This window comes from Vigna angularis, chromosome 4 (genome assembly GCF_016808095.1).
Source record: "Vigna angularis cultivar LongXiaoDou No.4 chromosome 4, ASM1680809v1, whole genome shotgun sequence".
NCBI classification, from domain to species: domain Eukaryota; kingdom Viridiplantae; phylum Streptophyta; class Magnoliopsida; order Fabales; family Fabaceae; genus Vigna; species Vigna angularis.
In genome coordinates, this window is record NC_068973.1 from 683,295 (window position 1) to 755,383 (window position 72,089).

At 30.2% G+C, this 72,089-nt stretch overlaps 6 protein-coding genes and 1 non-coding gene across 10 annotated transcripts; 5 read left to right on the forward strand and 2 right to left on the reverse strand.

Annotated features, from left to right (window-relative positions):
- Positions 1–3,102: 3,102 nt before the first annotated feature.
- On the forward strand, positions 3,103–5,573 carry LOC108322339 (GTP-binding protein SAR1A). Its single transcript, XM_017554405.2, has 3 exons — positions 3,103–3,420; positions 3,515–3,646; positions 4,992–5,573. Exons 1-3 carry the CDS (start codon positions 3,292–3,294, stop codon positions 5,310–5,312), a joined length of 582 nt encoding a protein of 193 aa, XP_017409894.1. The 5' UTR covers positions 3,103–3,291; the 3' UTR covers positions 5,313–5,573.
- On the forward strand, positions 4,426–4,547 carry LOC128196430 (small nucleolar RNA snoR83). The gene has a single exon (XR_008248718.1). It is a non-coding gene; the product is annotated as a small nucleolar RNA snoR83 (small nucleolar RNA).
- A 3,548-nt stretch (positions 5,574–9,121) lies between the features above and the next one.
- On the reverse strand, positions 9,122–14,142 carry LOC108322328 (conserved oligomeric Golgi complex subunit 4). Its single transcript, XM_017554388.2, has 3 exons — positions 13,409–14,142; positions 11,261–12,227; positions 9,122–10,063 (listed from the first exon to the last, which is right to left on the reverse strand). The coding sequence occupies exons 1-3, from the start codon at positions 14,035–14,037 to the stop codon at positions 9,434–9,436; spliced, it is 2,226 nt and encodes a 741-aa protein (XP_017409877.1). The 5' UTR covers positions 14,038–14,142; the 3' UTR covers positions 9,122–9,433.
- Positions 14,143–15,550: 1,408 nt separating this feature from the next.
- On the reverse strand, positions 15,551–26,871 carry LOC108322319 (calmodulin-binding transcription activator 5). Of its 2 annotated transcripts, none has more exons than XM_017554372.2 (15): positions 26,729–26,871; positions 26,429–26,576; positions 23,837–23,962; positions 23,266–23,381; positions 21,278–21,366; positions 21,070–21,115; positions 20,146–20,269; positions 19,637–19,753; positions 19,497–19,555; positions 18,607–18,643; positions 18,267–18,481; positions 17,276–17,973; positions 16,463–17,009; positions 15,933–16,232; positions 15,551–15,842 (listed from the first exon to the last, which is right to left on the reverse strand). In XM_017554372.2, the coding sequence occupies exons 2-15, from the start codon at positions 26,490–26,492 to the stop codon at positions 15,783–15,785; spliced, it is 2,598 nt and encodes an 865-aa protein (XP_017409861.1). In that variant the 5' UTR covers positions 26,493–26,576; positions 26,729–26,871; the 3' UTR covers positions 15,551–15,782. The 2 variants fall into 2 exon arrangements, with proteins under 2 accessions (XP_017409861.1, XP_017409860.1); XM_017554371.2 differs by having other exon boundaries at positions 18,607–18,646.
- A 14,203-nt stretch (positions 26,872–41,074) lies between these two features.
- Positions 41,075–42,806, forward strand: LOC108322248 (chitinase-like protein 2). The gene is made up of 3 exons (XM_017554271.2): positions 41,075–41,630; positions 41,850–42,009; positions 42,101–42,806. The coding sequence occupies exons 1-3, from the start codon at positions 41,171–41,173 to the stop codon at positions 42,519–42,521; spliced, it is 1,041 nt and encodes a 346-aa protein (XP_017409760.1). The 5' UTR covers positions 41,075–41,170; the 3' UTR covers positions 42,522–42,806.
- A 13,222-nt stretch (positions 42,807–56,028) lies between these two features.
- On the forward strand, positions 56,029–61,889 carry LOC108322299 (beta-D-xylosidase 1). The gene is made up of 6 exons (XM_017554336.2): positions 56,029–56,467; positions 58,862–59,143; positions 59,755–59,924; positions 60,018–60,466; positions 60,554–60,967; positions 61,063–61,889. The coding sequence occupies exons 1-6, from the start codon at positions 56,057–56,059 to the stop codon at positions 61,665–61,667; spliced, it is 2,331 nt and encodes a 776-aa protein (XP_017409825.1). The 5' UTR covers positions 56,029–56,056; the 3' UTR covers positions 61,668–61,889.
- A 5,705-nt stretch (positions 61,890–67,594) lies between these two features.
- On the forward strand, positions 67,595–70,069 carry LOC108322260 (uncharacterized). Of its 3 annotated transcripts, XM_017554285.2 has the most exons (7): positions 67,595–67,731; positions 68,002–68,060; positions 69,304–69,363; positions 69,449–69,496; positions 69,614–69,679; positions 69,763–69,842; positions 69,925–70,069. In XM_017554285.2, the coding sequence occupies exons 2-6, from the start codon at positions 68,013–68,015 to the stop codon at positions 69,814–69,816; spliced, it is 276 nt and encodes a 91-aa protein (XP_017409774.1). In that variant the 5' UTR covers positions 67,595–67,731; positions 68,002–68,012; the 3' UTR covers positions 69,817–69,842; positions 69,925–70,069. The 3 variants fall into 3 exon arrangements, with proteins under 3 accessions (XP_017409774.1, XP_017409773.1, XP_017409775.1); XM_017554284.2 differs by having other exon boundaries at positions 69,763–70,069; XM_017554286.2 differs by lacking the exon at positions 67,595–67,731 and adding an exon at positions 67,793–67,919 and having other exon boundaries at positions 69,763–70,069.
- Positions 70,070–72,089: the final 2,020 nt, after the last annotated feature.

Genomic DNA, 72,089 nt, shown 5'->3' on the forward strand with positions numbered 1-72,089 from the left:
AGACTGAGCTCCTTACATTCATACCATCATACTTGAAACCATTACTGAGAAGTTCCTCCTTGGAATTCTCTTTCATACTTTTGAAACCATTTATATCACTTCACATTCACATAGTATACCAATACATGAGACTACTTATCATACATTAAAGAGATAGAAACATCCTTACAAGTCATCAGAAATCATACAACAACACAATTCTTCATGGCATCTTGATACTCACATTTAGGTAAGGAAAACAACTTTGAAACATTCACCAACAACTTTAGAAGGGTCCAAAACCCCCAAACGACATAAAAACATCAAAAATCGATATCCAAAACCTTGAAAACTTCCCAAAACTGTTGCAGTGTCGTCGAGTGGCACCTAAGCACTCAGAAGCTAGCGCTCAGCGTTGGCGCCATTGGAAACGGGCGCTCATGCGTTATCAATAAATACCAAACTCAATTTTCTCACTTTGAACACTTTACCCCCAACTTCTAAAGGTCTCTTGGACCCTCCAGACCCTAAGAAAACTTTGAAAACATTGTTGTAACTTAAAATGACCCATTAAAACCCATTTTCACTTTTATAAGCTACCCAAACTCAATTCTACACTTTCTAACCTCCACACCAATTTACAACCTGCATAAACAAGTCTAAATACAATTGCTAGCATACTCCAATACCTCAGTTTCATCCCAACTCTCCTACTTTCCATTTCCAATCCTTAAAACCTTTAAAATGGACTAAAAACTTGACTTATGAAGTCATGAACACTTCCATAACAGGTTTTATTGGTTTTAGCTCCTAAACAAGTTCTAACAGATATAATAATAGACATCTAACCTTCCAAAATAGTTTATACTCATTACTCCAAAATTTCACTACTCAAAACTTTCTTTTTACACCAAAAACACTTGAAAGCTTCAACTACAGTTCCTTCCTTTGCTACATAACAATTTTCAACCAACTAGCCCTCCAAACAAGTCCCAATTTACCTCATGACAATACCAAATCAGTTACCATAACACTTCCATACATATTTCTTAATTTCACTAACCAAACCCCCACTTTTTAAGCTTAACCTAAGTGACTTAACCAACACTTTCAACAACCATTTGAATTCAGTTTTAACCAATGAAACATCATTATCATACACAATTATAACAGTATCCAACATCACCATTTCATCACACCAATTGTACACAACACCATATTATCAAAATATAAATTTAACATACATAATATTTACCCAATCACACCAATTTCACTAAAACATCTATAAATCATAGAAATACCAAATATATACTACAAACACAACTAAGACAAGGTCTAACTTCCCTTACCTCACAAGAAACAACCCCAACTCAAAGAATGTTCTATTGATTACTTGAATCGCAAGGAATACTTAGATGAACCTTCGAAATACCAAATTGAAAATGGACAGAATCCTTAGAACTCTAGATGAATTAAGAATGAGTAGGAGAAAAATGATTACACATGCAACAATACAAGATTCTTCTAAAAACAGATTAGGAACATGAGAAGAAAAATGAGTCGAAACTTACTTACTTTATTCTTGAAATTGATTGGCTAGATTTGTAAACTTTGATGTCGTGATCGTCTAGACACCTCCTGATCATCAAACAAATGACTTAGGAGCAAGAAAACTTAAAGAGAAGATGGAGAACTTTAGAAAAGTGATTTTACGTTTTAAAATAATAAAACTCGTTTATAACAAAACTATTTATAACTAAATAATTTAACATTAAAATAATCGAGTCTCACTATTTTAAACTATCATCAATTCTAAAATACCATTTTTTTGGAGTTTTACATTTAATACATAAATCTTTGTTTAGTTTTACTCATGACACTAATATAGTCTATTTTTAAAAAAATATTGTAAAAAATATACAAAAATTTTAAGTTTTAATAATTATGTTTAGAATTCTAATTATGTTTTTATATATGTCATAGTCAAATAATAATTCCAGCTTATTAGTTTAAAAATATGTTTAGAATTTGATTTTTTTAAAGATCAAATTTTGAGCTAACAAATAAAATTATATTATGTAAATAAAACCTAAAAAGGAGTAGCAATATGTTATTCGTATAAAAAATTAAAATAAAAATACTCTTAATTACATGTAAATGAACAAAAATTAATACACACACAAAAATTAACATACACATATACATATACGTGGAATTATATAAGTGAAAAAAAAACACATTTCATGAAAAATGGGTGATGTAGGTGTTATGACTATAAAATGGTAGAAATTTTCAATCTTGGCTAACAATTGATGAGCAAGAGAGTTTTAATATCAGTTGGGTGTAGTATATATTAAAACTATTTAAATTCATAACTCCTTTACAATTTATTTTCTACTAATTAGTTTTTTCTTGAACATTCAAAATAAACAGTGTTAAGACCAATCCAAAAGTTCATGTATAAATATTTACAAACACCTTAACAATACATAGAAATGAAAAAAAATTGAAAGTTACTTCTTTATAAATGTAAAAAGTATATTTTCCTCTCAACTTCTGAATTAGAAAAATTAAAATTATTTATTTTTCTAAAAACAATTCTTATTTCAATAATTTATTAAAACACTTAATACCCTATTTTGTCCCCAGTTTCGCTCGCAAATAGCGTCAATTACGTCCTCACTTAATAAAATTTGCATCAATGAAATCCCTTCCGTTAAATCCGTACAAACGGCGTTAATTATTTTGCATCAAGATAATTAACACCGTTTGTACGGATTTAATGGAAGGGATTTAATTGATGCAAATTTTATTAAGTGAGGACGTAATTGACGCATTTTTTAAAGGATAGACTAATTTGACATTTTCGGGCGAAACTGGAAACAAAATAGGGTATTAAGTCTTATTAAAATAGTATAATTTAAAAAGTCAACAAAAAAATTACCTAATACACTGAAAAAATGTTATTGATACAACTTAGAGAGAGACTTTGAATGAAAAATCATAATTACTGACTTCTATTAAGGGCTGCCACCCACCACCCACCACCCACCAACCTTCTTTCAATCACTTGTGGGAAAATCAAACCAAAAAGGGTTAAAAATTTTAAAAATAATATTAACAAGAAAAAAAAAAAACAGAGCTGCATCAGTGTATTGCATTGCATTCCCACCACATGGGCAGACACGTGATCTAGGATCTCTCTTTCTCTCTCTCTGGGATCTGCTTCCGTCTCTTTTCAATTCTCATTCTTCATTTTCGTTCCTCCGATCTGCGACTGTTCTCTCTTACCCCAACACAACACCACACATCATGTTTCTCTTCGACTGGTTCTATGGCATTCTGGCTTCCCTTGGTCTATGGCAGAAAGAAGCCAAGATTCTCTTCCTCGGTCTCGATAATGCCGGCAAGACCACTCTTCTTCACATGCTCAAAGACGAGGTTGCCTTCCTCTCTTCTTTTCACCCTCTTCACATTTTTTTTCTTCCCAATCGTTCAAAAATTATCTTTTTATAATTTTGATACTTGGTTGCAGAGATTAGTTCAGCATCAGCCGACCCAGCACCCCACTTCGGAGGAATTGAGCATTGGGAAGATCAAGTTTAAGGCTTTCGATTTGGGGGGTCATCAAGTTGCTCGCAGGGTCTGGAAAGACTATTATGCCAAGGTTATTTATTTATTTATTTATTTTGTTAAATTTGTTTTAACCTCTTGATCTTTATGCTGGTCATCGATTTTTTTATGTTTCTTTGGTGGTTATGAGCCATGGGTTGTGTGATTTTGGAGTTTCTGAAAGTGGGGTTTGTCTAATATGAGGCACTCCCAGTTGCATGGGACGGAACATGTAGCCGATGATAGGTTTTTGGGCTTTGTAATGGTTTATTGCTTCGTTTTGTTTACCTGATTGCTTTCCATAAGGTTGTGATGCAACCAACAATTTCATAACCTGGTTATTGTATTTTTAGTTCCTTTAGGAACTTAACTTTGACTCTGTTTGGATAAACTTCTTCATAAACATGCCTATAGGAGAAGGAATTAAAGAAATATGAAATAAGTTTCTTTCATGCATAGGCTAAAATCAGATTTATGGCCAAGCTCCCTCTTAATCATTTTTTTGGGTTTACTCAGTCAATATGGCATTTCTACAATAATGTTTCATTGGCTGGTTATGACTTCTTCACTGACCTTAAAAACTCAGCATCTTTACTTCCATGCTGGCTTGTTCATTATGGAGTGCTAGATTTTCTGATGGGTGTTTTGTGCTGTGGTTTTTGTTGATGAATTGTTGCTGCTTCCGTGAAACTTTTGCTCTCAACATTTATAGTTTGGGTTCTGGCTTGTGCAACATTTTTTCTGATTCTCGCTTCTGGTTAATAATCTAGTATGACTCAACTGTCTGCTTGAATTTTCACAAGTGCTTGTGGATCCACCATACATGCCTTCATAATCCCAGATGAGGCTCTTTGTATTTATCTGATTCATGGGAGGCAAATATTGACTGTGGAAATTTCGCTGATAGCACCTCTCAATCTTTTTGGAGTTGTTTACTAGTTGATTTCCTAACATATCCTGTTTTTTCCTCATGAATGAGAAAGAAGTAACGTACACAAGAGTGGAGGAACAAATAAAAGAAGCTTAGGTTTGTGTACTAGGATGATTATCAGTCTTCCTAATAAACTGAATTATCCTTTTAAGCATCTGAAGAAAATCAGGATTCAAGCCACAATCATAAATTTATGCATTCTTTCACTTTGAGGGAGGAGATGTATCTTGAAACTAAAATATGAACTTCGTTTGGTCTGTGTTGTTCATTATCTGGATTCATAACCTTTTCTATTCACCAATTCTGCTAAATGTTTGATTCACCTTTCCACTATAGCTTCTTAAAGTTTGGTGATTTCTTTAGCGTCAACAAGTTCTTCACATGTTTTTACCTAAGCTGCAATGACTATGATGATGAAGATGATATTGTTCTTGGATACTTCAGAATTCTCACATTGCTGTTTTTCCAGGTGGATGCTGTTGTATACCTGGTCGACGCCTATGACAAAGAGAGGTTTGCAGAATCTAAGAAGGAGCTTGATGCTTTGCTTTCAGATGAAGGCTTGGCAGGTGTTCCTTTTCTTGTGCTTGGCAACAAGATTGACATCCCTTATGCAGCATCAGAAGACGAGCTCCGGTATCATCTAGGCCTGACCAATTTCACCACTGGCAAAGGAAAGATCAACCTCACAGACTCCAACCTTCGACCCCTCGAAGTGTTCATGTGCAGCATTGTGCGCAAGATGGGGTATGGTGAAGGCTTCCAGTGGCTTTCCCAGTACATCAAGTAGAGTCTTTGTTCATCTGTAGTTCCCCTTTCTCTTGTCAACCAGCACTGTCTGCAGTTACATCAGAAGATCTTTTGACTTTGCTTTTGCTTTTGATGATTTTTGATTGGATTATTTGATACAACTGCAGTGATATTACATGATAAAATTTGTATCTTGAAAGAATTTTTTGGGAAATGTTCTCCTTTACATATGACTCGATTCTGTTGTAGGATGGTATGACTTGGCAGGAACTATTAATAAATCTGGAAGAATCTTAGTCCATTTCCTTCCTTGTTACATATGAATGGTGGCTGAGTTTTCTCTTATTTGTACCTTACCTGGTTATGATTTTGCAAATGAGAATAGAGAGGAATGTGCTATTGAAATAAAATTATTATAACACACTGTCATTGTATTGTGACTCTTTTTTTGTCAATGAGTACGATTTTGAAAACAATGTTGGGTTGTGACTAGTTTAAGATCATATGGGAATAACCATTGAAGGAAATCAAGGTTTTTCCAATGTCATCTTTTTCATTCATAAGGTTTCTCTTTTTCATTCATTGAAGGGAAGAGCCTTAGTTTCTTTGTGTCTCATCCATAATAACTTAACGGGTGGCAAAAAAATAAAATAAAAATAAAAACTTGAAGAACTTTTAATTTAAAACTCCTCTAAATTTAGCATTGATTCTTTGTGCTCTAAGTGTTTTTTTGGGTAATTTTCTTTCCCTTATAAAATTCCAATTGTTCTTCTTTTGTCTTTCTATAGAATGATAGTATTTTTTTTTTTCTCTTTGAACTTGTTTTCGTATGTAGAATCAATTATATCATGTAAAGATCTCCAAATGTCATTATCTTCTCGCATTCATTCTTGCAAACTCTTACAGCTGATAATTATGCAAACATTTTCCTCTTAGATACTTTAACATTTAAGTTAGTCAAATACGTTTAAATGACAATTAATGATATAATAATAATAATATTAATTTATCTTGTGTATTATGTTATTTATATCATTATTATGAATCCTTATTTGGTAGATATGATTAATTACTTTGACTAAATTTTAAGTCCTAATAATATTTGAGATATTTTCTTTAGTTAATTATCTTTAATTATTATTTATTCGTTCTTGTTAATACGATGTCGTCAAGTCTATCTACATGTTGATTGAGGTGATTGAGATGTAATTGAGATGTAATTGAAAATATATAATACAAGCATTAGATCGAAATGTAATTAAAAACATATAATACAAATATTAGATTAAGATATAATTGAAAATATATAATACAAATTCTTATAAATGTGTCATTATTACTTACTGAGAAAATGTTAAAATTTGCAGAGATTCTCTAAAATTATAGGAGTGTTATTATATTTGCTAATAGATGTTCAACAATGTTAAATACATAAGTTAATTGAACACTATAAATCATTGAAATACTTTAATTCCATCAATGACAACCCTTTTGGAGCAACTAAAAAAATACTAAAATTTTTAGAAGAAATAAAAATAAATATTTACAATTTATAAGTTTCATTGCATAAATGATGATGACACATAATTTTAGAGATCTAAAACATTTGTAATTTTATCAGGATGAAAAATATATTTATTCCTTTTCTTTTTAATTTTAATGTTTTTATTTTTTGTTTTAATTCGATATTTTAATCCCTTATAGCTTAAGAATGAAGTGAAAAAAAAATTAAGACTAGATTCGTTAAAATTTTGGATCAATTGTCATTATATTGTGATCTAAATGTAAGTCTAATGCCATTAAACTAATGAAATAAAAAGATCATTGAGTTTTACATAATGAATTTGATTATGCAAATGTAGAAGTATTAAGAAAAAGAAGATAAATAGAAGGATAACTTTCATAATACTCAATGTTTCTAAATTAGAAAAAAAAACTGTTAAAAGAATTTTCATATAAATTCCAAAGGTGTAGAATTATTCATTGATTACCCTTGAAGATACCTTTTCTGGTCAATGATTTCTTTTAAGTTTTTTTACAGCACATATATTTTTTGTCTTGTTGCACAATGAACAATTTTCCAAAAGTAACATGTTATATTTTTGTTTTGTCACCATCCATTGTTTTTGAGTGTGTTATTTTATTGTACACCTAAATAAATTATTATTATTATGACAACATTGTTTCCTAATTCCATGTCAAACCCAATGACGCGTATCAGCCAATAAAAATGCAACGTTTGGCACACTTCCTCAACACTTGTTATGAATTATTCATTTATTATGCTAAAAGTTTGAGATTTGAATAAAAGTACCTGATTCCTAACTAGGCAGTTGTTTCATGACCACGACAATATATTTTATTAAAATTAATTTGTAAAATTAAAAACTATATTATTGTGTTTACCATAGAAAATAATAAAATTATTATTATTGTTATAATTATAAAATTTAATATAAATGAATTTTACAATTTTACTGTAGATAGTTTTTATTTATTTCGTAGATGATTTTTTAATTAAAAATAATTACATTTAAAAAAAATTTAATCTAAAACAACAGTTAAAACTTAAAAGCAAAATCACTTCAACAGTAAAATTGATAAAATAATTATTAGGTTACAATTGAAAAATAAATATGAAAACCAAGTCCATATATATATATATATATATATATATATATATATACACGTTTAATTTAATTTTACAATTATAACTTATAAGAGAAAAATTATACCTCACTCTATATATTATAATTTGAATTTAATTTTATAAAATTAAGAGAGAGACAATTTTTATTTTATTTTAATTGAACAGATTACTGCGGGCTTATACAGGGCTTTCCAATGGTTTTTTGAAGTTATTTTATTTGTTTGCTGAATGCAATAAGTTTGAGTGTGTTATTTTCTATTATTCTTATTATTAGAATTATTATAATGAATCCCAATGACACCTATGAGCCAATGAAAATGGAATCTATGGCACACTATCAATACTTACTAATTCATTTGTAAACTCTTCTTTTATTATGGTTCAGCTCTTTTCTTATGTTAAACCTCTTGTCCTTTTTTTTTCCTACAAAAGTGGTTCATTCAAATTAATTAAATAATAAATACGTTATTAATAAATACTATATATATATGTTAAAATTACTTATTTATATTATATTTAATTGAGTTTTTATTAATAGTTTGATTAACGATTTAAGTATTTATTGATGTGTAATGAAGATGTATTAGAAAATCACAAGTTTTGGCACCTTTGTATTTTCAGTAACTTGATATGCTAAATGATTTATTTCATCGAAATATGTCACTCCATGTTGGAGAGTTATTAGCTGAGGATTGATTTAAAAAAAATGAAAGGAATAAAGAATTAGGAGAATACAACTATTTTTTTAGTTGATTACATATAAGAGTAAATGAAAAAGAATAACAAAAAATATATGTATAAAGTGATATAAATGAAATAATTTTTTTTTTTAAAATTGGGAGAAAATAAATCTTACCAGGACCCATATTCTTTTCCCTTATTTGTAAAGTCATAAACCTTCTAGCATATGGAATTCACAAATTAATATGGCAGATGGTGGAATGCCGAAATTCACTGAAGGCACTGTTCATGCTTAATGTCTTTCATGTATGACATTTATCTACTTGGAGTTTTCAGTTTTAGATGCATGTTCTTGTTCTTATACTTACAAGAAATCAAACGTTATATGTGGAGAGCATTGTTTTTCACCAATGATTGTTTACTCATACAAGCTGGTAAGCTAGCTACGTTGACTTTAGAAGATAGCTGAAAGCCTGCATTAATGAATGAATGGATTATGTGACTTTAGTGAACAAGCATTAACTAAGTCTCAAAATTGATTTACTAAATACAAAATACAAAAAATTCAAAATTGGAAAGTGGCTATTAAGGAACAATGACCCTTACGCAAGACGCTCTGTATATAGCTTAATATCTTGGCCTCTCAGGTGGCAAATCTGAGTACTCTTGCTTCTTTTGCCTTTGAAGCTAACAATGCAAATCGCATAATGCAACTGCATGTTAACTTACTCAACACCAAAAGTAGTAAGAATATGAAGCTCTAATACTTATCAGATGAAAAATTAAAGTAGAAAAAAAAAAGAATATGCAAGAAACCATATATACGGATATTACAACTTCACAGCAGCTATTGCTTCTGGTTTAAAATCAACCCGCAGACCCAATACACGCCTAACTTCTGCCGGGGTTAATCTCCAGGTCATAGGTCCAGAGTTCTCACCCCAGAAATCTAGAATCTCAGAAACCTTTTCTAAATTTAGAATTGTTGCCATTTGAGTAAGACGTGCAAACTTGTCTCTGACAGTTCTCTGTGTCATGACACTGAAGTGACTTACCAAAGCTCTAGCATCTCTGTCAAGCTGAAGACCGCCTAGCTGACTAAACCTTTTCTGCATCATAATAACTTCTAGCCTTTTCACAACGAAGTCAACAATTAAATGAACAAAAGTATCATAATTGTTAGAAGTCATTAGTGGCTGCAGCCAAGCCACATTTGTCTCAACAGAATGGAGGAGTCTCTGAACCCATGGGTCATTCACCTCATTATCTGCATACTCAGCCTCTGAAAGCTCATAGCTAATTGTTCCAACGCTGTCTAATACTGGTCTTAATCGAGGTGCAATGGTTGATACAAGTTGTTCTATGCCAGCAGTCAAAGCTTGCTTGAAAGCATTGCTGCTATCTGCCAACTCAGTCAAACAAGATTTTACCTTTTCTCGATCAGCTGGTGCAGGAAACACCTGCACAAAGTTATTCAGTCAGTTAATTTTGCAACCTAAACTTGTATATTATATAGGCAAAGCAAGCAGACAGAATAAAGAATGACCTATACATTATAAACCCACAAAGGACTAATTGACATTGCGCTATATAATCTTAGTAGGTAGTTAAGTCTGTCTTCAGAATGGGCTGATGGAATATAACCGTTGTCTTAATATGTAGAGAGGAGCAGCAGAATTGGAATATATGAAAAATGATGGTCATATCTAGGAGGTAGAAAGAAAAACAAGTAATGTTCATCCAAAAAAATGAGAAGGTAAGGCAACTATACTGAATTATGAGGGAATCCTGCATAGCGGAATTAAATGATTAAACATCTGTTGAAGATAGACAATTCTGATTTTAGATAAGCTATATAGCCAAATAGAACCCAAGTGTTGATGCTGAGAAGATGGAAGTAAACTATTTCAGAATGTTTGAAATAGGGTGAAGGTATAAGATTAGAGGAGGAGGTGAATCATAGTTGCATATGAAGATCGACTTTTAAAGTAGTAAATGCAGATAGAGGGATTTAGATGGAGGTTATTTATTTAGAGTGTATGTGTAGAAATGATGTCTCAGCTTTGATTGTATCTGCAGTGGTCAGGAAATGAGGAGGGACCAAATAATAAGTATATTTGAATAAGGATGGGCAGGGGTAGTATGCAACTATTGTGTCTGTGCAGAAATAGCAATGTTAGATAATCTTAGCAGGCAGTTAAGTCGGTCATAAAGATGGGCTAATGGAATATAACAGTTTTGTGAAATGCGATGACAGTACTATGCAGAGAGGAGCAGCAGAATTGGAATACAAGCAAGGTGATGGTCATATCTAGAAGGTAGAAAGCAAAAAAGTAATTTTCAGACAAAAAATGAGAAGGTGAGGCGACTATACTGAATTATGTGGAGGATCCTGCATAAAGGAATTAAATGATTAAGCATCTGCTAGACAATTCTGATTTTAGATAAAACTCTAAATCATGTTACAATACTTCAGAACTACATCCTGGATACGTTATATGAATAATCCCTAACCTGGGAATCTAAAATTACCTTATAATGGGACCCTAGGCACACACAATGCACGAGGCAAGGGTGTGCCAACTGTATAATTCAAAATTTAACGAATTTCATCAGTGATATATATTTGTAAGGTACTAAAAATATGCAACACTCACCTCAGCACACTGTTCTTCAATTTCATGTTTTAGCTTCAGAACATACTCACTGCTAACATCCATATTATTCAAAGCTGTTGCAATTTCTGTACCTGTCTTTTGCACACCAACACCACCAAAGAACAACTTTGCACCAAGGTTTGTCTCTCTTATTTTTTGCTGCAAGGCTTCATGGTATTCATTGCCGAGCAAACTGCTGGCACCACTCAAAACGGCAACAACAGAACTGATATTGGAAGTGGATATTGCCCTCCGCAGGCAACTCTGCAATACATAAAACACATCATCCACCATGGAAGTGGTAAGGCTGTCAGGCACTTGTTCATCGATCCTTATTGCTTTCCTGACATTCTCCAACATGAAAAATCCCTCCAAAATGACATAAAAACCGGTTAAATCTTGTGCAACCTTGCTGAAACTGCCACTCCGGAAAGCCTTGGTGGCACGAGGAAGCAACTCAGGATCAATAGAAGTAAGCCCTTTGATCTTTGAAATCATGAATTCGGTGTAATCCTCACCAAGCTGCATAAGGGAGAGAATCTCCTCCAAATATAACTCAACCTCTCGTGGGTCAGGACCCTCAGGACCTCCTCCAACAGCAAGCAAACTGGTGTTGTGTGCATTTATCTCAGAGGACAACTTGGCCAACTTCCTATACTCCATATACTTGTTCAAAATCGCAGAACCACGAGAATCACACTCCTCCTGAAGCTCACAGATGGCATATACAATACCATCCTCACCACAAAGACCACTCAAGATCTCACTATTCTCCTCAATTGCCAATACAATGTCCTTAAACAAATTGGTCAAACAACCAACAAAATTGACATTTCGCTGATCCATTGTCTCCACCAACTGCTCAAACTCCATTCTTGACCTCATTGCAATCACCTTCTTCAAGTACCCAACATAGACCTGCAATCCTTCCTCCTCCACACCCAGTGGGGTGAAGAGACGAATGAACCTGAGCAATGACTGATCCAGGTTCAGCATCATGGAACAAGTTTTTTCCTTAACATAATATCAAGTTCAATTTCTATGACCTCAATGCAAAAATATATATAAACATTAGCATCCAATAAAATTAATCATTGTAAGAATGGGTATTAAAGTAAAAAATGTTAAAGTAAACAAACTAGCTGTAAAACTAATGATAGGAATTTCTAATACTTTTGATAAACAAAGATGCTCTTCTAAAATAAAATGCCATGTTTGATGACTTTAAATAAGCTTTACAACTGCAACATAAACTAAACTTGGAAAAACTACGAAAACAAACCTAACTTTTAGAATAAATAGTCTTAAATAGGCTTTGTTGTAAACCTAGTTCCTAGATGTACCACTTAGAATTCTCTTCTCTTTTGTCTCATACATTGTATCTGATGTATCTAAAATGACTATATATATGAAATCCTAAGAGAGGGAAACACACTTTCAAATTCATTCTAATTTTCTTGAGCATTTTTCTTAAGTTGGTTTCAGAGCAAGTCAGTCCCGCTCTGCTACACTGAACGGTTCATTCTCCTTTGGTTCGTTGATTCCAGATTCAATAACACTACGGTACTCCTTTCATCGAAGTAGATTCTCCATGAGTAAACTCCAGTGACCATAGTCTCCACCAAATTTGGGCGAGGTAAAATTGCTTGATTCTGCCGTTTCACTTTCTTCATTCACTCTAGTGTTTTTTCCTCTCATACACTCTTGCTTAACTCACTCCAGTGTTTTCTTTCTCAAACACTGTATCAGGCCCACGGTGGAGCTCTGACACCAAGTGTAAAAGTAATGATCGGAACTTCTAATATTTCTGGTAAATAAAGATGCCCTCATGAATAAAATGCAAAGTCTGATGAGTTTAAACAAGCTTTAGAACTGCATCGTAAACTACACCTCGAAATTACTAGGAATAGCAACCCTAACAAACTAAAATAATTCAAATACTCATCTAGCGCTTTTGAAACCAGCTTATTAAAGACTATTTTCTAATGAAGATTCCAACACCAACCAAATATAACAATTTGCAATTGGATGACAGAATTCCAGTGAAAAAAAATATGCATACACTGTTTGCTCTTATCTGTAATATATATGTATATGCATTACTCTCATAATTCAAGATAAAGGAAAAAAAGAGATCCATGACTGAACCTGAGAATGGCGGGGTGGTCGCGCTGATCCACAGCGGCAGAGAGCTTCTTCCTTACAATTCCCTCCAACTGCTTCTTTGCTTCCAACAAGCGATCCCTCTGAAGCTGATCGGAGCCGGAATCCTTGTATTGAGCGTCGATCTGCAGGAAGGTCTGGACGTAGCGCGCGGCGGACTCATAGTCCTCATCCTCGAGGGCACGGTGGACGCCTTCGAGGGAGTTGGCGCGCTCTACGATGGCATCGATGCGGAGGAGCGTGTTGCGGACGCGCGACTGCGCCAGGTCAAGCTCCCGCACCTTGCGGCTGACCTGGTCAGCGAGGTCGGAGGTGGAGGCGACGTTGGAGAGCATGTATTCAGCGTCGGAGTTGACAATGTCGAGGACGTCGGAGGAGCGCTGGAGCTGGAGAAGGTGACGGTCGAGGTCAGTGCGCTGCGAGAGAAGCTCGTCGAGTTCAACGTCGACAGCTCTCTGGTGAGCGATGCACTCATGGAGGAGGCGCGTCATGGCGCCGACGTCGGTGAGGGAACGGACATATTCGACGGCATCCGCCGTGCCGAAATTAATTGAGCCGCCGAGGGTTTCTTCGTCCGCTACATTACTCCCGTTGGCCTCAGGCGTAGTCCCCATCTTTCTCACACCATCAATTGCTCAACCTACAATCACGTTATCTTTTTCAGATCGGATATCAAATAACTGAACGTTCAGACGGAAATTCTACTGTTTAAAACGATGCTTGTACTATTTTTTTTAAAAATAATTAAGAAAACACAGTTAAATTTAAACCACAACAAAAAAAAAAAAAACAAGAACAAAATGTCATATTTTTTAACACAACTTTCTTACTAGAAATTGAAATTTAGATCATGATCACAATTTAGTTAAATTATGTCCACTTTAATAATTATTTTAAAAGGGTTTGCATAGAAATGTAAAAAAAAAGCTGATGAGTTCAGCTTCAATTAATATTAAAAAAATATATTTTGACACCATCTCTTAATAAAATAATTACTTAATAACTTTTTTATTAACACAATAGTAGTGAAATCATTAAATTCTTATATTTATTATTATATAAATATAATAAATTGTTAAGGGGTTTAGGATGAATTTATCTTTAGCCAACAAAATATTAGTAAGTATAAACCTATGGAATCTAAAAATATTTAACCTAAATTTGCGTTAAGTGTTAATGTTTTTTTGTCATGTTTTAGGACAATAATTAAGAGGTTCTAACAGAACTCTTTACACAAAAATTAATTCCAATCTTAAAAATGTTCATAATTTAAACAAGGTAGAAAAATTTAGTAAAATTATGTGGCAAATTAATGAAGCAGAATCAACAAAACTAACTATTATTAATAACTTAAATCAGCTTAAGGTTGAATCATTGGGTAACATATTAAAATTAAAAGTTCATTATTGGAGTATTAACATGAAAATGTAAGTTCTTATATAATAAGGTGAGGAAGTTCTTTTATTTTATGCAAATAATATTAATTTATGACAATCAAGCATCTCACATATTGCTTCTAATATGATTTTCTTTTAGATAACCATACATTAAAAATTATCATTTCAAAAAAGAGAAGAACAATTAAGGGACATCTTTGTTAACTTGATCAACTAATCATCTCTTTACTAAATATTTGATTCTTTGTTTTGACGGCACAATGAAAAATAAAATAAAAATTAAAAGATGAAATTGTTTAAAATAAGTGAAGAAAAAATTAAAAATAAGTAGAAAATGATATAACCTTATTTACTATTTTAAATTTTTTATAATGATGTGGAATTTTCCCAAACAAATTCAATGAAAAAAACAAACATTTACCCCGCAAACATCACACAATAAGAACAACAATAAATGATTAAAGAAAGGAAGGAAATCAAATAAAATAAAATCATTTATTCCTTTAACATTACCTTTTTAATAATTTATTACCATAATAACAAAAAAGTTTAATATTTTTTTTTACCTCAGAATTTATAACAACTGTTTAATGTTTTTCTTTAATTTTTCTTTTACTTAATATAATTCTAATATTTATTAAAAGAAGTGAATGTAGTCTCTTCCTTTATAGCAAAAGTAATCTCCATCCTCTTTAAACAACACAGAAGAATTTGATCATCAATAGGTCTATTCAGATCAAAGAAGGCTTTTTATATAAGTTACAAACTTGTTCTTGCATCAGACAGAGCTTAAACACAGACAACCTATTCAAGACATTTAAGCAATATGGAATTGGTTCAGATCTACACCAGGGAATTTACATAATCTACATGTAGCTAGTACTATACAAAGAAGACACCAAAAACCTCCTAGTTTGCTACATTTCAATTATGGAGAAACCTTGTTCTGGGAAGATATCAAGCTATATGTCAGTTAACATGTCAACTTCAGAAGTGAGGAAATCTTCAAATTCCAGATCCATCTGCACAGAGCAGTTCAACAAAGTAAACAGACAAGTGAAATAAAACAAAAAATCAAAACATGAAACATTTGACATTTGCATGTTACCAACCTTTGCTTGACTATATGCTAGCTTCATTCTTCTGTATTCTTCTTGAGCTTTCTTAGAACGGAACATGGCCTGCACACGTACGACCGACCTCTCGACACGTTCTTCGGCTTGTTTCAGGCCAGTCCTGAAGAATTCCTCCTCTACACCGTCTTCCTGCTCCCCATCCTCAGCAGAATTAACCTGGAGACCTCGAAAGCCTTTCCTCTTTAACCGCCATCGCAGAATTGCTTTCTCTAACACCCCAACAGACCATATGATCTTTTTATATTGCCTCCGGACTTGAAAGCCCCTGAAAGCAGCCTGCAATGAAAACATATGTACCGTGAACCTTTTCCAGGGTATAAATTGTATTATCAACTCAAGCTGTTGGTCTAACCAAACAATCAAAATACATTTTCAAGTATCATTGTTGTTATCTACCACTGCACTTCCAATGGGAATGTTAGTCCATTCCCAGATTCAGAAATCACATTACACGGCATGTTTACTAAAGACAATGAAGAATAATAGACAAGAAGAGAAGGTCTTACTTGGATTTTAATAGCCTGACGCCGCATATTAAGAAATTCTCTACGGATTTTCCGTGTCCGGAATCTATGCTGAATTCGAACAGCAGCTGCATTTGATTTCTTTGTCTCATACTTGCGAAAGGCATGTTGAATCTTCATTGCTGCTACTATACGACGTGCTTGATGCTCTGGGGTGTTTAATTCAACAGCCTTGTATCGTAGATTTAGCTCATGCTCCTTATATGCAGCTTGAATGCGTGCAGCTGCCCCAGCAGCGGTACGGTAAGCTGCCAATGTCTCCTTTAAGTAGAGCTGGTCCTCAGTAAGTTCTTGAGTGTTTACTACATCAGTTGAGCTAGTGTCCAGTGTGCCACTGATATTTCCAGCCAAGCTCATGTCATTGAACTGCTCAACCAGAGACTTTTCGGAAAGGTAAGCAGCTAAGCCATCATAGCCCTTCGTATAAGCAAGATCAGCAGCAGTACACCCACCAGGATTTTTCGGAGTAGGATCTGTGACCAGGTTTGGCCTTGCCCCAGCGGACAGCAGAGTTGCAACCATTTTCTCCCTGCAGAAACAAAAATGAAAAGTTCGTTCAGGCTCCCTACTGGATTAAAAGGAGGGAAAAAAAGCATACAAGAAAGTATTGTTATATGGAAACTGAAAAGATCATTTGGTGTCTAATTTCATGAAAACATCATAGAGATTATTGTTTATCTTTATAATGAAAATGGAAAATAACTTGAATATGAAGTCTAGTCAAAATGATTTTAAGGTCAATGTGGTTGCAGATAGGGTAATGGTTCAGATAAGTAAGGTATCGATGTATCATACATTCCATAATAAGCTGCCCAATGAAGAGCTGTCCATCCAAATTTGTCACGGAAATCTAGTGACAAGCCTGACCAAGAAAATAAGGAGATTGCCCAACTATATCCAAGCATTGCACACAAATGAAGTACACCTTGCCCTTGTGCATCATATTCAGTACTCTTGCTGCCTACAACAATTCGTTCTAAAAGCCATTCCTTTAATTTGTTTTTCAATGCAATTTCAAACAAGCTATCTTTTACTTGTGGAAATGGAGTTGTTTGCTCGTCAATTGACTTCATCAAGAATTGCCAGCTTTTGGAGATAAATGATGTTTTGATGGAAAATCTGCTAGCCTCTTTCAGAGCATTTGGTGATACTGTATTTGAGAAAATATCAAGGATCTTGTCGGTAGAAAAGAGCAAATGAGCAAGCCTCATCTGAAGTCGAAATTCATTCCAGTTGTATTTCTCTTCCATTGAAGCAGTTGGATCATGCAGAATGGGAGTACGATACTCAAAATTAACAACATGGCTAATAGGCTTGTGGCCATCAAAGCTCAAATAGATATTGACCAATCCTGGGGAGTGTGGTGGCACCCAGCATCGGTAAACCCCGACCTGAACAATTTCTACAGGAAAACTTACATCACCACAGACACACACTAGGTTGAACTTTGCAAGGTGTTGATAGTCACTATGAAAATATCCAGTTATCAGGACCTGCAAGATGTAAAGAGACATAAAATGTTTACTTATAATTGCAAAAATATAAAATAAAAAACGGTAGTCAGAATGCTAATGGTGCCTGCTGAAAATGAAAGTTTGTGCTCATCATTAAGTTTTCAGTTTCATAATGAAACTTTGAAATTCCACAACTATACTAAGTTATCAAAGACTGAATGAAAATGTAGACAAATAAACTAAGAAACTATATTTTACATTTAGTGCTAAAGGATACAATTATAACACAAAATAATTACTAGCAATAAGACATGTGAGAGACAAAAGGAAACCTTTGTTTTCTCAGTGGAAGATGCCCAAGCAGGGGACACTTCTGTGAGATTAAATACTTGTTCAGGCAAAGAAGATAGCTGATTATCAGCCACCAGTGATAAATATGGTTCACGAACAGTAGAAATTGATGTTGCGAGAGCTGACTCGTCTATGGAACATGGTGCATCTGACATGATGTTCATCCACGTTCCAAAGCTGTCCTGACTTTGCAAGCCTTCATTGACCAAAGTGCCCAAGGTGTCAAAACCACAAGGAGATTTAGGACTATTTTTAAGCAGATTAACACTTTCTGAGAAACTGTAAGGAACACTATTGCTCCTATAAATTGAGTTATATTACCTAAAGAAGGAACTTCTGCCGAAGGAGTACCAGATACCTGCTAACAAAAGCCGAATATAGGTTACAACAGCAACTATCACAAAGAAAGTATCACTGGAAAAATACAGAAAGAAGGAGCAGTACAAGATTATAATATATTTAAGAGACAATTTTATTTATATAAACAATAATCCTATATGCTTCGTCTATTTATAAGAATGTTTTTAATGTCAATTTCAGTGATATATAAAATATATTATCTAGTACATCTATAAGTGCCAAAGATATATATTACGCCAATGTACCCCAAGATTTGCGCTATTTTCCTCCATTTCAAGGAATACCTTACACTTCCCATACTTTTGTTTTACTTAGTTTCTCTCGGATTAAATTTTTTTATAAGTATCCATGCAGTTGACAAACTCACCCTCACAAGCTAGCTACTAAGGGAGCATCCCATTATACTCGAGGTGGAACTTTGGCACCTCATAAGACCCAATTCCTTATCATAGAAATGTCCCAGAGAGTCAACCTGTTAATGACTTTCACTCTGATACTTTACATGATGATATTTCACTCAACTTCTTGTTTAAAACCCACCACACCAGTCAAAACCTTTGGTAGGTAGCCGTTTCCTAGACATGGACAACTAGCTCTAATATACTAAGTTAACAAGTACTCGAAAACTTGGGAAACCCACCATCAAATGCTAGTTATTAAGAGGGGAAACTCAAACACTTGAATACTTCACCAAAAATTTATATTAATAAATGTGGGACCTTGGGACCAATAATGCCCAATCTCTATCATTTTTCTAAGAAAACGAACTAATATTCCCATAAAGCATTAATGAAAAAACTTGACACAGCTTAATAAAGAACATAACTGAAATAAAGGCATTAGTATCTTACATTGTCAAAGCTTCCACTAAGTAAACTTTGATTTTGTTGATATGAATGTAAAACATTGCCTGCCAAAAGTAAATTTAAGATATAAATACCAAGGTTCTTTCACGATAAATAATCGGTTCTGTTAAAACACAAATAGTTACCTCCATTAGATGTAGTAGAAGTGTTGACATTTGAAACAACTAGGTCATCCCATTCAAGTGTATTAATCTCATGAAGCTTCTCTTCATAACTTTTAACTGTTAAATTGTCATTAAGCTCTGTTTATTTCAAAAAAAGTAGAAGGTATGAGGATATATACCTAGTCAAGGAAAGAAAGCAGCAGTACGTATGACAGCAACAGTAACAAAACATATGGGATCATTAGATCATAACCAATAAAAGGACTATTATTTATGGTTTCCTTTGGAAAGATGCATAAGACTAAAGTCACGGGACCGGAAGGAATGAAAATTTTCAATGTATGAAGACATTATTCTCTTTATCTTAACTTATTATTCTGCTTCTTATTTTATTTTTCCTAACCAACACTTAGCATCTGAATATAAGCTCGCAATATCACAAAGAAATGTAACAAGTCATTCATATTGAAAGCCTTATGAATATAACTTGTAAGAACGTGGACTAGAATCATCTAAAAGTTATTTCTCACCAGCACTGAAAGCACTTTTCGCCCCAGAATCTAAGTCTTCTGCTAGAACCCAAGATGCCGCAGGGTCAGAGACAGAACTTGAATTTGAATTTACAGGTGTAACAGGAGAACTTTGCAATTGTATCTGTATCATAAACCACCACCAAACTTTTAAGGTTAGAAAACCAAATTATTCAGTAACTAGTTCAAATGAGAAAGCGTAAATGGCACATATCCAAAATTGGAAGGAAAAGGCTCCTCTAAATTAAGTAAGGATGTATACACCTTTGATTTAATTTGAATTAGAGTGTTATTTTACTACAGTTTTAGGTGGATACACCCCTTGCTCACTTTAGACACAAACTCTCTAGAGGAGCTTTTTCTTACATTGAGATGCCTTTAAACATATGCATTGGCAAACAACACCGCATATTTCCAGCCAGACCTATTATTCCCCCTCCCCTCCCCAAATAAAAAAGAAAAAATAAATAAAACAACCAAAGCAATTCGCATGAGAATAAATGAAATTTTCAACCACACAAATTTACAAACAGTGTGACACTATTCTTATAGACAACTTTCGGCATTCAGACATCAAATAATCAGGTCCGTAGTGCGAGCTCTAATACCAACAAAACAGAGACAAGAAACAATCTTTTGGACTGAAAAGCTTGTTTGGAAGGACTCAAAGAGGTAATATAAGTAAAAGATTTCATGGAAAACAATAAACTAATCTAACACATTTTTAGCCTCTATATCGTAAGATTTCTATAATCTTATCACAATTTCAGCAATACAATCTTATCATAATCTCTACAATATACTGATAATATATGCTTTTTCTATCAGGCAAATCAACATGCACTTAGCAAATCTTAGTCCTCATTTGGGCATGAAGTTAAATTTTGTAGAGGAATAAGGAAGAAAGAGAATGACTAACACAACCTCTCGTGTTTCACGATAATGAACAAGGACTATGTGCTCCAAATTCCTGAAAACAAAACCATTCCAATTGTAACTCACTGCAAAGTTATTTTTATTCTATTTTTGATAAAAAATGAAAGAAATACATAACCCCTGTTACTAACTCAGTCACAAATAAAGACATACACGATATATTGGACTTGGGAACCTAAAGTCAAGCAAAACATACTTATCAAGCAACCAATAACATCTACGGACGAAGGTTGGGTTATCTTGGCCATGTGCATAATATACATGGATCCTTTCTTCATTGCCAACCTGATTGAAGAGGAAAGAAAAAAGAATAAAGGAATGCAAAAAAGTAGACACGTGGATAATTAGTGACTGAATTAAACATTAGAATTTAATATAACAAAAAACTGTTGAAAGAGAAGTTGATAATAGAAAAAATATAGTGTAATATGGAGACAAGAATAAAGAGGAAGCATAGTTTATCCCTCCTGTCACTTAATGAGAATGATAAAAATAAACTAAATTACTTTTTTCAATCCCTCTATTTATTTACAAAGTTCAATTTGGCCTCTCTATTTTAAAAATATTTAGTTTGGTCCCCCAATTTTTAGACTTAATGCAATGCAGTCCTCCTCGGTCCTCTTGGTCAAGCCAAAACTAATGGTGTTAGAATTTAAAACTAGTGGCAGTTTTCAACAACCACTGTTATTTTAATTAGTAAAAGATTAAAAAATATAATAAGTTTAAAACTGCAGATGAACAAAGCATAGATAATGTGATATAAATCTATTAATAATCCTAATTCTAATAGAAATTGTTCTGGTCGAGGGTCAGTGTTAAAGAATTTTGGATCCTTGTATGAATGGGCTAATCTTTTTGTTACAATGGTATCGAGTCTTGCAACAAACCCAACGTCTCGAATTTGAACCTTGTTGAGGCTCCTATTCCTACAAAGGGAAGTCCCGAATTCACCTGGCTGCCAGGTGTCGGCCTCTGAAAGAGGGGCCTTTGCGAAGGAAATTTGGATCCTTCTATGCATGGGTTAACCATTTTGTAACAATTGTATGAGTAAGTACCCGATTCCTTGATATTAGGCGGTGGGTTATCTTTGAAATTTTAGCTATGATTTTAACTGACTGAACAAACTACCCATTCACCTTCCAGACAACTAAACTACATTAATCATAAATAGAAACCCTAATAGGACATATCAGTATAGATATTTTTTTTTTGGTTACGTAGACCTGGTTTTGACGGCACATAAATGATGTCTAAATCCACATAATGTCAAAAACTCCAAGACCAAACACCAAATTACCACCCATGGCTCATTGAAGAAAGCGCATTGAATTGAATTTGGTGTCAATAAAACTGGTAAAATGCAGAACTGAGCTTTAGAAAGCTCCTAGTGTTTCAATATTTAACCTATTTTAGTATTAAGGTGACATATCATTCAAACCTATGATCTCATGAAAACTATCTGACTATCTCACCACTAACCCAATTCTAGTGGCTTAGTTAAAGATTTAGCCCAAACACTCAAGAGGCTACTTGATATACTCCATCATATTCATGGCACGATACCTTATTCCCTTCAAATACCATACTAAAAGAAAAAGAGAAGTATACTATACTGATGATCATAAACATGATGATTTTGTCCCCCTCTATATTTACAAGATAACAAAAGCTGCCCATATACCATTAGGTGTAGTTCGCTAAGGGTTTGTCTGACAAATTTAGTAAATAAGCTAGCTAAAAGTTTATAAGAAGGCTTACTGAATAAAGATTTGGTAAAACTAGCCATTGAACTAGCTAATAAGTATAGGATGAAAGTTAATTACTGAGCCATAAGTTGAAATTCGGTAATTTTAAGATAATTATCACTTTCCAAATTTTAATTTGTTTAACATTATTTGTCATCTTAGAAGAAGAAACACTGATCAACTGATGCCACTGGCCACTCCAATAAACCAAAACTTTAGTTAAACTAATTTGAGAGTCTAATTAAACAGGATCGAGGAAGGCACAAGAAAACATTAGGTACTATATTAAAAAAATACCAGTTTTGCTATAGTAGGAGAAAGCATTAAATGATCAAATTGAACACAGGAGAAACCAATAAAACCCCCAGGATACTTGTTCAGAATGGAGTAGCTGCTAACACCAAACTTTAAATAAACAACCAGGAAATGAAATCCTCACTTTTAAGTGTTCGTGCGCTTCTTTAACAGTTTTCCCATCGCTTTTCTTTTTCCAATTGTGCCCATCTTTTCTGAAATTTCTAAGCATCTTGCGGTCAAATAGTACAATAGTACCACCTGTTTTACAAACAAAATTATAATCTAACATTAGTAATGATTGGAATCCTATTGGACGCCATATAATTCTCAATAATGCAAACACTTTACTAGTTAGATGCAAAATATTACTCTAGCTAAAATTTCATTCGATAAATCTATGAAGGAAGAATGCCAAAAATTAATCATGGAAGTTTTACACATTGCTTTATGCTCGTAAAACACACACTTGAACAATGCATAAATTTGTGTGTAAAACCTTTTCTTCTTTTGCCTATCTTACTTTTTGTTAAGATGTGCTTCAACAAAAGTGAAAGATCTACATAAAATGCTCAGGAGCAAGAAAATAAAAATGCTACATGAAAATAACAAAAAGAAGTTGAGAGATACATGAACAATAATGATGAGAAGCAATCTATACGAAAATACATATCTAATTTACAAACATCATGTTTCTGTTAATAGTAGCATATTACTTTCGGGCAAATGCACTGGCTTGGCCTTGATCTTGAAATATTTGTGATTACAGAGTATGGCATGTATCTCATTTGGACGAAGCCATCTGCCTTTTGCTTCCTCCATAGTATTACTAACATCCAGATCTGGGCCACGAATAAGAAATTAATTTAGAAAAACAAATCAACAAACAGTTTAAAGTGATGCTTTCACATCTAAAGGTTTTAACTTTGTACTTCCTTTAATCAGTTTACATACTAACAAAAGCTATCTATTATAGATATTTATGTTTGACATCTCAGCTGGCTTACTGAGTCTTTTGACTAATCCTTGTACAATCATGAACCTTCTAGCTATATGTTGCAACATTTTGTTTGAGCATGTAAAATTTCAAATTAATATATAACAACATTGCCAGTCACAACTATCTATCTGATAAGTGGTAACATAAAGAGGAACAATTTATTCATAATCATCGCAAACACAATACATAGAATTTATTATTAATAGTATTTCAGAGAAGTTCAGTTTAGTTTAAGTCAGTGCCAGTACGGTTCCAATAAATTACTTCATATTAACTTACTGGAAGAAAATAAGAAGGTAAAATGAATTCAATTTCTCTCATAAGTCAAAGTTAACTATGCACCTTAGTTTTAAGCAAAGTCTTTTAAAAAAAAAAAGTCCATAAGTTAATTTTAACTTCTGGTAGAAATTCAATTCAAGTTGCCTCCTTATTTTCTTTTCTACTGGCGCCAATAGAAAATTATATCCATACGGGACTCAAGCCTTTTGAAAAGCAAGGAAAATCATTTTCTAATATAAGGAGACAACATAAAAAATGGAGATTTGCCGTGGTACCATGTTCTTTTTAACTTCAGTACCAATACCCATAATTTAAATTCTCAAGGAATGATTTTGTTGTCAGTTCTTCCAAAAATGTTTGAACTTCATCAAGTTTAAACAGCAGCCAATACTAGATCAATCAACAAAATCCTATATTAGTTGTTTTCCACAGAAACACCAAGAGAAGTTCACACTTGACGAAGGAGAAACAATCTACAATCAAACCAGCAGTACTTTGTTTCTTCACTTCAAGGTTGCATTCAAAATCACACTCTAGCATCTTTAGGAGACAAAAAACTGTTGGAATATATGATTATATTCGTAATTTAAAATCTAAAATATCATTCTATTTATTTTGAAATCAGTGTTTTTTTTTAATATGTAAAACCACCCACTATCTTCTTAATTCCTCTTTTATAGGATTCATATTTAACACGTTAAACAGATATTTTCTATTTTTTTGATTTTCTGAGTTGAAGGATCTTTTATTAATTAGTTTCTCAACGGGGTGTGCCACTTCTGTAGGAAGTGCTTTTGGGGTCTTATTCTCATAAATAGTGCTCAGCTCTTGAGAAAAGGAGAAAAACACAAAATACAAAATCCAGTTTACTTATATATAAATATTCAACCCAGACTATCCTAAATTTTTTCATCTATTAATTTAATATTCATGTTGGTTATTATAAACATTTTTTGTGTTTCAATTCTGATGGATATTCTACTATTTCTTCCATTGTTCTAGTTTTATATGTTAAATTTTTCTATCCAACAATTTTAACAGAAAAATAAGTTCTTGAGATTCTCTTTCTTTGAGTAATATGTTTCTGTTTTTAAAACATGACTGCATGGAACATGCAATTCTTGTTTCTACGCCTCTGCCAATATTTCAATTAGAAACGTCTTTCTTTATGCAACTCTTACATTATTCATAGTGTCTACGAGTAATTATCTATAAGAAACTATATTCTTAAGTGCCTTGGATTGCTCTATATTGTATTCAATAGTTCTATTGGCTGACCTTATTTTTCTGTCACTTTAAGCACCATAAGAATGGAAGACAATGGATCAAAAGCAAATAAAAAGAGACACCATAAGTGTGGGAGACATTTTAAAGACACATTCACACACCCAAAAGTAATTGAAAGTCTATTTATCTGTGAATAATAAAGCAATAAGGTATAAATATTATTGTATGAGACACATTATAACTTGTGGTGATAAAATGCTTTGATTATTGATGATATATTTAGATAATGAACATTTGAAAATTTTCATAAAATATTTTTTTAAGAGATAGAACAAAGTTTACATGCAATTAAAATTCTTAATTGCATGTGATACAATCCATGTCATCATATATCATATATTAAAATTGACTACAAGTATTCTTCAATGATAAAAGTTGGCCATATGCATTTGAGAGAGTAACAAGCTTGTTTCTTAGTTGTGTTCTTACATGTAAAATCCTTAATGAATAAAACAAAGGCACCTCAAGACATAAATCCTTCGGAAACTTTAACATCTGAGGGTGTTATTTCTCTTGACTTTATCAACTCAAAGATTTTCGCGAATCCGATAACAAAAGAACCAACATGTCAAAAATCCACTCAAAATCCAACCCCCCAAAAAATAAATAAAACCATGGCACAAAGAAACGTTAAAAAAAGTTGGAAGTTCTCAAACAATAAATTGAAACTTAATAAAAGTGTAGGTTCAGCCAAACACGAGCATAATCAAATAGAGAGGTAAGAGGAGAAGAATGCAAGTACCCTGCAAGGTGTGAAACCCATGTATCTCTGAACCCACAAGCTGCCCCGTTAAGTCGTGAGCCATCAGAAAAAGACAAACCAAGTGCAAATTTTCGCCCCCAACACCTTCTTCTCTCACCACAAAACCAACAATTGCATCACCGACAACCTTAGCAAGCAGTCAACAAACACATGATCAGACAAAAGAGAAGAGTAAACAAGATAAATAATATATTGGGAACCATAAGTTGTGAACAGAAAACGCAAATGGTCAAAGTCAAATGGGGAGAGAAGAAAGGAAGACAAGGTGAGAAATTTTACCTGATTGGAGATTGGGTATGTTAGAATCGGAAGAAAGAAAAACGCAGCTCGGAGCTGAATAATAATGACACTGGTTTCCTCTGTTCCTTTTTCGTACTTTCTATTTTCTTTCTTGTCGACTTATTTTATTTATCTGATAATAATATCCATCTTGGTCGATCTTTCCTCGGCTATGATTAAATGATTTAAAAAAGAAAACAAAAGGAAAAGGTTCTAAGGAAAGAAAAAGAAAAAAAAAAGTGAAATGGTTTTTTAGTAATTTAATTAAAAATGAAAAGGGAAATTGTCTAATTATGTAAAAGATTGTGAATTAATATAAACAATGTAAAATTTTATTTAAACTAGGGTATTTTGTTTTGTTTATAAAAAATTAATTATCTTCCTTACGTTTTTATACCCTATGTTTGAGGAACATCAGATTTAGCATGTCTTTAAAAAGTGATTGTTAACAGATTTGATTTGATATTTTCTTAAAATGCATAAAAAATTATTTTTATATTCTACGTTTTGGAATGCGTGCGAGTTTTTCAACAATGTTGTTATCTGGTAAGCCCGTTACAATTTCACACTTGGTTAGTCTTTCCATCCAATAATTATTATAATACGAATATTTCTTAAACTAAAAATTAAAATTATAATAATTAGAAATTGATCTTTTATTAAATCATATGAATATATAACAATATTTTAATTTAAATTATTAAACTTATAAATTAAATGATAATAGTAAATATGATGAAGCAATTTAATATGTAAAGTTATTAATTTATCCTAATTAAAAATTTAAGAAAATCTATATAATTATATATTATAGAGAGATGAAAAATAAAAATAAAAATGATGGAATAGTTCATAAATTTCACAGTAAATCAGTCTACTTTATTATAGTTTTGTTGTAAGGTCCTGAAAAACTGTATGGGCCACTGGGCCTTATTTCTGAGGCAACCAGACCCAAAGGGCCAAAGGCACCATGATCTTAGAAGGGGATTCCTTCATTTTTCCAACTCTGATATCATTTTTCCAGTTTTCCTTCTCTTTAAACTCATCTCCATTTTCTTCTTCTTGCTCTGACTTCTCTCTACCTTCCCATCACTTTCCACCATTGGAATTTCAAATAGGTAGTGTGCTTTCGTTCACGGAGTTGAGAGCTTCCCATTCATCCGATTGAAATTCTGATTTGGACGGGTAAGTCGGTTTTTCCATTCTCTTGAATCTAGGGCACGCAACTTTACTGGTTGCATGCAGCTGGGTAGTATTTCCTTTCGATTTCCTGCCTGTTCTAGCTCTAAGAGCTGTTTTCATCACCATTTAGGTGGTTGTAGGGCACTGTTGGATTCTCACTGTGAGGGGCACTCTAGTTGAATATACTGTTTGACTTCCAGGTAAGGGGAGCTAGACATTTCTTTTCTGATTTTATTGTATGAGGTGTATGTGTGTTGAAACCTGAACTACTGTGCTGTTTGAATTGAATTTCTAAGTTTGAATGTATAGAATGATATGTGCTGACATGTTCTTATGTGAAGCTGTAAGTTTATGTTATATGAAACTGCTTTGTATGTGAATGTTGTACGAACCATGAATTGATGTTGTGACTGATTTTGGGGTTAACCATGTGGTGGTGATTAAATATGGTGGAGAGTGTTAATACTATTATGATGGTCAGTTTGGAAGGGATTAAGTAAACTGAGATAGTGTTGATAGGTAAATTGGGACTGGTTGAGAGCACGTCGTTGGTAGGATAGAAGAACCTTTAAAAACTTGAGTTGGCACATCCCTGATCATAGAGCAGCCCTGGCCTGGTCCAGTCAGTTGTGACTAGTCATATGTGCTGGCGTCGAAGATGAGTTTGATGCGTTCAGACGTTGGGTTCTTCTCCGGTGACCAATTGGGCAGTTGGGTTAGTTTAGATGAGTCAATTGAACTAGTGAGGGATCAGAAAAACTGAGTAAAGACTTTAGCAAATGGTGGAAATGAGATTGGGTCCATAAGTTGCAGGGAGTGATGTTTTAAAAGATAAAACTGGATTTAATCACTTTAGATTAGTACTGGGGAGGATTTGGATCATCTAGGCAAGTATAACTACACTTAATATTCGAATTGGAGGCCTTAGAAGTTAGCCAAGAGTCCTAGAAATGGTAAGGATTAGTGTGAGTGGGTGATTATAAAGAATTCGCGTTCTGCAGATTATGCAGTGTCGCTATGCGAGTTGCCTCGCATAGCGAGACCCTGTAGAGGGTGCTCACTGTCTTGGTAATTCGCTGTGCGAGCTGGTGCGCTGTGCGAATTATCAGAGGGTGATGCTCACTGTTTATGGACTTGCCATGGTGAATCCTGTAGCTAGGCGACTGGTGGGGGTCTGGGATCACTGCTCATTTAATTCGAAGGGCGAGTGGGGCGCATAGCGAGAGCTTTGGGGAGGTTGGTCTCTGTCCAGGTCCCCGCATAGCGACCTGGGTGCGCTATGCGAGAGGTTAGAAGTCTGATGTATGCTGCGACTTAATTCGCTATGTGAATTAAGGTGTGCGCTGTGCGAGATACTCTTGTCTCGCCTTGCGAATAGGATGCGCTGTGCGACTCGTGTTGGGTCAAGTCTCTTCTTTTGATATCTTTGATTGGATCAATTGCTTGGAATGCATGGTGTGATGTAATTCATGTGGGAAGTATGTGAATGTATGAGATATGTTGGATTCACTGTGATAATATGATGGTTTATGGTTATTCATGCCTTGGGTTAAGTTTCAAAGTGACAGTATGGTTCATGGACGTAATTCCATGATCCTCAAGGAGAGGATACATGGTGGTGCCTTGTGATGTGTGGAATGATTGCATGGTAGCTCAGTCTTGGGGGTTTTTCTGATGCTCCAATGGTCTTTCGTTCTCAAGTAGAGAGAATTGATCCATGTAGTGAGGAGTAGCAGGAGGTCCTAGTCTTGAAGGCTTCCAGTATGCTCCAGGGCGCGGAACGGACTAACCTCGTGAGGGTGGTAGGGTGGAACCCATTGGCAACGGCTTTGCAAAGCAATAGAGGCCACCACGAGTGCATAACCCGCCATAGCTCGGTAATCATTCCGGTCCGGACGAGTCGGTCTATAAAGCAATGGGTCTTGTGATGTCAATGTGCTATGTTTGAGTGACTTTTGCATGTCGTATGTGATTGATTAACATGATTTGTGTATGTTTTTCTTTTGCGATGATCATCCACTTGGATGGGAGCAGATGACGAGGAGATTCCTTTGGAGACAGCTCTGGAAATTGAGGATAATGCTGCTGCCTAGTCTCCTAGGATGCTATTAATTTAATTGGCTATTCTAAAAAAAAAAAACTAATTCCCATTTCAGCTTTTATTTTGTATATTTTTGGAGTTTAAGTTTATATTCTGAAGGTACTTAGAGGATGACTGAAATCCTATTTACTCTCAACTGCTTTCCTATATTATGCATGATGACGTCTTTATTATATATGTTTTCTATATAATTGAGATGTCACATTTGTGGTTGTAAATCATCGTATTATCTTAGAGACGACAAAAAATTAATCATGAATATGTTAGTAAAATATATATAATATATAATAAAAAAATATTTTAGTAAATATCATATATAGTTATTTAATTACTTTTTTACCAAGTAAATATAGGTGTCCACGAATATGTAAAAAAGATAAAACTATCAAACACACAAAAAAAAATATAAGCTAATAATAACTTTGAGAGCTCATAATATTCAAATGAATTTAAAAGAAAATTACAACATCAAACATACATTATGCAATAAAGCACACATTCACAAACATTTAATTTTATACTCAATTTGCTTGAATTTATTATATATTGAGTCAGAGTCCATAAATCTTATACTTGTCACTTAAAGATTAAAATTCTTAAAACCTAAAGTATATTACAAACCAATAATGATATATGGTTTTCCCTCCTCGTGATAGAATAAATTTTTACTTGTCATTTAAAAGTATTACTTGAAAAGAGGTTTCACACATTGTCATTTTTTATTAATCATTTTTACTTTTTAATCTTTGAAATTTCTACCTTCCACATTCTGTACTAAGTAAAGGGCTACTTGCAATATAATTTTCAAAATAATTATTAAAAATAATAAAAGCATAAGCACAAGATATAATTAAATAATAATACTAACAATAATAATGTATACTTATATATAAAAAGAGATTTCTCTTTTTAATGTTCACATTTGTTTTTTTTATTTTATCTTTTAAATAAAAGTTTTTAAAATTAAAATAGTTATTTTATCAATTTTATCCTTTAAATAAATATTTCTTAAAATTTAACCATTTTCGTTATTTGACTATTTTTCTAAACTATTTTCTAATTAAAAATTTATGTGCAGTATAAATGAAAGCTATTTACAAAAAGAATATAAAAATGATTTAATTTAATTTTATAATTATAATAATAATAATAATTTTATTAGTTTTTATTATTATGTATTCAATAACGATGATAATAATAATAATAGAAAAAACTTTTCAAACTTATATAACCATCATTGTTAAACAAATCTCAACATGGTTGAGGAGTTCTCTCTCCCTTAATTCTTTGGATCATTTTATAAAAACAAAATAACGAAAGTGTCACCAAAGTATTTAAAATGATTAACTTTAAAAATACTATTTTTCTGTGTAGTTTTTTTTTAGGAAAAGCATTTTCGAAGTGAAAACTATATATAAAAGACAACAATTAGATAAAGTTTTAGAAGCGCAAGGCAAAGCAAAGCCCAAAAATGACGGTGCCGAAACGTTGTTGTCATCAAATCATTATGTCGCATTGCAAAATCTTTTTTTTTATATATATATTTATAAAATGTGCTGTGTAAACACAAAATAAAACAAAAAATCTATTGCGTGTGTTTTGGAAATTCAATAAAAAACCAGACACAAAGGAGCAAATAGGGTTCAACTTTTTCGGAATTTAGGTATTAATTAGTTCAACATTTAATTTTACCAAATTTTCAGTTTAATTCTTAATTTTATAAAATGTCTTCATTTCTCACATTTTATTTAATTTTATTTTATTGTCTCTTAAAAAAAACAGTACGGATTATATTTTATAGATATCCTTAATAGAAAAAAGTGGACAGAGTATGGTTCAACATTTTTTTTCACATAAAGCTATCCTTGAAAAATAATGGAAGTTTTGACCATAACCAATTGAATATGTATCAATTTCCATCTGAATTTACATTTATGAAAGTGTTAATTTTTCAATCTTTGACATTTTTACTGGATAAAAGATTTAAAAATAACTTCTGTAAGTATCTACTACAGATGCCCTTGTATCATGCATGAAAATATATAATGTCTTACATTGGATACGGCTAGTTAAAATAAACATATAATAAAAAAATATTTATATTATTTTAAATTTTGGAGTAGAAGGATTAATTTATTTCTTATATAAAATTGTTCATGATTCATAAATATTAGTTATGTATCCTTTAAAAAAAATACGGATAAACTAAATATATACTTATACGTATATTTTTTATTATGATATTTTTTTTTAAGAAAGAGTAAATATACATAAGTTGGAATGAATGAACGTTTTTTTGTTATTTTTACTATTGAACATTTATTTATGCCTAGTTATTATTGCACAAGCTTTTATGAGAATATTTTGAACTTCGTTTTTCAATTAAAATATGATCTCCTTATATTGTCTACTATAACTGTCTTTTGAAAATATATGCAAAAGTGTTTTAAAGTTCAACTAAACATGTTATATTTTAAATTTAACATGATATTTCAATTGGAATTTAATTGTTGTTGATGAATGAAATGAGAGTTTGATTGAAATACTTGATTTTAATTGGAATTTTAATCGGAATTTTAGTCGACGGACTAAGTTGAATGTCTACTATGAAGATTGGTATTTAGAATTAGATTATACTTAAGTAACTTATTTTGAAACATGAAATTTGTTTTGAATTACATTTACAATGTTTAAGATAAATCTGAGTACAAGGAATTAAGGTTTGATATGAGATTATTTTGAATTGAATGATTTAATTTAATTCTTTTGAAATTCTTTTTGGTATGATGATATTTACATATATTTTTTAAGAAAAAAAATAGTAAGTATAGAAATATAAGAATATTTGAATTTTGATTTATTAAGCAACTACTTATAATTTGTGTAAGAAATAAATTACATCAATTATCTCTTCCATTTATAGAGATGAATATTTGTTGCTCAAGTGACAATATATTATTGTGATAAGTGAGGAGAATATCTTAACAATTTTCTCTCATTTAACCAAAGACATCGTTCAATTGATATTCCTTTAAATCTTGACAATTTATTAAACTCTTTTAAATAATTTCTAAAGGATACATCTGCTCTATTAAAATAATTTCAATATTTTAGATATTATTTCACTGTTTATTATATTTAAATGTAGTTATATGATTAAATAGGATCATTTCATCTAATTAATTATATTATAATACGAAAAAACTAGTTATTATGGAGAATTATTATTAAGTTGGCGAGACAATTTCTATTATTAAAAGATTCACTGAAATATTTAATGGTGTCGATCGGTATAATTATTCATCGTGAGAAATATTGATTATTAGGAGATATTGAACACATGGAATATGCTTTATCTTTCCTCATAATTTGAAAAGTAAACTAATAGATAATTTAATTAATTAAAATATACAAATATAATATTAAAAGATTATACTTTTGGTAGGTTTAGTGATTATTATTTCTCTTTTGCTAATAACTTGTCCTTTCTGTTTAATTTGGACAACCTACTCTTAAAAATTAAAATAAACTTAGTGATCTCAATTAATTACTTTTTATAAAAAAAATAAAAAAAATCACGTTAACAAAAAACCTTAATATTATCAAATATTTAATATAAAAAGATTTATTATAATATCTTTAGTGTTAAATATTTTAAAAATTTATAATAATATAAATTTCAAATCAAAATAATAAATAATAATTAGGTAAAATTAAAAAAATTATATAAAATATTTCACCATTATACACATAAATAATTTTTAATATACTACTGAAACAAAACAAAGTTTATAATGTTAAAAAATATTTCTTCTAAATTATAAAAAAAACAAATATTCAAATTTAAAAATATTTCAAACATTTCTATACTATTTTTTTTATACACATTAAAATTATATTGAATGAAATCACGTAGATGAAAAATAGTAATAATAACTCAATTTTAGACATACATTTTTAATATTTTTGAACTTCAATCTATATTGAATAATATAAAAAGTATTTATGACAATAATATAAGAATGAATTAGAAAATAAATTTAATTATATAAAAAAATCACCAAAATAATACTTTTGGTAGTAAAAACAAATAATATATAAAAGTATTATAAAAAAATCAAACGATTTGATAAATCATTAATAAATTTACCCAAAAGAAGTGAAAATAAATAATTAAAAGTATAATAAGATGAAAAATATATTTAAAAATGAGATAGAACTTAATAAATATTAAAATAGCTGAACCGTTAAGAAATAATTAAAATTGTTTTAGCAAAATAATATTTTTTCAAATAAACAAAAAATTAGATTAAAAAAATAAGTTTTTATACTACTAGTAATTAGAGGTTTACCTTATTGAATATTTACGTTTGAGAGTCATATTTTTTTACCTAAAAAAAACAACAAATACAAATATTAAGAAGATGGTAAGACCTAATATCTATTTCATTCACTAAATTTATAAGAACATAATAACACAAAATACAAAAAATTATATAAATAAAATTGTAATAAAAAATACCTTAAAGATATATATAAATTTTGTAAATATAAAACAAACTTAATAATTATAAAAGAGAAAAAGCAAAATATATATATATTTATTTATTTCGTCTCCACACTTAATTAAAAAATTGAATATTACATACTTATATTTAACTCAATCATTAAAAAACTATTGAGAATGAGTTTAGAGAATATCCTTATGAAGGAATTCGTTTACCATATAATTGTTATCAAAATGTATTTGAAGAAAAAAAGATAGCATAAGTCTACAAATAATAAAAAATAGAAATAAAAGTTGTTAAATTAAGAGTAAAAATTTGAGAATGATACTTTCACAATATTTTAACATCATTTACGTGTCATTCAGTTATTGATCCAAAATTATTTCACAATCAATAATAATAATTATAAACACTAACATTGACCAATCACAAAATAATACGTATATGATGTTAAAATATTGTCAAAAAAATTATCAAAGTATCATTATCCTTATAAAATATAACAACTAACATTTTAAAAGCCAAAATTACAAATTCTGTAAATTTATAGAAACAAAATTTCAACTAAACCCCATCAAAACACTACTATTAACTTAATTTTTTTTCCATAGAATGTTGGAAGTGTGAAACATATATAACACCACAAATGTATGTCAGATCAACATCGTACAGGGTGATAGTTACTTAAATTTGTGCAATAACTAGGCAGAAAGAAAAGTAGAGACCAAACTCTGACCTGGTTTTTTGTTTCATTGGATTAAAACTTTATATTATATTATATATATATATATATATATATATTATTATGTTATAGAGAGAGAAAGTTGAATGAAAAGCTTAAGTGTGATAGACACATCTCAACCCCAAATATGTTGATGTTCACTGCATCCATCCATGGGAACAAAAATTGTAGGTCCAGATTTGACTTCTGCAACTTCTATTTAAAGTGTTCATATTGCAATATGTTTAAAATGTCATTCATGAGTCCTTTCTCATTTCTTTTTAGAAATAAAGTATACGTTGTTTGATAATTTTCATTAGTTTATAGTTTTTTTTTAAACTAAAAGTTGCGTGGTAAAAAATAAATTTAAATTTAATTTGAAGCTATTTTATTAGTTTAAGAAAACATAATATATAAATTTAATTTAATCAACACATGAATTTCATTAATGATAATAAAATAAATAAATGTGTTAATATATATATATATATATATATATATATATATATGTTTATTTAAAATTTTAAAAAATATCTTAGTATTAATAAAAATAACAAAAATATAATTCATAAATAACGTGTCGTAATATTAACTTAAGAATTTATAGGAGATAAAATGTTTGGAAATTTTATATTATTTCTCGATAATATTTGAAAAAATTATTTAAATAAAAATCTATGTTAAAATGTCTTAAATAAATTTAAAAATATTTAATAAATACATCGTTGTAATTAAAAATTTAAAAACTTAATAAAAAACCTCTTTGACCTCAAATTAACTTTTCAAAATGCTGCATAATTTAAAGAAATTATAAAATGACTGGTTAGTAAAAATTTTAAGTCCTAAGTATTATAAAACCTCGGTGATTATTACAAAAAATGCATATTCTATTTCATTTTTTAATGTATTGCTTCTATTCCAAAATGTTACTACAATATTTTGTCTTAGCATATTTGTCTATTTTTACTACTTTAACTAACTTACAAGTGTCTTTGGTAAGAATACTTTTTTTCAAGATTTAAGAAAATAAATTTCAATTAAATGAAAACAAAAAATATTCTCTTTTCCAAAAAAATAAAACATTAAATTATTGAAAAACATATATTTATCTATTATTTTAAATTTTCAACCTTCTTTTCAAGATATTGAACCGATTATTCAATATTTTCAATAATATATTACAACACGAGATGAAATAAAATTCATTATATCACAGTCTTAACATGAATAATCAATTATTAATATATCTATAAATGTGAGTTGAACCTAATCGATTAAACAAGTTGAAATAGTTGGTTAAGTAATTTAAATTTTTGAGGGTCTCAATTGAGATATTGTGCGAATTGTATCACATGGGAGCAATGTGTAAGAATTATTAGGACATCTAGTTTTGTTTTTGAGATTGCAACATTTTGGTTAGACTATGTAATGTTTTTGTTAAATTAGTACAATTCTTGGTTAAAAATTCATGAGTGACATCAAGTCACTATATGCAACTTTTATGATGTATAATTATTATCACTCCATTCCTTTTAAAATGTGTATGAATAAGTAAGATGGTAATAAATAATTTTTTAAGGAACTGTATTTTTCATCTTTTGGGTGCTTTATTGTTATTTTGTATATACTAATTCAACATTGAATTACTTGTTCAATTAACTCTCAAGAGATGATACTAAATTAATGTATAAAGTATTATCAATTGAGTATCCAATTAGTTAATACAATTATAGTTCTATTCGCTCAAACCATAATTTGATACTTGAACAAGAGAAATATCAATATAATTATATTTTCTCTAAAATATTCATTATTTAAGCAAAATGAGATTATTCAAGTGATAAAAGTCACAAATTGATGAGTTATATAAATGTGAAGTGTGAATGAGTTACTTAAAATTTGAAGGAATCACTAATTTTTACTCATTTCTTAATTCATAGAGGATATTTATAATTTGGTTTTATTTTTAAATCAAGAAAAACCGACTTGTTTAAAAATATTTTTAATTTCTAAAGATATGTTTTACTTACAAAATTTAAATGTTGTATTAAATATGTATATGATTGAATTATTTGATTATTGAATTGGTTTATTGTTGAAAAATATACGAATGAATTAAACCAATGGTTTGATATTAAACTAAACCATTGGTTATTCTACTATTCATCTTATACAGTAAATCTTAAAATATTTTTACCGTCTTAATCAAATAACGTACTTTCACTGAATGAAGTAATTGAATGATTAAGAAATAATATCATATAGACAAATATGAACTATCAATATTAATGTGAATTAAGATTTGTAACGAGGGATTAGTGCTGTGTCAAATCAGACTCGCTTTCCGTAAATGTAGAATTTAGTGTTGTTGGCCCATCAACTGAAGGAATTCTCTGGTTAATCAGAAAAATGAGTTATATATTTCAAACTTCAAATATGTAATTTGTTAAGCAGTCAAATCCAACAGTATCCACAACTGTCTTTCTCTTCGCTTATCTACAAAGAACCTCATGAGAAATTTCAGGGAAAGAGAAAAAAAAAACATAACTATGAGATATAGCCATGATTTATAGCTATAATTATTTGAAGAAGCATAAGAAAACAAAAATAGACAGAAAAGACATCACAAAAATCAATAGAGAACCAAAATTCATTTTTCTAATGTGTTTCAAAAACATACTAATTAACACTAATTTTAATATTTTAAAATATATTAAAAAATTATAATATATCAACAGTATATTTTTAATCTTTAAAATTGAAGAATAAAAAAGATTTAATAAAAAATCCAGACTATAGAAAAACAATACAAAAAAATTCAACAGATAATCAAAATTAGAAAAGAAACCGTTAGAGGTATTTTTATGTGAGTGGAAAACGTTCCGTCTAAATCCATACATGAAGATAACTGTACTGTTAGGGCTCGTGTTATTAGTATGTTTAATTTTATTTATTTGGTATTAATATATATTCAATAGGCTAGGCACATGATGATATTGTTCTTAACATTTTAAGATTATTCTTAAATATGTAATAAATCTATACAATGAACTTTTCAGATTAAAATAATCGCTAATAAATAAGAGGGAAAAGAAGACCCATATTAAATGTTCTGAATAAGATTTTGATGGCTAAATTCTTATTATACAAACAAAAATCTTAAAAAGAAGAGATAAACATAAATTTACATATACGTAAAATAACTTTAATAAATTTTTATTATATAAATAAAATTTTTGAAAAAGTAAATTTGTGAATACTTGACTCATAATCATCAATCTTAGACAAATAATATTTATTCTTTATAGTTAATTTTTTCAACTACCTATTAACTCGTGTTTGTGGTAGTTAGAAGTATGACCCTGTTTTGATTAAGTCTTTTAATAATGTTCTTTTACTTTTTGTTTGAGTATCTTTTGTGTTTTGGTTTAGATAGCAATACTTTTGTGAAGCTCTCTTTTCACTAGTCAACCAAAAAAAATATAAACAGGAAAAAAAGTTTGTTTCTTCCCCTCCAAACTATTAAATGCAATTTTGGTTCTTCATAAAAAATCGTTTAAATTAAAAGATTAAAAGAAATTAAATATTTTTAAGATTAAATATATTTTTAATCGATAAAATATGATATGAAATTAAATTTTATCTGTATTTCAAAACTTTTTTTGGAGTTTCATTCTTAAATATATAAAAACATTTCACGAAATTTGGAAGAAAATGAATAATTGAGCAGAGTTTCAATATTTCCCTTTTTTAATGACTAGTTATGCAATATCTCCCTCTTAACACTGAGACTTATCATCACTAGTTATGCAATATTTCCTACTTAATGTTGACACTTATCATCAGTAATCACAACCAAACACTAACCAACAAAACTCCCAAATCTCTCAACAGCAAAATAATCAGAGGATGAAATTTAAGTTAAGCACATCTTGATTATGAAGATTATTAGCATATCTTATATGTTAAACTTAGAGAATATTTGTTCTTAACATGTGTTTAATATGTTGTGTTTGGTATGCTGCATATCATTTGTATGATGCTTATGTATTCATACGGTGATTTGTTCTTTTATGTAGATTATTTGATAGTTATTGTTCTCTTCAATATATTTTATACGTAGTTTGTATTGACATGTGATTTGTATTTGAGGTTGTATAGTGTTAAATTGGTTGTTAAAATTATTTTATTGACGAACTTTTGACAAAAATATCAATCGATAAATACTACAATGTCAATGTTAAATTTATCAACAAAAATATCTGTTGATAATTATAAAGAGATTCATCTGTGTATAATTATTGATAAATTTGGGTCATCATTAATTACTAAGAGATCTATACTAACATATTTGAGCTAACACCACAATTTCAACACTGAATTTTTTTTGTCAGTAATTACTAAAAAATTATATCGACAAATTTTCTAAATCCTTCTATAAATTTACCAATAAAAGATTTATCAACAATTTTTTTTACTGATTTACCAACAAATTTATGTTTTTATCAACAACTATTTGTAATCTTTGTTTTTTTCTTATAGTGCATTAATGATTCAAAAGGCTCTAAACAAAAAAAAAATAGAAAGTGGAATACCCAAGGCAAAAATTTGATAAATAAATTTGAGGCTTAAGTACATTGGCATGAAAAATTTAAAAATTTTGAGCTTTGTAATAATTTTATTATTATTGTTATTTTGTATTTTACGTTTGGTCTTTCTAATATATAATATTTGTACTGAAATGATAAGTCATCGTATAAAACATATCATGATAAAAAGATAAAAAAAAATTTTAAAAATATTTAAAGATGATATACTTAACAGTAAACAGTAATGGCCGTTGAATAAAAATAAACAAACACATCTTAAAAATCAAACACAAAATCTGTAAATATTTTAGTAATCACAAGTCAATAAATATTTTTAATAAAGACTAAATGAAAACTTCATAAAATTTTCAAGAATTAAAAATATATTTAAATTTAAATTTTAGTTTTTTATAAAAAGAATTAATTACTTTTTAAAACACCGGTTCTATTCTTTTAAAAAATAATTAATAAAGCACAGTTAAATTTAAACCACAACTCCTTAATAATAAAAAAAATTCATATATTTCAAAACAAAATTTTGTTTTGAAATTACATTTTTTAACATGATTTTTCCATTAATTAAAGTTTTCATTTAAAATTTAAATACTTAAAACTTAAACTTTTATTTAAAACATATTTATTTTAGTATTTTTTCTAATAAATGTCTAAAATTGTAAAAAATTCTATGAATTCAATTTCCCGACTAAGAAAATAGGAAAACCATATTTTGATAATTCTTTAAAAAAAATACTCAAGCACTTATTTATCTTAAAATAATAATAAATAATAAAAGTTTTAAATATTTAAATTTATTTATTTTCATTATTACGTTAATAAGGTGAGTTGTTAGTTTAGAAGGTAGGTGAAAATTTATCATTACCCAACAAAGTAGTAGTAAGTATACATATATCTATGGATACAAAAATATGTTTAACCTAAAAAATGATTCCTATCTTACTAAAAGAAGTGTATATAGTGCCGTAACTTATATAAATTTTTACACAAATTAATACACAATATCCTAATTGAACAAGAATACACGCAATCTCAGAAACAAGTTATTTATAGTAATCTGTAGAATCAAGAGCAAAAGATAAACACACTAAATATGAAAAAATCCCACAATTTTGCCAAAGTCCATGACGATTATGGCAGTAGGTTTTGATTATTTCTACATTAATTAGATGGAAGGAAGCTCTACCATCTGAGTTTTCTTCCCTTCTACTCAAACGTGAATGAAAATGGAAGCAAAAGCTCCATTTATTCCAACTCTGAAAAATCACTTCCTCCTAATAAGTTACACACTCGCTTTCCATTCCTTTCACTCCACCCTCTTCCTGCATGCAACATCTCTATATAGTATCTCTAAAACCAAACGAACACGCCACACAACAAAAGCATTGTTCAAGGCAAAAGAAAGAGAGAAAGATGAGCCCAACATGGGTTTTTGTGGTGTGTGTTGCAGCCATGTTGGTGGTTGGGAATGGACAATCATCGGTGAAGCCATTGGTGAAGACAGTGAGGGGGAAGAAGGTGTGTGACAAAGGCTGGGAGTGCAAGGGTTGGTCTGCTTATTGCTGCAACGATACTATATCTGACTATTTCCAGACTTACCAGTTTGAGAACCTCTTTGCAAAGCGCAATTCGCCGGTGGCACATGCCGTTGGATTCTGGGACTACCGTTCTTTTATCACTGCTGCAGCACAGTATCAGCCTCTCGGATTTGGCACCACCGGAGGAACCACCAGTGGCCAGACGGAGGTTGCCGCTTTCCTTGGCCATGTTGGCAGCAAAACCTCTTGTGAGTCACTTTTCTTTCACATATGAATCATGATTACCACATTTGATATGAATATATGATCAGTAAATATTTAAGTTTTAGACAAGAAAGTAAATATTTATGATGAATTCTGCTTCTAGATAGACCATCTGGGATGTCCTTAATCTTATACACTTATGTTTTTCAAATTGTTTAAGACCTTGAAGTTGTGTGGTAAGCATTGTTGGAATAATGTTTCAGGTGGTTATGGGGTGGCTACCGGGGGACCCTTAGCCTGGGGTTTATGCTACAACAAGGAATTGAGTCCTGATAAATTCTACTGCGACGAATACTACAAATTGACATATCCCTGCTCTCCTGGTGCAGCATACTATGGTCGTGGTGCCATCCCACTTTACTGGTTAGTCAGAAGCATTTTAAGCAAAGATTTTACCAAATCTGGAGCAATAGTTATGATAAAAAACACCTTTTTGTTTGTCCTTTGATACCAGGAACTACAACTATGGAAAAGCTGGGGAAGCCTTGAAGGTGGATCTATTGAACCATCCAGAATACATAGAACAAAATGCAACCCTAGCCTTTCAGGCTGCACTGTGGCAGTGGATGAGCCCACCTGAGAAGCACCTACCTTCACCCCATGATGTGTTTGTGGGCAATTGGAAACCCACCAAGAACGACACATTGTCCAAAAGGGTACCTGGATTTGGTGCCACTATAAATTTGCTCTATGGGGACCAAACTTGTGGGCAGGGACCTGATAATGAGGCCATGAACAACATCATTTCTCACTATCTTTATTACCTTGATCTCATGGGTGTTGGCAGAGAAGAAGCTGGGCCTAATGAAGTTCTCTCCTGTGCTGAACAAAAGGCTTTTAAGCCCTCTGGTTCACCATCTTCTGCCACAAATTGATCTTTCCTTCTTCGGTCCATTCTTCGATCCTGCTAAACATTCTTAATAAAGGAGGCAAGTAGACAACATATTTCAACTACTTTGGCCTTCACATGATGAGACTGAAACAAGTTTGGAGTGGACACTCATAGTTAATTTCTGTATAGATTCTTACTTTGCATACATATATATACATCTTGCCTTTTGATGTCTCCTTTCTCTTGTATAATTTGAATATATTTTGGTATAATGTATACAATTGAATATTTGATCATCAAAGATTGTAACAATTTTGTTGATTTTGGATGTTGTGCAATCAAAATCATACCAAGCTTCGCACGAATAATCTGTTGTATCATTACTCATTTTGATATGTTGTGGGTTCGTTAACAGTAATATTCTGTATTTTTGTTTTTAGTATTATATACTTTTACTGTTATATAAGACAATGTAATGAGAAAATAGTTTTCATTCACTCCCTCTCTCTCATGAGATCAGGTTTTCTAACAATCTGAAAATAAAAAATGACTTTCTTTATAATTTGGAAATAAAAACTTACTTCCAATTGCACAATTCAATTTTTTTTTCTAAAAAAATACTTATGGACAATTCCTAATCGTTTTGACTTTCTGATTATGTGATCCAAAAATAAAAAAATACCTATGAATTTTGCAATTTGAAAGTCATTAATTTAAAAAAAAAAAAAAGACTTTCGGATTATATAATACAAAGTAATTTTTTTTTTCTTTTGGATATTATGCAATCCAAAACTTGTTTATGAGAAAAAATAACTTTTAAATTACACAATTTGATTTTTTTTATTTTTACATTATATAATTCGAAAGTCAAAAAGTATTTTTGAATCATACGAGTAAATTGAAAATGTTATTATATGGGAGTACCGGAAGAAACTGTCCACAGGCAGTTGGTAACACGAAGGACTAGTTGAAGATGTTGCGTTCTTCAAGCCCAATATGCTTTCTTATTGGGTCACAAAATCAGCTCTGCACGGCCCTTTCAAATTTTATATTTCATATAATACGCGACAAAAACAAGGGAATTGCTTTCTGCACCCAACTGTTTTTCTTCCTCCACCCTTACGTTTCCTGAATTTATTTTTTGGACCACAAAAACAATTCCAGAAAATATTTTTGGGACAGCATATGAAGAAAAAGTAATATGTTTTCTTAACACCTGAACCAATATTATAAAATAATATATTAACTATGAACATTAGTTTAAGTAATTTTTGCTTCCTTAAATTAATAGACACATATGTATTAGAAAGTTCGTCTGTAATATTTTAATTGCTAATGCAGTGATATCAAATAGTCACGTAATTGTTATCATTCAACGTTTTAGTACATCTATTTGAGAAGTTATATATTTTTTTAATACTTATAAATTTATCTTCAATTCTTTTAATCTCTTAAACAAAATTATAATGAATTAGAATCATGTGAAGGAGATTGCTAACAAATCTCGACAATTTAATGTGTTCTTTACTGTGTTCGTAAAAAAAAAATATCAATTACCTTTAATAAAGTATAAGCCGTAATTATTGTTGAAAAGTATTGAATAAAAACAACTAAAATTTCAGACATTAACACATATTAAAGTGTTTTTCAATCGTCTATAAAAGATATAAAATTATCCATGGTTCAAAAGAGAAATGAATAAAATGAATAATCTGCATAAGAAATCCATTTTAAAAAAATAATATTTAAGCCTTCTATTAATAAAGGAAAGAGATAAGAAAAAAAAATAAAAGGGGGGTTTTTAAAGAAGAAGAAAAAAATATTTTACTTACTTTTTTAGTACTTTATTTAATATGACTCTAAATAAATCAATCTAATTATTAAATATTCACAATTTAATTATTAATTTAATTCCATAAAAATGAAAAAGGTTGCCTTTACTTAACATATTTTTCAACTTAAGTTTCAAAGCTAGTTTGCATTAGCTTTTTTTAATGTAATTTTTTTCAACTTAATAAGTTTCAAAGACTCCATGGATCTTTCGTGATGAAGCTTCTTTTACAAGAAGTTGAAGCTTTGGATTGTTGAAGATATACAGAAACTAATCCCACCAACACATCTAACAAATCTTCCATTTTAACCTAAAAAGAAAGAAGAAAGAGAAGGAATGAAAAAAAAATACTGACCTTGTGAAGGAAATGAAGAGAAAAGTGAAAAGCTTGAAGAAATAAGAAGCTTTATAGCTGAAGTTCATTAGATGGAGTTAACTTGAAGAAAAGTGGTGGCTATGATGAGAGTGGAAGAGAGAAAAAAAGGATACATTTTCATTGTTGTTGTGTATGTGGGTGTTAACTTGATTTAAAGTTTGTGTTTTTATGTTATATATTTAGCTTTTAAACTTTGAAATAGTCATAATTTAAGTTCTTTGTCTTTCTTCATTTAGTCAAACTTCAATTTTATTTCAAAACACCAAAAATAGAGAGTGGAAGAAAGTTCAAAATGACTAAAGTGGTCATTTTTTTGAAAGACAAGAAAAATGTGATTTACGAATAAGAGATAAATTACATTTTTTTTTTATAAATGAAAAGAAAGAAACGAAAATTATTCACATAATGTCATACATATTTTAACATTTATATTTTTATAATAATAATAAATGATATTGAGATGATAAATATAAATTAAAGTAATAATAATAAATACATTTATTTATTTATATTGTTTTCACTCAATTTAAATGATCTCAGTTTACTTAAAGGAAATCTATCCAAGGAGATTAAGTTTTATTGAAGTATGTTTAAGGCATTAATTGACCAAGTTTAAGAAAAATGATTTAACCATTTTGTTAACCAAGTTTAATCTCTTATTGTTATATTAGGTTACATACGACAAGTGCAGAGTATAATACTAATTTAGTGAGTGATGATTAGTATTAGATGTATCTTTGGTTCAAACTAAATTGTTCCTTATGTATTTACTATTATATCAATTAAGTAATAATACTTTATTTTAGAGTTTAAAAAGTTTTACAGAAAGTTATTCATGTTTAATAATAGCTTATACTCATATCAATCTTCCTGAAATATTTAATTATAAAGTCGAAAGAAAAAAATTGAAATAATATCTTAATATGTTATAACACTTTTAGTTTTATGCTGATCAAATTAACAGTTAAAAATCATATAATTATATAGTTCTTATCACATTATGATGTAATTTGATAGGCTAAAACTAACAATACCTTAAATGTACGGTGATTGACCTTCTAAAAGACTCTTTAACGTTCTACCTACCTTAAAGCACAATTGATGAATTAGGGGGTATTGTTTGTATTCAAACATAATTTTATTTATGTGAGATGCTTAGAAAAATTTATTGAACATAGTAGTTGTGGTTTAACACCAATGAATGCGTTTGCGGCCAAAATGATATCATTTCTATGGTACAACCACCACGTCAAATATTTACATTTGTTGTAAGGTTGTCTCTTCTGCAAATATCAAATGCTAGTTTAATGAAATCAAACGGTTCCATACTAGAGCGGGATCCATGATCTTTCTATTGATGAGACTAATACGAAACTTCGTTTCAATTTTATTCTTAAAAAATCATCGAATGGTAGAAAAATAAAAGTATTTTAAACTCTCTTAAGCCTCAACTCTTAACCGATATAAGACTAGTGTGATAGGAACATAGTCTAATTAATACTTACAATACTTTTAAATAATGTTAATTAAGTTAGTCTAATTAATACTTATTTAATACTCTGTGTTAATTAAGTTAATAAAAGGAATAGTATAAATTAGGTGTTATACTTTTGCAATTAAGATTTTCTTCAAAGATCTCCATTAAATATATAGATCCAAGACATACACACAACCTAAAAATAATCTTTAATCATTAACATTAAATGTCTAGTTCCCGTCATAACACCAAATTTGTGTGAAAAAAAAAGCCATAGATAGTATAAATTTAGAATAAAAGCTGTGGGACCAATCAACAGTTCATTTCGTACATATGATGATTAATTTTATTATTTTCCAATGTTCCAATTATGATTATCGTATTGAGAAACATGTTAAAGTATATTGCATCAATTAAATATTTTATCTGTAAATTATATCTTAAAATATTATGAATTAAAGTAAATTTAACGTTCTCTTTTTGAGATAACTTATTGTAATAAATTTTATCGAATTCATCATTTCACCTATTTTAGGTATATAAATTCTAGATAGTAAAGTAAATATTTTTCTCATAAAAACAAATAATTTTATAAATTATTACAGTAAGCAAACATCTAGTCAAAGAGTTTGTAAGAAAAAAAATAACACTCCTGTTTAAGATAAGAACATGAAGAAAAGACTGGGTTCAATCTACTTTAAAATATTAAAACAAAATTATATACGAAACCTCTTCTTACATGTTAATATAATTTTGTTATTACATAAACAATTTACTCATTATCATTGATGTACAATTTTTCAAAATCTGAAAGATAAATTTACCAAACAAGTTAGATGCCAACAAAGAAGTAGAATTTTAGGAGCAACTAACTTCCCCAAAGCATGGATGATGTTCATGAACAAACCATTTTTTTATCACTTTCTCACCTTCTCATCATTTATTTTTGAGCTTTATATATGACTATCAATTATAATAAGTAGATAGATATGATACAAATAAAAGCATATAAAATTCAGAAAAAAGAAGATAATAATCCAAAAGAGAGACAGAGAAATATGACATTCATCACAGTGGATAACTGCAAAAAAATAAAAAAATAAAAAAATAAAAGAGTTAATGTTTGGTCTGCCACTACCTTCTCAGGGGCTTTATTCTGACAACAAATTCTCTATACTTGTACATATAATCTTTATCATCTCCAGAGACAAATACCAACAATAGATATTACTCTTGTTGTATCATTTTACATCTCTATTTTAACTGTTTCAATATGTTTCAATATATATATATAATTTGTACTTTTTTTACGGTTTAAAATCACAAAAATGAAAAAGATTTGAATTAGTGGGATTAAATAGCAAATTATAGAGACCAGAATAAATAATTTAACCTTTAAAGGAAAAAAAATGATTAATAATTTTAAATAATATCCTAGTGCAAGTAATTAGGTTCGCATCCACATCTGAACTCTTTGAATAACGATAACTTTATGAGAAGATATGTATAATTGAGATGCTATTTGAAAAACGAAGTGGCGTAGAATAAAATCAAAGCATGTATCTGGATAACGCAAAGGTTGTTTCCAAATTGGTTATTCATATGATTTCTATCTCTTATAACTGCCATGATTTGATTGCCCACGAAGATGTTACTTGCAATATTCTCAAACTCAAGAACCAATTTTCCAGCAAGAAGGACCCACAATTTATTATTCCATTTGGATATTATATAAAACGAAAAAAATAATTTATATATTATTAGGTAATTACAACTTTTGAAAAGTCAACTCAAGAGATAACTCAAAGCATGTTACAATGAATAAACTATTGTTCCTTAAAATGTTAACATGATGTTGCAAGAAAAGCTTGAATTTGATGAAAAAACAATGTCTTCACGTCTCCTTGTAGAGATTCAAGGATAAGAAGGTATACCAGATTATTGAGCAACCATGTTTGTTGTTTGTAGAATGTAACAGATATGAACCACCCAACTAGCTTTGTGTTCGTGATTCGGCTTCCATGGTGCACACTTAAAGCTAATCTTTGTTCTAATCCAGAAATATTAGTCAAAATCGACACAGTCAATGGATAGGATTTGTGGGCCCATTTTATTTATGATCTAGTTGGGTCTGCTTAGGCCCATTTCCTTTTCCACCTCAACAATTTATCCGTTTTCTCCTTTCGCTTTCATTCTCTTTCGTATTGCATGAAAAGTTGTACTCAAGTCTCTATGATAGCATTCATACGTGATGTTGTAAGCCACCCCAAGAATTTTTATATCTTCATTTTTTTTTCTTATTTTCATATATCCTTTTTTTAAATTACACATCTTATGAATTATTTTTTTCCCTCTTAATAAAGAATTAGAAGTGAATTTTTCGCATTTATTTTAATATTTTTTTTGGTTTTTCTCTTGGATGAAAACTCTAACTTCTTATGGTAGATTAGTTCTAGTGGTATAATTATGTTTACTCTAAATGCTATAAATATTTGATATGGTTTAACTTTTTCTTTTCTTTTTACTAATTTTTGTTTAAAGATAAATGAATTGATTTAGGTGTTAGTTCAGATGACTGGTTCTTTGAATGTTTTCAATCTTACAAATATTTTATCGATTACACCCTTATATAAATCAATATGTTATTCTTGTATTAGTGTTGTTTAATTTTCTTCTACGCTCGATAATGTTTTTTATGCATTTTAAATCAATTTTATTTTGTTATTTATCATGTTTTATTGACTCGTAGTAACTTGTGAATCACCTTTCTTAATTTTTTTTATCCATAAGATGTTTCACTCGGTGAAAATTGCCGGTGGTAATATGATTAAAAGATTGTATATATTATCTAGATAAGTTATTTATAAAGTAATTATAATTTTATTTCCTATAATACTAGTCTAAATATTATTTTTTAGAATACTAATTATTCTTATAATACTAATTATACTTCCACTTTTGAGTAATGACATTCCATTTGATATTTCACATAATTTTTTTTCTTTCAATATTAAATTTGTATCTTTGCTAAATTAAAAGATCATCTTATGTTTCACTCAACAAGGTGTCTCGGTCATTATTTGATATATGACATTTTTATGCTTATGGACCTTATGGTAAATCTACTTATAATGACAAGAGACATTTCCTAACATTGATAGATGATTGTAATTGTTTTACTTTGATATTTCTTCTCACACAAATCTGAAGCTTCTATAAATATCTAATTTTACACTTTGAAAATTCAAAAATGAATTTAGAAAAATTTGTATAAAAAAAATCTATATTAATTATGAATATGATTAAATTATAACATATGTAGTAAACTTATATTATACACACATGCATGCCACCACACGACATGAATATTTGACAATGAATTCTGTCAATATTTATTAGAAAGTAGAGAAGAAAAACTTGCTTTCATTTAATTTGATTACCCATTCTTACGTATCTTCCCTGGAAATAAGGTTCATTTATTTAAATAAAAACAAAAGTGAGCCACATAATATAGACACACATTTTATTTTATTTTTTTATTATTTATTCTTTTATGTTTGGACTAATTGCTTACTAAGTTGGCAACCGATTTCCTTCACCAAGCTTCCTTCTACCTCACTGATTACATTCTTGAATTTTATCCGAAATTTCTTCCTTTAGAAACACATAAAAACTAGAGAGATTTTAACAAAGTAAACTAAGACGGATCAAAGAAAAACGACTATAATTTGATTCAGATAATAAACAGCAAGAGTCTAAATTAACTTTAAAAAAATGTTTGGAACCTGGAATTTAGTTTATATTTTTGTTATCTGTTTTTTAGAATATAGTTTGTAATTTATTATCCTATTTGTAGGGACAGTAGAACACCTTGTCATTAATGTATAGTTATCTGTCAAGAATAATTCTGATCACATGTTTACGTGGTTAGATGTATTTTCACATTTATTAAATATGTATATATCATTAACATCCAATGAAATAAAGTCTATTAAATTAAAATACAATAATTTATAAATGTGTAATTTCATGGTATACACTATTTATTTACTGCATATTTATTATAATTCATAATTCATTATTTAATTTAGGTATACAAATTTCTTATTAGTCGTAGAAATGACACCAAGGTATTACTACGAGTACATCATTAACAGGTGATACAATACTCATTAATAAAAATATTTTAGATAGTTAAATGTATTTTCCCATATATGAATATATATGAATATATCATTACATTCGTCCAAATTAAAATATATGAACCTAACCTTATAAAACTAATTTGTATAGTTATATATTATGGTCTGAACATATCTTAAAATCTTATATATATACATTTTTGCAACATTATTGGATAATTTCTTGCATGTTCAAATATTGTGAAAGACACAAAAATGACTTAAGAAAATGGAGAATGGTTGTCTTCTAGTGCCATCTAATCAAATGGTTGCATAGTCTCTGTAAATTCTGTTAAACAATATGGTCCCACCCCTACATAACGTAACTTCAGGTGACTATGAATTTTAGTTTTTTGAGTAATTAAGAAGGAAACAGACACAGACAATGCATTTTTTTTTTGTTTATTTTGAAATTTTATTATTTGTATAAATAAGCTTATCACCAAATTCTTAAGTTATAGAAGTTGTATCGAACTAGCCTATATTACAATTGCATTCTTAAGTATAAGAGTTGATGATATCAATACATAAGTATAATACGTAAGTGTTGGATGGTATTTGGTTATAAGAAAGACGTTCAAAAGTGAACGTCATTTAAATGCAAATTTTAGAAAAATTATAAACAAAGTTGGATCAAGGCGTAACATTTATTTAAGAGTACATACAACAAATGTAAAATAAAACGTTTAAACTTATGTTTTCATCCTTGTCTAAAGCTCTCTTTTGAGAAAATACGATAACTTATGCATTTAGTGAAATTGATAACCCTTTTCTATCATATGGAAATGGATAATACTTCATATGCATTTGCTTATTTTATAAACGTTGAAGTAAGTTAGTAGAACAATAAAAAGTCACACTTTCACATTAACAAACTTACTATAATTCATGCCTCTTAACAACAACACTAAAGAAAAACCAAAGAACCGAAACAATGCAAAATGGCAAACAAAGTAAAAGGTTGTCTTGTGTTAAGAAAAACATATTTACTTAAGGAAAATTTTGTTCTATTCTAAATAAATATATGGTTTATTAATTTATATAATTTTTTGAGATATTTTGAAAAATAACTTTACTTTTAGAAGCTCTTACTTTGAGACTATGTATTGATATTTGTACTGGTAACTCATTGCTCAACATGTTTGTGATTTGTAATGTTGAATTATAATTACTTGGTACAAGCTTATTTATAGTATACTACAAATGTATTGTAATATATGTTGAGGGTTGTACAAGATATTGTTAATTAAATTATTTGTGAGTGTGATGATATGTTTCACACGCATGTTGTAGTTGTAATATGAACATTTCTAAATACTGAAAATAGTCATTCTAAAGCGAATAATTGAAATTGGATATAAAATTATAGAAATCAAACCTAATCTAAAAAAATTTCAGTGTGCAATTTCTCTATCTATATATTTAACTATATTGTTTATACGTGAAAAAAAAACTCACCTTTCTCATTAAGTGCTTGAGAAAATATTTTTTCAAAAAGATTTATGATTAGATTTCGAAAGGATTAATTCATCCCTCTTAATTAGTGATTAATCCTTATTTTATTTATAAAACTATTATAATTTATTCAGCAAACTTTTTCAAATATTTTGCTTGATTATTGATAAATGTTTAATTTACTTGCATTTATATTTAATAAAATTGTACATTGTGATAAAGTTTCAAACATGATATAAAAAATATAGAATAATTTAAATTAATTTTAATAAAATTTACAGTAATATTTATTTATTATTAAAGAAAATAAATAATTGATAAAGTCATATAATAGAAAAAGAAAAAAAGACATATAATAAACAAATTCATAAACTTATTATTCATAAATTTATTATTTTAAACTTTTAAATTAAAATGTGATATTAAGTTTTGAGTAAATTTATATGAATTTTTTCACAATAAAATTAAATAATTATATTATATTTTTTAAAATATGTTTAGTCCATTAAGAAAATTAAAATATATTTAATCAGTCAAAATTTTTAACATTTTATATTATTACATAATTTTCCGATATAAGTAATATATTGAAACTTTTTAAAAAATTTATATTAATATGATTAATTATATATATTTTATTTAAAACGAAAAAAGTCTATGGAGTCATGTAATTCACGTAAATTTTGTAAATATTTTGATTTTCTAAAATTTTTCAATAAAGAGTTTATTTTACCCGGTTAAAACTATTCATAACTAAGGTACTATTTAATCTCTTTTTTTGTTCGTATTTCACTTTACAATGCCCTTTTTCGAAGTACAAGTTTTGAAATGATACTAAAAAGAATTGCATATAAAAGAAACAAAATCTGAGTTAATTTTACTTGCACATAATTACTCTTTCCACTTATAAATATAGTAACTTCTCTCAGTATTCTATAGATCTGACAATACGCATATTATATTAGTATTAGAAAGTAGACAATATATTAAAATGGCAAAACATTATACTATAATTTTGCCATCATCTAGGTCACATTTATGGCTTTTAATAATGGTGCGTCGTACCCTTTTTTGGTTGATGGGTGTTAACACAACATGCATGATGATAGCTCTAACTAAAAACTATAGCCATGACAAATGTTCAACTACAAAAAGAGTTTACCATAATTGTTTTTTTCTATATGCTTCAAAATTAAGCTTTCCCTTCTAAACTTATGGTGATTCATTCATCATTTGTTCAACTTTATAGTCATCATTTACCCACTGATCAATACAATAATTTCTTTAGACGTAATTTTCAAAGTTATAATGGAAAGAGAATATTACCTAATTCTAATATTGGATCAAAAACTAATATTGCTTATACTAGAAAAAGGGACAAAATAATGACTTATATTAAAATATATTTTTTCACTCGAAAATTCTAGTTCACAGATATCGTATTCGTGGTCTTCCCAACACCAAATTATTCAAACATTTGTGTTTTTCTATCTGAAAAACAGATCATATGTGCTCTTAATTCAGAATTATGGAAAAGATGAGACGAAAAATCTGTTCCATGAATTTTTAAAGAATAAATGTTGGATCGGAGTGACACCTATTTCTAATTAATGGACTATCTCTTCTGTCATGTCATTGTAATAATAATATCTATTTATATTATTTTAATTGTAGGTTGGTTTGGCATCAGATCCTGGATGAAGAGTTTGGTAGTTGCGTTCTATATTTTTCACTAATAAAGAAATTTAACATTACCAAACGTTTTGTTAAAAAGATATTTTTTATATTAAAATCATGTTTATAAATAATTATAAAAAATCACCCTACCCAATTCGGAGAGGGTGAGAATTTCACCCTATTCAGTCGTTTTTTTTACACTCATGTAAATAAATCATTCTTTTCATTTTTTTGCTCTTTGTATTATATATACATAGCTTATGTGAGTGAAATTAGTATTTTTTTTAAAGATTTTATAACTTTGCGACTTTAAATTATTACTGAAATACTATATATAGTATCTTTAATATCAACTTTAAATTAAACAATATTTTGTTGGGAATGCCTTTGGTTTAGTAAAAATATTATATTTTGTTGTGAATTATAACAATAAATTTTTTATTTCAAATTAAATTATATCAATTATTGGTATTATGAGTATGTAACTATTTTCAGTTTATATCTAATTTATTTTATGTTCAGGAAAATATTGTCATCGTTAACATATCATTGCTACAATTACACTACTTTCTTAAAATTTGAATGAAATAAAAATTTACTAAAAGTTTCATGATTGAAAGAATACATATGATAAAATAACTATAATTTAAATTATTAAATATTTGTATACAAATATTTATCCTATGCATTTGTAAATATTAAAAATGCATGAAAAAATATTAAAATTATTAAGTGCTAAAAGAGAAAGTTCTATTGTTAGTTAGTTATTCTATCCTATGTGTGTAAAAATATTTATTACAGAGAATAGTACATATATTAACTAAAAAAAGTGCTTTTTTTTTCAAGTTTAAACAAACAAACAAACTGATTTTCTTATAATTTTACAAGACGTAAAGCAAGAAAAAACTATACATATTATATCGTGTATGGTTATTTGTTTGGACATAAAAGGGGTTACCCTAATTTAATGAACAAAAGAAGACCAAACCATTACGTACACTCCTCGTTTTTTTCCTGATTTTTTCCCCTTGAAATGATTATTTTTTTCCCCACATTCAAGCACGAATTAGTGATTCTGTAATTAATGCACCAGATTTTCGATCCAACATGATACATACAATATCATGTTTGAACAAATTAAAATGTTCAAATAGGATGATCATAATCTTTTTGAAAAATAAAAATCTAACCTCAAGAATTTGCATTCCATGCTTGGCTTATTTGTTATTGTATTGAGACAGTGGTGGCATGTGGAACTTGGAATCTTGCTTGAGAACCTCACATGCCCAGTTGGTTGGCTATCACATAATTCACAAAAAATGAAACAAAATGGGACGTGCTGTTCGCAGATAATTTCAAATTATTTATTAGGTCAATGCTTTCAATTTTTATATATTTGGAACGTTTTTTAATGAAATTCATGGAACCCTACAATTTATTCTCAATTATTCCTATTGCACTTTATAAAAAGATATATATACACTAATTATAGATGGATAGCATTTCCTTATCCAATCACTAACACAAAAAATGCCTACGAGCCTATCTATATATATGCACTTTTCAAAAGCACGTGGGACCCTTACAACTTGGCATAGAGTTTCATGTACATGCATGCATGTTTATATATTTAACAAGAAATCAATAATAGTTTTCTATTAAAATTTTCTCGGGTAAGTAAGGACTCACCCAACTCTGTAGAATTTTAAAAAATAGAACCATATTGGACGAAAATGAAATCAACATTGGCATGCAGATAGAGAAGAAAAATTCACATAGAAAAAATGTAGCTTTTTCTTAATAAGTACACGTATATGCGAGGTGGAAACAGAATTAAAAACACGACAAAACACACATATTTTCTTCAAATGTTGTCACGGGGCTTTGATATTCCCTTTATGGTGCTTTAGTCAATTGCAGAAACATCACGGGGATGAAAGTGAAGGCGTTTATTCGTGAATCATAGGTAACTCCCAAGTACTGCACAGAGTTTTCAATTTGAACGGTCTTCTGTAGCTGGTGTGCAGACAGAACCTTCGCAAACCCTCACATATTTGGACCTGTGCAAACCTTTCTTTTCTAATGTATTTGAGAAAACTCAGAACAGCATAATAGCGAATGAAAGAACAAAAACATAAATGAATATGGAAATTTTGAGCTAACGATAGTAAGAAAGTGAGAGATTCTTTCGTCCGTGACTGTCCAAAACTCGATTCTAAAACAACTCTATAGCTCTCTCTGTTTTTTTCTTTAAATTATTGGGTTGTTTTTCTTACTTTTATCTTGTAAGTTATGGCGTGTAATATATTTTAATGAATGTGTTTTAGCATCTACAACCACACTAGTAAATGGGACCAACCCAGCCATCACCCACTGAGCCTAACTGCGTGTTACACTGACTCACTCTCTCTTTTCATCAACCTTATTACGGTTATATAATTAATCGACGTGGAAACGCAATCATCAAACTTTTATTACTCTCTATGTCCCCACATCGAAATCAAACCCTGCAAAAGACGCAACTCCCTCTCTATATATATCCCAACCCACTCACTCTCACTCTTCACTCCCTCATTCTTCCATGGCTTCTCAACACCACACCAAATTACTAGCCATTGCGCTAGTGCTCTGCGTTGCACTGTCCTTCGCAAGGCCAACCCAAGGGAGGGTGCCCTTTGCATGCGACCCTAGGAACGGACTCACGAGGGGGTTCAAGTTCTGCAACACCAACGTCCCCATCCACGTCAGGGTTCAGGACCTCATAGCCAGACTCACATTGCCGGAGAAAATCAGGCTCGTGGTCAACAACGCCATCGCCGTGCCCAGGCTCGGTATCCAAGGCTACGAGTGGTGGTCCGAGGCGCTTCACGGCGTCTCCAATGTGGGCCCCGGCACCAAGTTTGGTGGGGCCTTCCCTGGCGCCACCATGTTCCCCCAAGTCATCACAACCGCTGCTTCCTTCAATCAATCTCTCTGGCGCCAAATCGGACGGGTCAGATTCTTTTACCCTCTCATTCATTATTCTACTCCTCTTTATTCTATCATATCTCTCCCACGAAACTTATGACCTCAACTTTTTCAATATTCATTTCGGTTCGCTAATAAATAACACTAAAAGTAGATTCCTTTATTCTCCTTTTCGGCCATTCATGATAAATTCACCCATTTATCCATCACCTTTTATATCCTTATTTAATACCTTACATATAGCATTTGCATGCATGCCTTTATTACAATTCCAATATAACACCACACACTACCCACATAGGTAAAAGTGCCTTCTACATATCATCACCACCATCGTCATATATGTTATCACTTTAGTTCGATGAAATGATTTTATGTTTTTCAAGAAGGTATCTAAATTCCCACATCTTATTGCGTGTAATAATCAAAACTTTTTTATTGTATAAACATACTCTATATATTACTTTGGTTACTTTCTTAAGTTTTGAATTTTTGACTTTTGAACGTACTTTTAAGTTTTGACTCGGTAATAAAATAATCTAATGGGTCCTGAATCCGGAGCTCGAGATTTCTTACATTTTTCTACTGTTTAGTTACAAAAATCTGAAGAACGACTGAAAAAGTTTTTGTTGGACACGTAGATATAAAAAGTGACTGGATATTTTTGTTGCTTATTACTTTCTTTTTATGTTCTCAACCAAAAAAGTTTTATTTTATTTTTCTGAATTCGTATATATATGATTAAGAATGTGGTGCTACTACTTTAGTACTCAGTTATACACTCACCTGTTTTAGCTAGTTTACATGGTAGCTGACGAATTGTGTCCCAACCACCATGTGGCTTGCATGCATTTTAATATGAATATATGTGCAATCTGACAATATGGTCATCTTAATGGTAAAGAAAATGATGATAACGTTGAAAATTCATCAACCTAAATTGTCAGCAACAAGACGGTAAAAGAAGTCCATTACGCCATTGATTCATTAACTACGAAAGCAACAATTGGTGGTGGTTTCGGTTGTCCTTGTCTTCAGTCCCTCTTTAAGTCATTAGTTAAATGTTCATCGGTTTAGATTAGAATAATAATTAATTTCACTTTGCTGGTGATTAGTAGATCCTTTTCATACTTAACTCTTATAGTTTAGTTAAATATGTTAAGGATTCTAACTCTGACCTCAGTTTGTTTTAACAATTATTGAAATTTCTTTCCCATCAAAATTAATTAAGGTTTGTGGAGATACAAATCAATTATCTTAGTTTGCATGCTTGAAGTTGCTTAATTTGCGTGAAATTTGATCGTCTTTTTAAATAATTGGTTTGGTGAATAATTGGAAGAACATAGTAGGTCTTTGATGTTGCCCACACCACACCAACCCCTTGCCAAAACTTCCGTCGACTTTTCCACAAACGTCTTTTTGCTTTTCATTCTCGTTATGGTCCAGGGCTATACATGGATAATGATTTTAATGACCATGAAAAAAGTTGCGATTATTGTTGTAACAACAAGAACAAGTAATAGCCAATTGCATTAGCCAAAGTTGTTATATTAAAGTATTATTGGTTAAGTGAAGTTCTGATGATGAAAAGGAAAACCATTGGATGCTGATTTGAATTTTTACTTATCTTTAGTGACATTTAGATTCCAGAAAATGTCAAAAATAGGGTGTTTTGTTTGTCTCTTAGTGTCAAAAGAAACTTTTTATTATTGCGGTTGGTAGTTTAGATAAGAGACAGAATAAACCGAGAGATAAAGATTTTTCTTTTCAGGAAAAAAAGAATAAAAGAGTATATATATTGAAGAAACTAGGCAGATTCCCAATGGTAGAGCCAGAGATTTAGGAGACAATGGTAAAAAACAAAAATTCTCTTTATATTTTTTATTTTAAATGAACTAATTAAATATCTTTTTTTATATTGACTGGACTTCATTTAAAAATAATTAAGATTCTAAATATTCTGTTTTTTTGTGTTATGATAAAATTCTAAATAATTATTATTTTATTTTGGTGTTTTAATTAATCACATGTACAAAATATATGTAGAGGGTCTAAAATTTTTTAATGTTTTTTTAATGAATAAAAAAATAGGATAAATATCTCCTTCAAAATTGAAAACGATGTGTTTGATTGGATACTCATAAAAATAAGTCCTTTATGGATACTTGACATTTAAAATACATGAACAAATTTGTCTTTATATTCAATCCGAAATTTCTTATACCTAAATAGATACGTTTTCCAAGAATTCATACATACTCATATGAAAATTTTAACGAAGAAGTTATATGTTGCATATTGAATTGTTAGGTCTAATTTAAGAATTTACTAAAAAAAGATGTGGCTAAGTAATCATGCATATGGACCTACTGCCGAAAAACAAATGTACCTAATTAATCATTCATGGATATATATGCAGGTGGTGTCTGATGAAGCAAGAGCAATGTACAACGGTGGACAGGCTGGTTTGACGTATTGGAGTCCAAATGTCAACATTTTTCGCGACCCACGGTGGGGCCGCGGCCAAGAGACTCCCGGCGAAGACCCAACTCTCGCCGCAAAATACGCCGCCAGCTATGTCCAAGGACTCCAAGGCGACGGCGCCGGAAACCGCCTCAAGGTCGCTGCTTGTTGTAAACACTACACTGCCTATGACCTTGACAACTGGAATGGCGTAGACAGGTTTCATTTCAATGCCAAGGTATTATTATTGTTATTTTTTTCATTATTTGTCAAACTATTTTTACACTTTATTATACATGGTTTTTTTATTCATTGTTTTTGTGATTGTTTGAGGTTAAACTAATTTGAGAAAACGAAATTACTGGCATTGTGGAGTGTCTCCAATGGTCACATGGATAAATATATATACACAGCCATGTTATGGCTATTTTATGTCTATCTATCTATGTTGCCGAGGTGGATCTACCTGTCGATGTTGTCCTTTCGATTCAAATGAGTTGTTTTGTATGATGCAAGAAAAAAATACAACCGAATTTGGCTGAATTGGAACTCATGCAAGTTGTTGAGACAATGACTTGCGCCCACTTGCAAATTAGTTGGATAAGTGACACCCATGCCACTCGAACAACCCAATCACCACTTACACAACAATTGCCATAACCCACATTCATTATGGTGTGACGTGACGTGACGTGACTTTAATCAAAAAGTGCCAATAATAATAACAAACCAAAAACAAACCTAAATAAATTACTCTGAGTAAATGAAAAAAGGCGGGCTTTAAAGCCCATATAAAAGCATGGGCCCAAATTGAATTGCTCTCGTGGGCTGTTGTTGCCGCACGTGCAGGTAAGCAAACAGGATCTGGAGGACACTTACGACGTGCCATTTAAAGCCTGCGTGTTGGAAGGACAAGTGGCGAGTGTGATGTGTTCTTACAATCAGGTGAATGGCAAGCCCACGTGTGCTGACCCTGATCTCCTTCGCAACACTATACGCGGCCAATGGGGGCTCAATGGGTTAGTCAGTCTAATATATTCAATTGGGCTTGGGCTTTTGGTTTAACATATTAACAATTTTCTGACCATGTTTTTGTCATACACAACAAATAGGTACATAGTCTCGGACTGTGACTCGGTTGGAGTTTTCTATGACAACCAACACTACACAAGAACACCCGAGGAGGCGGCAGCGGAGGCCATAAAAGCGGGCCTGGACTTGGACTGTGGCCCATTCTTGGCGATCCACACCGACGCTGCCATTAGGAAGGGACTCATTTCCGAAAACGATCTTAACCTTGCCTTGGCCAACCTTATCACGGTCCAAATGAGATTGGGCATGTTCGACGGCGAACCCTCGGCCCAACCATACGGAAACTTGGGCCCAAGAGACGTGTGCACCCCGGCCCATCAACAGCTGGCCCTTCAAGCAGCCAGAGAGAGCATAGTATTGTTACAAAACAAAAGAAACTCCTTACCACTATCTCCTGCGCGAATCCGCACCGTAGGAGTCATCGGACCCAATTCGGACGCCACCGTTACAATGATAGGAAACTATGCTGGTCAGTTAACAACTTAACAAGTTAATAATAACTAACATAGTATTTGTTGTGAGAAAAATGTTGATGTAGAATGATGTTTTGTGGTAGGTGTGGCGTGTGGTTATACCAGTCCTTTGCAAGGGATTGCGAGGTATGTGAAGACTTCACATCAAGTTGGATGCAGGAATGTGGCTTGTAGGGGAAACGAACTGTTCGGAGCAGCAGAGACCGTAGCTAAGCAAGTTGACGCCACTGTGCTGGTAATGGGCCTTGACCAGTCCATAGAAGCAGAAACCAGAGATAGACTTGGGCTTCTCTTACCAGGCCTCCAACAAGAGCTCGTTGCAAGGGTGGCTAGGGCCGCCAGAGGCCCAGTCATCTTGGTTATCATGTCCGGTGGCCCAGTTGATGTCACGTTTGCGGTGAATGACCCAAAGATCAGTGCCATTTTGTGGGTTGGCTATCCTGGTCAAGCTGGGGGAACTGCCATCGCTGACGTCATCTTTGGTCAAACTAACCCAGGTAAGTTTAGTCCCACATCGTCTTTTTCATCGGTTTATTTTACATGACGCGTGAATATAAAGGTAGAATATTCAATTTTGGGTTATGTGACGCAGGAGGAAGATTACCCATGACATGGTACCCGGAAAAGTATTTGACTAAAGTACCCATGACAATCATGGACATGCGTCCAAACTCAGCAACAGGGTACCCAGGAAGAACCTACAGATTCTACAAAGGACCTGTGGTGTTCCCATTCGGACATGGGTTAAGTTACTCGAGATTCAGCCAGAGCTTAGCCATTGCTCCAAAAGAGGTGTCAGTGTCAGTGCCCTTAGCCACTCTCCAAGCCTTGACAAACTCAACCCTTTCAAGCGAAGCAGTGAGGGTGAGCCACGCCAATTGTGATGATACATTGGAGATGGAATTCCACGTGGACGTGAAAAACGAAGGCTCCATGGATGGCACCCACACCCTTCTTGTATTCTCGAAACCACCACCTGGAAAATGGTCTCAGATCAAACAACTAGTGAACTTTCAGAAGACCCATGTTCCTGCTGGGTCGAAGCAGCGTCTGAAGGTTGGTGTTCATGTCTGCAAACATTTGTCCGTCGTGGACCAGTTCGGGATTCGAAGAATCCCATCTGGTGAGCATGAACTCCACATAGGTGATCTCAAACATTCTATTTCTGTCCAAACCGTGCAACAAATCAAGAACTGAAACATTCGTTCTGCCATTAAGTAATCATCTGTCAAGCAAGTTTGACAGCTCCAGCCAAGTTTTGCAAATAGCAAAAACATCATATGAAGTGTAAACAGAAAGAAAGATGTTACTATAATCTGTAAAATCAAATGTAAAATAAGGATATATAGGTGACAACTGTAATTTGTAAACCATGTATCATTATTCATACTTCATATGTGCAAAAGGGATTTAAACAAAGTTCAAGTTCTCTTCTTTCTTTTTCTTTCTCTTTTCTCATTCAATCATGTTTGAAACGTATCATACATATGAAACAAAGTTTGTAAACCATTTATTTTGTTCAATACTTTTACTAAATAATTGAACCGATTTGGTCAACTTCAAAAAACATGACTCCTTAGAAATTTGAACCAAGTTTAATCAACCTGTTTTCGTTGTTTAGGCAGTTGAATTGGACTAATAAATGAATATGACAACTCATAGTAAACCAAAGTTAATGTTTAAACCAATTTCTCTTGAGAAATAAAATAAAATGAAAAAAATATGAATTTTTAGGTCAATTCTTTTGTCTGTTTGTGAAGAGAGAGAGGTTGCTTGCAGCAACTAGAGGTGCACTTTAGGTAAAACTTCATTTTCTATATTAAAAGTTAAATACAGGTAAGAGAATCTACAATAACTCTTAGTTAACAAAATGAACTAAACCAATAAAGAACATCATACATAAATAACTGTAACTCAAAAGAGGGTTATTCTTTGTAAAAACACAGTAATTTGGTAAAAAATATTCACATGCATGGTTGGTACCACGATGGATATGTATAAATGGTGAGAGATATGCATTTGCAATTAATTAAGAACAGGGGATAAGGATAGGACTACATAAGTAGGACAATTATTTTGTACGGATTAAATCCACCGTCCAATAATTTTACACTTTTATGATATATATTTTTCCCATTGTACATTTACAACTCTCAATAGAAAAAAAAAGAATATTTCCATATTTTTTTATCATTAAAAAGAAAAAAAAAGGACAGAAATGTGATAAGATGATTGAAATGATGAAAAGAGACAGTGGAGGGGATATTTTTTAAAAACTATGTATCGTACAATTAATATAGTTTTTAGATTATATAATTAATGTGTTAGGGTGAAATTAATAATGGTAACAGAAGGATGAAGTAGATGAATGAGATATTAATTGGGATGACTGTTATTGAACACGAAAAATAATTATTAGGTGGTGGATCTTGTGGTGCTAGGATCTTAGGCTTAGCTGGTGGATCTTTTGCTGAAACTATCTCTATAAAAAATAGAGTATAAAATAGCTTCAATGAAGTTCATGGGGCCTTTGACAAGTGGCAATTGTACAACATTTTCTAATTTTCACTAAAAAAATGTGGAAACATATTCAGTTTAACATAAATTTTATATGTATGATGTACTTATTAAATTAAAAGTTTTCCATCATTATAGATTAAATCTATGTATTTCTTTTATAAAACTTTAGAAGTTTAACATGCCATTAGATTAACTCAATTGAACATATTATATATGTATACACACATATATAAAGTAAATATTAACTACATGATTACAAATTAGAAATGTCTTTTTTCATCTGAAATTTTTAGTTTATAATTGTATTGCTAATCCAATAATAAAAATTTTAATTCAATTGGCAATATTTAAAATGTACATGTATAAATTAACACACTTAAAAACAAAAGTTAAATATTGATTGAAACAAGTAGTATTGTTTATGCATTTTAATCAAATGGGCCAAGGCCGACTGTGAGGGTAGCCCTTGAACCGAAAGGACAAATAAAAGGTAATAAAACATATTTCTTTTAAGTATTTATTATATTGAAACGAAAATCTGTGTACATGGGATACCCTTATTTATTATTTTTCCTTTAAATTTAATTTCGATATATTTTTAAAAAATTACAAGTAAAATGTGAAAATTATTATTTTGTTATAAATTCACAAAATGTGAAATTTGATCTTAAGTTCAACATATTGTGATATCATTCTATCTGTTGAACTGATAAAAAAAATAGTATTACACTGCAATAAATTATACTAATTTCAATAATTCTGGCAACATTAAATTCTGTATTGAACGGTGTCATAATTGATTGTAACAATCTTTATTATCACATTAGTTATGTAGTTTAAAATTAGTATTGTTGTATTCAACCAGTTATTGAGTACCCTAATAAATATTATATATTATATTGTTTTGAAACGTATTAAATAATGTATAGAAAACCAAATATATATGTTAACATAAAAAAATTTACATTAATCATTTATCATACATTATTTTGAAACACCTACTCCTTTTTAAAAAAAAACCATTTTCTTTTTCAAAATACATAATTACTCAAAATAAAAATACTATATATATATTAAAAATATCTTTAATCATATAATATTTTTAATTTTTTTAATTGATTAATTAACGTATTGCTCGAAATAAATTAAAATCACCTTAAATTACTTCATTATAATTAATAATTTGACAAATTAATGATCTAAGCTACACTAATATTATCATATATTTATATAAATAATATAAAACCTTAATTTTTTGAAACAAACTATATTTTTTTAGTTATAAAATAAGCTGGTAAGTTTAATGGATTTACAAATCAAGAGAAATTTTATTAGATTTAGACAAATGCAAATTAGAAATTAAAAGAATTCATATATATAACTAAACTTTAAAAATATTTTGAATTTTTATTAAGAGAATAACTACAAATACAGCATGATTACTCACAAACTTAACTAAGATATATGTTAATGTAATAACGACTAAAAATATATCATTACTAATCTTTTAGTCTCTAATTATGATTGGTAAAATGAAGAGTAATATAGTGTAATAATATTGAGTACGGTGATATTGGATATGAGACTTATGATGTATTATTTACTACATGTATGTGTTTTTTTACGGAAAAAATCAATCACAATCTCATCGTGTGGAGAAGTTATGAAATATGGGATGGTGCTCCCATATACTACTGAGATTAGATACAAGATTTATTAGTTACTCAATTTCAATTTTAAGTTTGAATGACATTTTTCAACACCTAAGAAGTACAAATCATGTAAGGAAGATCAAATTAGAGCAAACATTAAGCATAAAAATTAAATACTAACATTAAAATGAAAAACGACCTTATTTTTAGTCGACGTGAGACTTCCATCATACTTCTCTTGCGTCGATATATATATATATATATATATATATACACACACACACACACACACACCGAGCATGAGCATGATACTATAAATTAATGAGTTATCTGATAGGGGTCAAAAAATGGGTAACAATATGTCAAACAGATAATAAATTTCGTTAGGATAGACTTTAACTTAGCTTTGATACTATGTTAGGAAGTGAAGTTTAAACTTAACTCAATCTAATAAAAATTGTTTGTATTCAATTATATAATATAAATTGACCTTGTTTCTAGTCAATGGTTTAAGATTTTCAACAAAGTTAACTGTTGTTTTTATTCATAATGTAATTAATATTATTTGTTTTGAGTATCTTCTATTCAAGTTAATAAAGATTTACATGTTCCAATTTAAGGAGATATTAAGATATTATTATTATAACTATTTATTTTATTTTATTATTGATTAAGAGATATATTGTTAATCTATTTGTGACATAAATATGGTCATATTTATAAACACTAATTCAATGAACATGTTTATTGATTTTTCCTTAATCCATGTAATAAAGTTTTGTAATATATATTTATATTGATAAATTAATGAATAAAGATTTCGTAGGATAAAGCTTATCATTATAATTATATATATATATATATATATATATATATATATATATATATATATATATATATATATATATATATATATATATTAAATATGTCTGTAGTTTCTAGATTTAAATGTAAAACTGAAATCTAGTTTTGTTTCAAATTTGTATATATTTTGGTTTCTAAATTTTAATAATTAATGAATGCAGTTTTTTAATCAAACATTACATGCATATGGATAACAATTATAGAGTAATAAAGTGGTTTAGTGATAAAGTTATAACAAAGAATGAAAAAAAGTATATATATATATATTTTATAAATACTTATTAAAAGTCACACAAAACATTTACATTACAATAAATCCGACCCTTTAAATAAAGTTTATAGAAATAAAGTGATAAATAATTTAAAATTTCAAAATAAATAAAGTTAGTGTATCAGTTTGGTAATGATAACATCCTCATCAAATTTAGCTGTTATTATAATCGGAAAAGAAAAATATTAAAACTTTGGATACAGCAACTATTATTAAAAATTATCATAACCATCTTAATTACACTTCTAATTTGGTTATCACAAACATCATTACAAATTAGTAATAATTACCTTAATTATACTTCTAATTTGAATGTTATTAAAAATTAATATTAAATTAAAATTAAAGTATCAAAAAATTAACAAATTTTAACATACAAGTATTTCCTATAAAAAGAATGAGGTATTTCTGATATTTTTACATTTAAAGATACCAAAAGCGAAGAACATTTCCTAGAGCTAAAAATAGTAATTTTAAAGATGGTTTCTATAAAAAAAATAAATATATTAAATAAATAATAAATTTTTATTCTAAATAGTCTTACTAATTTTAAGGGGTAATATAAATAATTTCTAAAATTACTTAACTTTTTCGTAGGTAAGGTTTTCGAAATCAAGGGGCATACATACCTTGGAATCGACTTTCAAAATCTGGTTTTACTGTAAATTTTCTTTTTAAATTATTTTTATTAAATAATTTTTAATAACGATTACATTATTTTAAACTTATTTTTTCCTCTGGCCTTGGCCTTAACTCTTTCAGTGATTCTTAAATTATTATATATATATATATATTTTTTAAATATATTCATCATAACAATCAAAATGTTCTATACCATCATATGAATACATAGTAAGGTAATAATATCAAGTAACAAATACCTACAAATAAAAACTATCAAAGACTAAATACAAAAATACAAATTTATTAAAAAAATAAAAATACATTTAAATTATTTTACCTTCATAAGTTACTTAAACTCTGATTAAAAGAACTAGCTCAAACAGTTATTTTTTTTAATAATTAAACATGTCCACTATATTTATTAACCAATATCAACAAATTTTCAATCTTCCACTAATTTAAATATCCTAAATAACCTTTAAGTTAATTTTGTCAATCACAGCCTTAAAACAATATATAACTATAATTTAACAGTTAAAATTAATAAAATTATATCTTATATATATACAAATTAATAAACTCATATAATTAGGTTATCAATGTGTGAGAGTCAACTCTGAAATCTAGCTGTAGAACTGATTCATCAAAATCCAGTTACTATTTATAAGTCAAATTAACGTTAAATTTTGAACATTATTATTGCTTAAGATCTCACATTGGAATATTAGGGTTTTAGAGTGAAAAAGGGAAATGATTTAAAGATATAATAACATAAGATAGAAATTGTAAGTGAGAAAGTGTCGGTAATGAAGATTAGTAGCACATGAGAAAATTGTACGTTTGGGGTATCGATGGACCAAACGATGCTGATATTCTAACGTCTCAAACTACATCATAACATCATCATCTTCTTCTTCTTCTTCACCATTTTTCATTTTCAAAACCATTTCTAAAACCTAGTCACACCAACAATAATTTCCTTGGATCTGGTCTCTCTTTTTTGTCTTCCTTCACTCTACAAAAAATATAAATCTTCAACAAAATAAAACACGTGCCAACTAGCCACTGCAAAACGCCCACGTAAACTCTTTCATATGAATGGATAGTAACATAAAGGATCCAAATTTAAGTAATTATTATTATTATTATTATTATTATTATTATTATTACTTTTATTCTTATTTCTTAGCCTCTCTTCGTATAAATGGATGCATATTCTTATCTAACCCTCTCACTCAAACCCCTTATACCTCATTCTCTATACTTTCTTCTCTTTAACACTTTCTCTCACTTTCTCCTTCTTGCATCTCTACCTTCCTCTTACCACAAGGTAATTATCAACATCATTACCCCTTTATTTATTTTCTTTTTTTTTTCTGTCTTTTTATATAATTGAGTATTCCCTTAATCCATTTGCTTGCAACTAGTTCTTCCTTGCTCGATTGAGAGACTGCTCTGTTTCTGTTCCTGTTCTCTGCTTTCTTTGTTTTTCTTCTTCTCCTTTCACACAAATCAAAGGTTACATTTTGCAGATGAATAATAGTCTAACTTTGAATATTACTTTCTGGTTTTTTACTCACCAATTGGGTTTGTTGAATAGGTAAACAAAAAATGTCAGGGTGTGACAAGGAAGACTATTTCACTGCCCAAGATGCTGAGGTACGTAACACAACCAAACTCCAACCGTCAATTTCCATTTTTTTAATATTTTTATTCAAAAGGGTCTTCATTTCTTTTCTTCAGAATAATATCATGATATAGGAGTTAGAAATAGGATAAAAGTTGCGTGGTTTCATGGTGGTGAATAATGTGAATGCTATGTGTTTGGAACGACATTGCGATTTGAAAAACTGGAACAGGGCTACCACACGTAATGCAAATAACACCAAAAACCAGAGAAGAGAATCAGACGGAAAATCTAAGTGTCTATTTCTGATTCGGTGACGGAATTCAACTGCACGTGTCTGTTTTCCTTGGTGTACATTACGTTGTACCCAAGTACTCCTTCTTCATCATCATGGTTGTACCATGTACTTTTGTGCCGTGTATCATATGGGTACCTCGGTGTTCTATTTTTTTTTTCTTAATTTTTCGATTGGGTTACAGAAATACCAAACAAATCATCACGCGTGATAGAGAATATTGTGCAAGTTCAAAGTGAGATTCGAAATGAAGAAAAGAGAATTTAGGGTGAAGATATTTTTGGTGGTGCTCCAAAATTGTCGGTTACTCTGTTCTAGGTTTTAAGGTGTCCCTACCAAAATTGATGCTTACAAAACTCACTGTGCAAAACAAAACAAGCCTAACTTGCTTTTGGGCTGTCAAGCAAATCATGTGAACTTCGTTTTCTCCCAAACATGACCTTCTCTGGCCATCATTGGAAAATAAAAACAGAACATAATTAAGGTATTCTGGAATATTCTCTTTCCCCACTCACGTGAAAGGGTTTTCTTTCTGAACTGAGTTTAGCTCAAGAGACTCTTTCAAATTTAATGGTGTTATTAGGTTGTAATTAGGTTAGTGATAGAATTGGTCAATGTGTTTTTTTTTAGTGTTGGTTGACAAATAGGTAATTTTAGCTTGTTGGATTGCTTTGTTATGCATTCAAGATTCAAATTAAAGAAGGGTCCAACTGCACAACATCTTTGGCTAAATAATTTTCCACTACACCAACATTGACTGATGTACAACGAATACCTTTTCTAATATCATGATTTTTCTTATTGAAGACAATTCCATTTGGTGGTTGGTGAGATATGGCCCCAAGATTCAAAAATATAACATCTGTTACCTTTACAGTGTTTCGTTTTGGTCATCAACTATCTATTTTTTAACATCACATTCTCTCCCTTTTCTTTTCTTTTCCTTTCTTTTGGTTTGATTTAACAATTTTTAATATCAGACAACATCTGGGGGGAAGTATGGTACACTTGTCCCAAAGAAGAAGCCTTTGATATCCAAAGTAAGCCAATGCTAGAAAGATTAACTTCCTTTTCTTTTTCATATAACACATCATTGGTTTAATTGCTTCTTTTTGGGTTTAAAAGGATAATGAAAGAGCCTTCTTTGATTCAGCAGACTGGGCATTGTGCAAGGTATATTTGAATTTCACATCTTAAAACTGAGAAATTACTTCTGATAATGTTCCAAAGCAATTAAACTAAATAATCAAATGTTTACCAAAACATAACCTTTGTATCTAATCTCAACAGCAAGGTGCTGCTGGAGTGAATCAAGAATCTACAGCAGCAGTTGAGACACTGCGACCAAAACTACAAGTATGTTTTGGAATTTTAGTACTAAGCATTAAGTTTTGGAGTTTTAATGAACTGATTTTCTTTTTGTTTTTTTTTTCTAACAGAGAACTCCACACCAGCAACTCCCTCCAAGACGACCTGCATGCACATCTGGTTGAAATAATTTCGTGAATAACTCTAATATGTAATGCTCCAACTGCAGTAACTTTTTGCAGCTTTTGCATCATGAATGTGTAATAAATAATTTTAAGTCCTTTGAAATGCAGGGAGGATGGATTTAATAAGTGGAACAAGGATTGCTCAGTCAATTTCAGTGTTGCAAAAACTAATGATGTTCCTTATCTATGTATATTACAATTTACTCATGTTTTCTATTAATTAGCAGTTCAATAAAAATTTCATTTCGATTCCCTTTTGTTTCTTCCTTTCGATCTGTTGAGTGCAGTAGGAATTGCAGATAGAACAGGATCAAATCTCAACATAACATGACAATGGCAGAAAATTGTTTACTTAATTATCCATCAATAACACTAAGCTTAAATAAATCCTTAAACTTAATTACTTTAGTCCTTAAATCATACTTTAATTACAATCTTAACCTTTTAATGTAAGTCTAATACGTTTTATAATATAACTATACAAATTATTACAAACACAAGACCAAATCCATCTACTTTAACCTAAAATTAAGAATCCAACACAAGAATAAAAATTAGAAGATCAAACACTAATCTCTAGCAAATCTCATTTTGACCTGTTCATTCTTTTCTGCAATCTATCAATCAAAATTTTCCATGAAAAGATGGAACTCAACAATAAAATTTGGAGAGAAGATAAGCTGACCTTAGAGAAAGCTAAAATCATTTTATGCATTTAAACTTTTGTAAGAATCTGGCATCTAAATTTCCTGAAAAGTTTATGAAAGAAGTTTGATTGAGCATGTGAAATGTCCAATGTCCGTACTGATCAGTCATCTGAGCTTTCATTGCAAAGAGAGAGTGAAGCCAAGTTTCTCAGATCAACCAATAACTCATCTTCATACACAAGGAATCTCTTCCTCAATCTCTGTTTCATCCATAAACATTATGTGACAGCAATCACCTATGTGGGCTACACCAACATGTTTATCTCCCAATAATTGATGATACAACCTTTGGACCCATCACAAATATATATCATGTCATAGGTCCCTCCACCATGTTAGAGGAAGTTTAAGGATCCCTGTAAGATATAATACATAACTGCTCCTTCTCAACAAGAAACATCCACTTTGGATCCATTTGCCTAAATGGCTCAAATTAAGCTTCTAGCTTTTCAAGAAGACTCTCACACTTCCCTTTGGATAACATACTTTATATATTTACTAACTCAAGCTTTCTTTTTCTCATCTTCCCACAACCTCCACAAAGAAATTATCTTTATGCCAGATCAATCCTAACGTTGTATCTATATAGCATCAAATACAGTTCAACAAGAAATTAAAATATACGAAAAAAAAACAGGAAAGAAGCATAAAACATAACCCCCATAAAATGATTGATAAGTTAACAAGAAAATATATTACTTTCAATTAATATCAGTTAGTAATTCTAATTCGAGATAAGAAGAATTTATAGTATATAAGTGGATCCAAACTTTATCTTATAACTTAGTTTTGTAGGACTGAACCACTTTTTAATATCTATCAAGAGTCATCGGTTAGAGTATATTCTAACGAGATATGTCGTCAGTTAGATCTAGTGTGTCATTAGTTAGACTTAAAATTCACTTTTTTACTAACACAAAAAAGGCTTTCAAAATCCGTTATTTTTTACTTTTGATATCTGGCCAAATTCGACGTTATTGCGAGTGACGTTAAATTGACGTTGGAGGCAAAAACTGGTGTCCATTAAAATTAGACCATCCAAAGAGCATATGTCAATTTTGCATCGGACGAATTTATAGTATATAAGTATAAATTAAATATAGCAATTTTAAGTTTAAAATGTGAAAGACAATGGAAAAACTTACATGCGCCATAGTTGTATGAATGAGATATTTATATCGAATCTCTCGAAATCACCTCTATAACATTATTTTTAACGAAATGTACAATACGTTACATGCGAGACCAAATATTCTTAACTCTCCCACTACATTTGTAACAAACTCCATAATTATTAAATTTTTAACTCTCACAAGGTCATAACCTATCTATTCAAAACAATATTTTTCATAATTTGCAAACACATTCAAGAAGAAATCTAAAATCATAAATTCAATAAAATTTCAGGAACATATTTTACATTGATATTTGAAGTACACGAAATCAAAGTGATCACTTATGACTACAATTAAATATGCATTACAAGAATAACATAAAATAATCTCAATCAAAATTTTATCAAATTTATTCATAAGCTTCAATATACACGTTATAAAAAATTATGAA

Excerpts from the sequence above, each read along its gene's own strand:
- LOC108322339 (XM_017554405.2), top strand. The coding sequence starts at position 3,292 with ATGTTTCTCTTCGACTGGTTCTATGGCATTCTGGCTTCCCTTGGTCTA. Across the intron at positions 3,421-3,514 it reads TTCACATGCTCAAAGACGAG|AGATTAGTTCAGCATCAGCC; the intron begins GTTGCCTTCCTC and ends ACTTGGTTGCAG. Across the intron at positions 3,647-4,991 it reads GGAAAGACTATTATGCCAAG|GTGGATGCTGTTGTATACCT; the intron begins GTTATTTATTTA and ends CTGTTTTTCCAG.
- LOC108322328 (XM_017554388.2), bottom strand. The coding sequence starts at position 14,037 with ATGGGGACTACGCCTGAGGCCAACGGGAGTAATGTAGCGGACGAAGAA. Across the intron at positions 12,228-13,408 it reads GACCACCCCGCCATTCTCAG|GTTCATTCGTCTCTTCACCC; the intron begins GTTCAGTCATGG and ends GTCATTGCTCAG. Across the intron at positions 10,064-11,260 it reads TTGAAGAACAGTGTGCTGAG|GTGTTTCCTGCACCAGCTGA; the intron begins GTGAGTGTTGCA and ends AACTTTGTGCAG.
- LOC108322319 (XM_017554371.2), bottom strand. The coding sequence starts at position 26,492 with ATGGCTCACGACTTAACGGGGCAGCTTGTGGGTTCAGAGATACATGGG. Across the intron at positions 21,116-21,277 it reads TGTTATTGGTTGCTTGATAA|GAATTTGGAGCACATAGTCC; the intron begins GTATGTTTTGCT and ends TTTTGTTTTCAG. Across the intron at positions 19,556-19,636 it reads TTCTACTACATCTAATGGAG|GCAATGTTTTACATTCATAT; the intron begins GTAACTATTTGT and ends TACTTTTGGCAG.
- LOC108322248 (XM_017554271.2), top strand. The coding sequence starts at position 41,171 with ATGCAACATCTCTATATAGTATCTCTAAAACCAAACGAACACGCCACA. Across the intron at positions 41,631-41,849 it reads TGTTGGCAGCAAAACCTCTT|GTGGTTATGGGGTGGCTACC; the intron begins GTGAGTCACTTT and ends ATAATGTTTCAG. Across the intron at positions 42,010-42,100 it reads GGTGCCATCCCACTTTACTG|GAACTACAACTATGGAAAAG; the intron begins GTTAGTCAGAAG and ends CTTTGATACCAG.
- LOC108322299 (XM_017554336.2), top strand. The coding sequence starts at position 56,057 with ATGGCTTCTCAACACCACACCAAATTACTAGCCATTGCGCTAGTGCTC. Across the intron at positions 56,468-58,861 it reads TCTGGCGCCAAATCGGACGG|GTGGTGTCTGATGAAGCAAG; the intron begins GTCAGATTCTTT and ends ATATATATGCAG. Across the intron at positions 60,467-60,553 it reads AATGATAGGAAACTATGCTG|GTGTGGCGTGTGGTTATACC; the intron begins GTCAGTTAACAA and ends GTTTTGTGGTAG.
- LOC108322260 (XM_017554284.2), top strand. The coding sequence starts at position 68,013 with ATGTCAGGGTGTGACAAGGAAGACTATTTCACTGCCCAAGATGCTGAG. Across the intron at positions 69,364-69,448 it reads AGAAGCCTTTGATATCCAAA|GATAATGAAAGAGCCTTCTT; the intron begins GTAAGCCAATGC and ends TGGGTTTAAAAG. Across the intron at positions 69,497-69,613 it reads CAGACTGGGCATTGTGCAAG|CAAGGTGCTGCTGGAGTGAA; the intron begins GTATATTTGAAT and ends TAATCTCAACAG.